The sequence below is a fragment of the Bos indicus x Bos taurus genome, chromosome 29, assembly GCF_003369695.1.
Source record: "Bos indicus x Bos taurus breed Angus x Brahman F1 hybrid chromosome 29, Bos_hybrid_MaternalHap_v2.0, whole genome shotgun sequence".
NCBI classification, from domain to species: Eukaryota; Metazoa; Chordata; class Mammalia; order Artiodactyla; family Bovidae; genus Bos; species Bos indicus x Bos taurus.
The window spans coordinates 7,031,535-7,090,397 of NC_040104.1; the positions used below are offsets into that span (position 1 = coordinate 7,031,535).

At 51.0% G+C, this 58,863-nt stretch overlaps 5 protein-coding genes and 1 long non-coding RNA gene across 8 annotated transcripts; 4 read left to right on the forward strand and 2 right to left on the reverse strand.

Moving 5' to 3' along the window:
* Window positions 1-538: 538 nt before the first annotated feature.
* On the forward strand, window positions 539-11,232 carry GAL3ST3 (galactose-3-O-sulfotransferase 3). 3 transcript variants are annotated; one of them, XM_027532290.1, is made up of 3 exons: window positions 539-761; window positions 4,293-4,526; window positions 9,583-11,232. In XM_027532290.1, exons 2-3 carry the CDS (start codon window positions 4,479-4,481, stop codon window positions 10,702-10,704), a joined length of 1,170 nt encoding a protein of 389 aa, XP_027388091.1. In that variant the 5' UTR covers window positions 539-761; window positions 4,293-4,478; the 3' UTR covers window positions 10,705-11,232. The 3 variants fall into 3 exon arrangements, with proteins under 3 accessions (XP_027388091.1, XP_027388088.1, XP_027388089.1); XM_027532287.1 differs by having other exon boundaries at window positions 540-761; window positions 9,543-11,232; XM_027532288.1 differs by having other exon boundaries at window positions 540-755; window positions 9,543-11,232.
* An 11,448-nt stretch (window positions 11,233-22,680) lies between these two features.
* On the forward strand, window positions 22,681-30,485 carry CATSPER1 (cation channel sperm associated 1). Its single transcript, XM_027531939.1, has 14 exons — window positions 22,681-22,796; window positions 22,911-23,017; window positions 23,107-23,283; window positions 24,151-24,363; window positions 25,117-25,230; window positions 25,388-25,544; window positions 25,795-25,886; window positions 26,030-26,173; window positions 26,343-26,406; window positions 26,560-26,632; window positions 26,771-26,828; window positions 28,437-28,512; window positions 30,130-30,244; window positions 30,374-30,485. The coding sequence occupies exons 1-14, from the start codon at window positions 22,681-22,683 to the stop codon at window positions 30,398-30,400; spliced, it is 1,533 nt and encodes a 510-aa protein (XP_027387740.1). The 3' UTR covers window positions 30,401-30,485.
* Window positions 30,486-32,868: 2,383 nt separating this feature from the next.
* CST6 (cystatin E/M) lies at window positions 32,869-34,373 on the reverse strand. Its single transcript, XM_027531444.1, has 3 exons — window positions 34,082-34,373; window positions 33,411-33,536; window positions 32,869-33,079 (listed from the first exon to the last, which is right to left on the reverse strand). Exons 1-3 carry the CDS (start codon window positions 34,319-34,321, stop codon window positions 32,996-32,998), a joined length of 450 nt encoding a protein of 149 aa, XP_027387245.1. The 5' UTR covers window positions 34,322-34,373; the 3' UTR covers window positions 32,869-32,995.
* A 5,426-nt stretch (window positions 34,374-39,799) lies between these two features.
* BANF1 (barrier to autointegration factor 1) lies at window positions 39,800-41,751 on the reverse strand. Its single transcript, XM_027531447.1, has 3 exons — window positions 41,624-41,751; window positions 40,797-40,935; window positions 39,800-40,326 (listed from the first exon to the last, which is right to left on the reverse strand). The coding sequence occupies exons 2-3, from the start codon at window positions 40,917-40,919 to the stop codon at window positions 40,180-40,182; spliced, it is 270 nt and encodes an 89-aa protein (XP_027387248.1). The 5' UTR covers window positions 40,920-40,935; window positions 41,624-41,751; the 3' UTR covers window positions 39,800-40,179.
* A 100-nt stretch (window positions 41,752-41,851) lies between these two features.
* EIF1AD (eukaryotic translation initiation factor 1A domain containing) lies at window positions 41,852-46,956 on the forward strand. Its single transcript, XM_027531445.1, has 6 exons — window positions 41,852-42,311; window positions 43,386-43,609; window positions 43,757-43,865; window positions 43,967-44,075; window positions 44,238-44,288; window positions 44,827-46,956. Exons 2-6 carry the CDS (start codon window positions 43,523-43,525, stop codon window positions 44,969-44,971), a joined length of 501 nt encoding a protein of 166 aa, XP_027387246.1. The 5' UTR covers window positions 41,852-42,311; window positions 43,386-43,522; the 3' UTR covers window positions 44,972-46,956.
* Window positions 46,957-53,698: 6,742 nt separating this feature from the next.
* On the forward strand, window positions 53,699-55,183 carry LOC113885795. The gene is made up of 2 exons (XR_003509328.1): window positions 53,699-54,510; window positions 54,908-55,183. It is a non-coding gene; the product is annotated as an uncharacterized LOC113885795 (long non-coding RNA).
* Window positions 55,184-58,863: the final 3,680 nt, after the last annotated feature.

Genomic DNA, 58,863 nt, shown 5'->3' on the forward strand with positions numbered 1-58,863 from the left:
AGTTCCCTGATTCCCAGCACAAAATGCCAGGCAGGGGTCCCGGGTCCACGAAAGCTCTGGCCGGGAATAAGTGGATCCAGACTCCTGGTGCAGAGGAGGAGAGGGTCAGCGGCAGATTGGAAGGGAAGGGATCCCCAGGGGTGTGAGTACAGATGGAACCAGACCCCAGGCGGGAAGGTATTTCTCTGTGGGAGGTGCAAAGAGGAGAAGGGGGTGGACGGAAAGCATGTGGGGACTTGTGCATGTACCTGTGTCTCTAATTCCCCTAGGACCGACCTGCCAAGGGTGACCAGTGGGGGCCCGAGAACACCCAGCAAGGCTGGAGTGCCCAGACACCTTCCAGGCCTTAGTTTCCCCTTCCGTAGAGGGAGGGCAAGCAGCTGACCACCCTGGCGTCCAGACTCTGCCAGACTGCCCAGGGAAGATGCCGGTATTCGAAGACGCCCCTGGAAGAGAGTCCCGCGGGGGACCCCCTCCTCTTCCCACTCTGCCCCTCCCCCTCCCCTGCTCTCCGGCCCCCGCCCCCGCCCCGCCTCCGCCTCCGGTGTGCGATGGGGGGCGGGCAGCGGGCTGAGCCAAGAGCAGTGGAGCTGGGCCGACGCTGCCACCTGATCCCATCCAAGTGCGGAGAGGCCAGCGAGCGACCAGCACTCTGCGCGCTGGGCCCCCAGCGCCCTCGGACCCTCAGCGGATTTCGCCGCAAGGTCTGGGGAGATAGCGGCGACCCCCCTCCACGCGGGTCCCGGCAGAGTCCGGTCAGCGTGAGTACTGCAGCGGCCAGCCTGGGGCTGGAGGGGCGGGGGTGGACCGGACCTGAATGAGGGATGCCGGCTGGGGCGGGAGAGTGTCTTGGGGGTCGGCGCCTGAAGAGCATGAGGGAGGGGGGCTCTTGGCCCCTGGCAGAGCAGGAGAGGAATGGGTGAGAGCGCGACGCTGGCCTATCCCTTACTGGGGACCAGATCTTAGTGACCCGATCCCTGGGGAGGTTGGCATGCAATTGAGGGAGTGGGGGCTGGGAGAGTGGGGGACAGTGATGGACAGAGGAGGATGAAGAGAAATCAGAGGCAGGGAGGAGGTGGCCGTGGATGACAGGCAGAGGGGGCTGGGGGGGCGGGGAAGACCTGGCGAAGGCTGGTGGGAAGAAAGGAAGGAAAAGAGGGAGCTGGAAAGACATTTCATCTCCTGGGCCACTAGTGTGCAGCCCTCTCTGCCCTTGGCCCCTTCCCCCTCAGTGCAGTGCAGGGGGCAATTGCCCTCTTCACCTGCGGTGCCATCCTCAGTAAAGAGGCAGTCTCCAGGTCACCCGAGGGTCAGGTCCAGGTGGTGGGGGTCAGGGCGCCCTCCTCCTCCAAGGGCATCCATCTCAGCCCTAGAGCCCCCAGGGAGCGAGCAGAGGGCTTGTGTGGGAGTGGGTGGGCATCCAGACCAGTTTTCAAAGCTTTGGCCAGCCAAGCCATTTCTTCTTTGGTTCCCTGGAGAAAGGAAAGCAATTTGCAAAACCGGGCGGCAGCCTGCGGTAGATTGTTCTGACTAAAATTAGCACTGATTTTCTCACGAGCCCAGGCACCCTGACTTGTCTGGGACACGACTTAGGGAAACTCTTATCGGAGAAGACACAGGGGAGGCTGGGAGAAGTCTGAAGCATGTGAGAGGCAGGAGCCAGGGCCCTTGCTCTCAGTTCTGATCCCAGCAGGCTGCCACCCACCCCCACTGACCTAGGGGTTACCGAGGGAAACCGAGAGCCCCAGGCGGCCCCCTTCCTGGGTGCCGGAGGCCTGACCCTGTGTCCACAACAGGCATCGCGGAGTGAACTTGCCAAGCGAAGGGGCACCCTCCTCCAGCACCCTCTCTCGGGACCTGGAATGTTTAGCCTGGCTGAGTGCCCAACCAGAGGAGACAGGATTACTGCTTTTAAATACCTGAAGGTCTGTCATGGAGAAAAAACTTAAACAGGGTTCCTGTGGCCTAGTAGGGCAGCATGAGCAACTCCCAGTGTGGAAGGTGGAAGGGGACAAGCCGAGGAGGGCGCGACCAGCAGTAGGCTGAGTCCAGCTGTCCCAGAAAGAACTTTTGAAACAGCCGAGGCTGCTCAGAAACGAACCAGGCAGTATCTGCAGGCAGCGAGCCTCCAGTCATGGGCGGGGAACATGCAGAAGCTGCTGCCTACCTTGGAGGACTGGCATCCAGGGAGTTCTTAAGCGGATGATACCCTGTACCCGGTAGGCCGCAGACTGGCTGGCTCCCCAGGGCTAGGCCATGGCAGGGAGTGGGATGGAGGGCACCACCAAGCACCCCATCACCTTTCTCCCTATGGCCTGGTTGAAGCATCTCCCGGGCAAAGTCCCACGGGAGCTGTCCCCAGTCTTGACCTCCTGGGCTAACCTGGAGTCTCTGAAAAATAGACTGGTTTCAGCATCTTAGAATGTATGTAATCTTGGATTGTAGCTCCTGAGTGTATGTACTTTAATGTATGTTTCTTCACCGTTTTCTACTGTTTTAGTAAATGAACCATTTAATTTCTATTGCCAAAAAAAAAAAAGGCTGGTTTCAGTGAGTTGAGCAAAGATAGGAATTGGTGGTCCTCCATGTGGCCCCAGTGAGAAATTCCTGTCTGGTCACCAAGTCCTCTCTGCAGGATAAGTGACAGGGGAGAAGGTGTGTGTCCTGAGAGAGCTCTGACTCCCTCGTGCCTCGCATGGGCAGTGCCAGCCCTCCTCCGCCCCAGCAATCCTTAAAGACGGGGATCTTAGGCTTTCTCTGCTGTGCCCTTGGTTGCCCTCTGTGGCTGGGTGCTTCACATCTCTTGGCTCCGGGAGGATTAACTCTGTCTGCAGGCTGGTGGAGGAAACCAGGTGAGGGGCCTGGAGAGAAGGGAAAGGCATAACCAGGACATCTTTACACCCCAACAAGCTTTAGTGTAATCCAGGATTAATTAGGGGGAGGGGGCGCTAAAGGAGAAGGATGGGAAGCCAGGCCCAGGGGAAGGTCATGGTCAAAGAATTTTCACATTACTTCAACCCTCCCGAGACTGAGGTGTCCTAGTTCCACACGCATGCACATGCCCAGAAGGTTCCAGGCTCCCTCTTCCCTTTGGAGAGGGGTGCATGTGAGGATGAAGCCAAACCCGAACCTGGAGACGGAGGCCCCTGAGACAGAGACCCCCACCCTCACCGGGGGACAGGCATTGCCACTGAAGCTGACTTTCCACTGAAGCTGCCAAGGGTCAGGGTGCCCTTGAGCTAACACATTTATGCGGGGACAGGTGACAGGCCAGACACCAGGCCTCCTCCAGCCTCTCGCTTCTGCTGCTCAGCTGGGATGGAGGCCACCTTCCCCTGGAGAATCTCTGTAGGGCAATGAGCAGGAACCCCCCTGTATTCCCCTCCCAACTCCCAGGTGGCCACCCTCTTCCTTGGCCAGGTGCCTCTCACTGCCATCAGCCGACGGGGCAGCCAGGGTTTCAGGTGTCTGGGGATGGAATTCAGATAGGGTTCCAGGATCTCAAGTCCTTCCTTTCTTTCCCTCATGGATCAGAGGTATGCAGAATTGCAGAGTCTGGGGCAGGGATGGGGAAATCAGTTCTCTGTGGAAGCGGCACACAAGCTGTCTAAGGGCATGGACTCTGGAGCTGGAAGTATCTGGAACCAGATCAGAATCCAGATCCTGCTAATACCAGCTGTGCGACCCAGATAAGTGACACCAGCCCTTAGAGCCTCAGTTTCCTTGTCTGTAAAATGGGAACACCTGTTAGGGCTGCAGCGAGGATTAGATGGAATTAAGTGTGCAGTCGTGTAATACACATAATAAGCCTCTTTCTCATATCAGAGACTCAAGAAGGTGAAGACCTGGTCAGCGTTTCTGAGGAGCTCAATGTCTGGGGAGTCAAGACTAACCCCTGGCTGAAGAAGCAGTCAGGCAAGGAGTCCTATAGGAGAGGAAACCCTGAACTGAGACTTCTGGGCTAAGCCAGGCGCTGGTGCTAAGACCGACATAAATGGCCACGAGACAAAGACGAATTAAGGGCAGGCAGAGAAGCAGAGACCTGGCTCAAGGGAGGGAGTGGCTATAGCCTGAAGGGCTGGCCAGACCCCAGAGCCTGTAATTCCACCCAAGACTGAGTTATCTGGAGCACCGTGGAGATAGGGTCATGGTAACAGGAGGTAGGAATCTGATCTTCCCTGGCCTCTCTGCGCACCCCACCCTTCGTAGCGCTCATTTGCAACAGTCCTGTTGGGGCTCGGCGCCCATCTCCTCTGCCCGCTACAAACCTGTTTTCCTCCTTCTCCTGCCAGGCCTCACAGGAACACTGGCCCTGCTACCGGAGCCCCAGGAGCCCCCATGAGTCCCGGCGAAGGGAGTCCTGGATAGTGAGGCCCTGGCTGATCCAGGGGTGGGTACCCCATCATGCCGCCCATTTTCCAGCGCCTGCAGCAGGCCACCAAGATGAGCCGTAGGAAAATCCTGCTGCTGGTGCTAGGATGCAGCACCTTAAGCCTCCTCATCCACCAGGGGGCGCAGCTCAGCTGGTAAGGGGCGGGGTCTCGGTGAGGGGGCGGGGCCAGGGAATTGCCTTCCTCCAGAGCTCGGCGGCCGGGTTAGCGGATGGGAGCTCTCCTCGCTTCTCGTTCCTTAAACCTGACCGGAGTCCATCTTCTGCTGGGCTTTGCTCTTTCCTGTGTTCTCAAAGCGCTTTCCTACATTCTTTTTAGATCCACACAACCTTCCTGGGAAGGACTTCACTGAAAGTGTTGTGTGTAATGGATGTGGATGTGAAAGTCGCTCAGTCGTGTCCAACATTTTGCGACCCCATGGACTGTAGTCTGTGGATTTCTCCAGGCCAGAATACTGGAGTGGGTAGCCTTTCCCTTCTCCAGGGCATCTTCCCACCCAGGGATCGAACCCAGGTCTCCCACATTGCAGGCGGATACTTTACCAGCTGAGCCACAAGGGAAGCCCAAGAATACTGGAGTGGGAATAGAATACTATCCCTTCTCCAGCAGATCTTCCCGACCCAAGAATCAAACTGGTCTCATGCATTGCAGGTGGATTCTTTACCAACTGAGCTGTCAGGAAAGCCCTGAGTGTGTAAGCTGAGATTCTATTCCAGCCCGAGTCTTTCCCTTGCCATCACTTCTGAGTACCTGGTGGATGGGAGGCAGAGAGGTTGAATATCCTACAAAGTGAAAAAGAACTTTAAGATCAAAAACAGAAGTGGGTAACTCCATATAAACTGCACTTAAGAACTTTATTATGGGTAAGTTACATACAGGCAGGAAGGATCTAGTAGATGGAGGATCCAGAGGCATTCACAGTGGCATGGAAAGGGGTACAGAGAGATTTAAAGGGGGCAAAAGCTAAAAACAGAATGTGACTACACAGGAGTACATCCCCATGGATAGACAGGCAGTGGTGTCCTCCACCCCAGAGTGGGGGGTTGGGGGTTTTGTGGCCATTAACTATCTGCATCAGCAAAAGGCAGTCTTGCAGTTTTCACATGGGATGAAGGCAAGGATCAAGTCTGACAGGGAATTTACCTGGCTTGAGTGCACTTATGAGTAAGCTAAAGCGCAGTTGCACAGAAAAGGAAGGGTGTAGTGCTGCGGGCCTGTGATGGAATCAGTGTACTTCAGCCACACACTCCCAGAGGACTGCAAACAACTTCACACTACTAGTTTTCTGGGCAAGTCTCCTCACTTCTCTGAGCCCGTGTGCTCATCTAGAAAATGACAGTGACACTATGTGTGACCCTGCCAGTCACCCTGACACAGGATACAATGTGATGATGAATAGGAGCCCTGACCCTGCTCCTGGCTCACTTCGTGAACCAAATAAATCCCTGCGCCCCCCTCAGGACCTGTTTGCCATTCTCTACATGGTCATCCATGAGAACAGTGTGAATGGGCCCAGTCCCTCCTGCCAGATGCCTTTCTGGTCTTATGGAGCATCTGTGTAGACATCCTGAACCCAAACCAGAAAGGGAATCTCACTAGCATCCTCAAGGCTGCTTAGAGTTGCCCTTGTTGCCTGATGCTTGCTGCTGCTGCTGCTGCTAAGTCGATTCAGTCGTGTCAGACTCTGTGCGACCCGAAACGGCAGCCCACCCGTCCCTGTGATTCTCCAGGCAAGAACACTGGAGTGTGTTGCCATTTCCTTCTCCAATGCATGAAAGTGAAAACTGAAAGTGAAGTCGCGCAGTCGTGTCCGACTCTTAGTGACCCCATGGACTGCAGCCTACCAGGCTCCTCCGTCCATGGGATTTTCCAGGCAGGAGTACTGGAGTGGGGTGCCACTGCCTTCTCCATGGTAGAAAAGAAACAGGAGAGTGACTCAAAGTCTGGAGTGAACTTACAGGTCACCTAGAACACCCTTGTTTCAAGGACAAGGAGACAGAAATCAAAGTTTCATGAAGGCTAGGATTATGTTTTTTATACTATTATATTTCTGGAGCCTAGAACAGTTCCTAGCACACAGTAAATTAGTAGATGCTTAAGCAAACAAAAAAACTACCTGAATGAATGAATGAGGTTCCAGAGGACTTGATGGGATCATGTAACAAGTTGCTTCAGAGTCCCTGCCACTCATCTACAATGTGAGGAGCCTGTTGTTCAGTCGCTAAGTAACGTCCAACTCTTTGCGACCCCGTGGAATGCAGCACGCCAGGCTTCCCTGTCCTTCACTATCTCCCATAGTTTGCTCAAACTCATGTCCATTGAGTTGGTGACACTATCCAACCATCTCATCCTCTGTTGCCTTCTCCTGCCCTCAATCCTTCCCAGCATCAGGGTCTTTCCAATGAAATGAAGAGCCAGTGGGAAGATAAAAATGAGAAAGACAACAGACAGCAAGAGGATTTGGCGATTTTATCTGAGGTTCTGGACTTACAGAAATGATGTTCCTCCTCCTGTTCTTCAGTTTGTACACCTGTAAAGTGGAATTCCTCAAGGGTCCCCAAGGGCCTTTGTCCCTGTATTATTTTATTTTGCTTTTTGAAAACACTAAGGGTTTACTTGCTTGGCTGTGCTGGCCTTCGTGCTGCACACAGGCTTCCTCTAGTTGCAGCGCACAGGCTTCTGGTTGAGGTGGCTTCTCTGGTTGCAGAACACTGGCTCTAGGTGTGCAGGCTTCAGTGGTTGTGGCTCGGGGGCTCTAGAGCACAGGCCTGGCAGTCGTGGCACAGGGGCTTAGTTGCTTAGCAGCATGTGGGATCTTCCCAGGCAAGGGATCGAACCTGTGTCCCCTGCATTGGCAGCCAGATTCTTAACCACTGGACCAGCAGGGGAATGGCTGTCCTTGTATTATTTTTTATGGGTAACCAAATACCACAAAACTTAAGAGGCTGAAAACATCAAACATTTATTATCTCACTCCTGTGGGTGAGGAATTCAGGCTTGCCCTAGCTGGATGCCTCTGGTTCGAGGCCTTTCACAGAGTTGCAGTCAAGCTGGTGGTTGGAGAAGGCAGTTTAATATGAAGCCCTGATTGGAACGGCTCCCCTTACAAGCTCCTGTATGTGGTTGCTGGGGGAGGCTTCAGTTCTTCAAGCAGGTTGATGATGGACTGAGGGCCTGGCTCCTTGGGGACTGCTGTTCCCACCTGGTACCTCACCCTCACCCCCTGCATGAGTTACCCTACAGACAGTGAGAGAACGACACCAAGACAGTGCCATAATCTTTTTATAATGTAATCTCACAAGTCACACCCCACCAGTTCTGCCCTATTCTAAATACCTGCCTGCCAGTCTTTAGCTGGATGTTATGTAGCTACTAAGTAAAAAGTAAAAGTAAAAAGTCACTCAGTCGTGTCCGACTCTTTGCAACCCCGTGGACTATAGCCTATCAGGCTCCTCAGTCCATGGGATTCTCCAGGTAAGGATACTGGAGTGGGTTGCTATTTCCTTCTCCAGGGGAGAAGTTACTGCTGCTGCTAAGTCACTTCAGTCGTGTCCGACTCTGCGACCCCATAGACGGCAGCCCACCAGGTTCCCCCATCCCTGGGATTCTCCAGGCAAGAACACTGGAGTGGGTTGCCAATTCCTTCTCCAATGCATGAAAATGAAAAGTGAAAGTGAAGTCGCTCAGTCGTGTCTGACTCTTAGTGACCCCATGGACTGCAGCCTACTATGCTCCTCCATCCATGGGATTTTCCAGGCAAGAGTACTGGAGTGGGGTGCCATTGCCTTCTCCAGGAGAAGTTACTAGCAGTCTGTTAATGAAAGAAAGGAATGTCTCAAAAATCAGAGAATGGCACCAGGCCCCTCACCCACAGGATGTATTCTGAGATAATCTTGGCACCAGGAGAGTCATCCCAGGGCATAAAACGATTGATTTGAATCTTGTAGAAACGCAGATTCAGTTCAGTTCAGTCATTCAGTCATGTCCGACTCTTTGTGACTCCATGAACCGCAACATGCCAGCCCTCCCTGTCCATCACCAATTCCCGGAGTTTACACAAACTCATGTCCATCAAGTCAGTGATGCTATCCAACCATCTCTTCCTCTCTCGTCCCCTTCTCCTCCTGCCCTCAATCTTCCCCAGCATCAGGGTCTTTCCCAAGGAGTCAGTTCTTTGCATCAGGTGGCCAAAGTATTGGAGTTTCAGCTTCCACATCTGTCCTACCAATGAACACCCAGGACTGATCTCCTTTAGGATGGACTGGTTGGACTTCCTTGCAGTCCAAGGGACTCTCAAGAGTCTTCTCCAACACCAAGTTCAAAAGCATCAATTCTTCAGCGCTCAGCTTTCTTTATAGTCCAACTCTCACATCCATACATGACTACTGGAAAAACAATAATTTCATTTACACAGATTAGGAGAACAATGTCTGAGTATAACAAACTGGTTTGTCAAGTCAGTTCTGAGCCTAAATCTGAGCTTTTAGGCGGCACCAACTTGAAGATAGAGTCTAGAGTAAATGCGTAGTGCGTTAACATAGCTTAAGACAAACATTTCCATTAAAAAATGCATTGGTTAGCTTAAGATTTAAGAAATGTTAAGTTCAGGTGGAACCAGGTGTCATTATGGCAACAAGGTATTTTAAGAGAAACCTCTTTTTAACTTAGTATAGAGAAGGGGAAAAAATGTAACACTACTTGGTTTCCTCCTGCTGCTTAAAGTGAAAGTGAAGTTCAGTCCTGTTCAACTCTTTGTGACCCCATAGACTGTAGCTTACCAGGCTCCTCCGTCCATGGGATTTTCCAGGCAAGAATACTGGAGTGGGTTGCCATTTTCTTCTCCAGGGGACCTTCCTGACCCAGGGATCGAATCCGGTCTCCCACATTGTAGGCAGACACTAGAGAGATTAAAAATATATATATATCTGACACTTGCAGCCTATTTCCTCCGTTTGGAGACCCTTGGCCTTCCTGCCTGTTACCCTTTCACAGGGACTCCCTGGGGGTGGTCATCTTAGATGCCCGTACCATGCGTGTGTGTACTGTTTCGTGGGTAAAGCCCTGGGCCCATCCCCAGCATCCTTGGGGAGAGGCCAGGTCAAGCGGCACCCTTCTCACACCCTCCTCCCTGCACACCCCGGGGCCCTGCAGGTACCCCAAGCTGTTCCCTCTGAGCTGCCCGCCTCTGCAGGACTCTCCGCCGCGCCCCAAGCACATGACCGTGGCCTTTCTGAAGACGCACAAGACTGCGGGCACGACGGTGCAGAACATCCTGTTCCGTTTCGCCGAGCGCCACAACCTGACGGTGGCCCTGCCGCACCCGAGCTGCGAGCATCAGTTCTGCTACCCGCGTAACTTCTCGGCGCACTTCGTGCACCCGGCCACGCGGCCGCCGCACGTGCTGGCCAGCCACCTGCGCTTCGACCGCGCGGAGCTGCAGCGCCTCATGCCGCCCGGCACCGTCTACGTCACCATCCTGCGCGAGCCGGCCGCCATGTTCGAGTCGCTCTTCAGCTACTACAACCAGTACTGCCCCGCCTTCCGGCGCGTGCCCAACGCGTCGCTCGAGGCCTTCCTGCGCGCGCCCGAGGCCTACTACCGCGCGGGCGAGCACTTCGCCATGTTCGCGCACAACACCCTGGCCTACGACCTGGGAGGCGACAACGAGCGCAGCCCCCGCGACGACGACGCCTACCTGGCGGGCCTCATCCGCCAGGTGGAGGAGGTCTTCTCGCTCGTCATGATCGCCGAGTACTTCGACGAGTCGCTCGTGCTGCTGCGGCGCCTGCTGGCCTGGGACCTGGACGACGTGCTCTACGCCAGGCTCAACGCGCGCGCCGCCAGCTCGCGCCTCGCCGCCATCCCCGCGGCGCTCGCGCAGGCAGCGCGCGCCTGGAACGCGCTCGACGCCGGCCTCTACGACCACTTCAACGCCACCTTCTGGCGCCGCGTGGCGAGTGCTGGCCGCGCCTGCGTGGAGCGCGAGGCGCGCGAGTTGCGCGAGGCCCGAGAGCGCCTGCTGCGGCGTTGCTTTGGCGACGAGCCGGTGTTGCGGCCCGCGGCCCAGATCCGCACCAAGCAGCTGCAGCCGTGGCAGCCCAGCCGCAAGGTGGACATCATGGGCTACGACCTGCCCAGCGGCCGCGCCGGTCCAGCCACCGAGGCCTGCCTCAAGCTGGCCATGCCTGAGGTGCAGTACTCAAGCTACCTGCTGCGCAAGCAGAAGCGCCGAGGAGGCATGCGCCTCCGGCCCGAACCGGTCCTAGACAACCCCCCTCCTCGGCCCATCCGGGCGCTGCGCCCAGGCCACTGAGCTCCCGGTGGGAATCTGGCTCCTGACCTGCCCACCAGGCTCTCTCCTAGGGCTGCCTCTGGGTCCCACCGCCTCAGGGCCCTTTCTCCCGAGAGGGGCTGCAGCAGTAAGTGGAGGCGCATCTCCCTGTTTGAGCCCAGCTCCCAGGAAGGTGTAGGCCCAATCGAACCCCGGGCCACTCTCTCCTTTGTCCTGACTGGTTGGTGGCTTTGCCAAGAGATTTAAGGCCCATTCAGAACTGCCCACCCTGCCTTCTTAAGGGGATTGAGGATCCCCCCACCTATCTTTTCCAAGTGGATGAGTCCATGCCACAGAGAGGGACTGAGCTCTGGGAAAGGCTACTCTGCCTGTCAGCGTCCCCGGCTCTTGCTCTTCCTGCCAGGGGTCAGGCCCCCACACTGTCCGTCTTCCAGGTTCCACCCTCCTAACAGACCTAAGCTGCTCCCAGACCCCCAGAACCAAAAGTTCTTGGGGTGGGCCTTTTGTTTGGTTGGTTTTCCTTTTTTAAATAAAATATTTTAAAATGTGCATGTTGTATGTCAGTCATTAAAAGCCAGTTCCCCCCTCTTTGAGGATGAGGCAGATGCCTAAGGATAGATGTGGCTGTTACCATGAGAATGGGGACCCAGTGAAACCGAGCAGGATCTTGTGGGGCTCCTGGACATAAAAGCCATTCCATGTCTCCTGTTTCTTGTTTGAAGCAGCAGACTCCAGCCTCCATGACCTTCCCTGAGTTCCAAAGGGCAGATTTCAACAGTTGCTCATCAAACAAGATAGAGGATGCAGAGACAAGAGAGGAGCAGCAGCCTGGGGGCAGGGTCCTGGTTCTACCTCAAGGGATACCATTATGTGTATCTTTTGAGCTCTTTATAGAATTAAAGGCTTCCCAGGTGGCTCAGAGGTTAAAGCATCTGCCTGCAATGCGGGAGACCTGGGTTCGATCCCTGGATCGGGAAGATCCTTTGGAGAAGGAAATGGCAACCCACTCTAGTATTCTTGCCTGGAGAATCCCATGGACGGAGGAGCCTGGTGGGCTACAGTCCACGGGGTCGCAAAGAGTCAGACATGACTGAGCGACTTCACTTGCACTTTCTATAGAATTAAAACCTCCAATAAATGGCAGCTATCAGCATTCTTCATTCCAGAGAAGACCACCTGAGGCCAGATTAAAGACCAGAGAAATCTCTCAAGAGACTGTTGTTCAGTCGCTAAGTCCTGTCTGGCTCTTTTCATGACTGCAGCACACCAGGCTCCTGTGTCCTCCACTATCTCAGGAGTTTGCTCAAATTCAAATGCATTAAGACAGTGATGCTATCTAACCATCTTATTCTCTGCCACCCCTTTCTCCTTTTGCGTACAATCTTTCGCAGCTTCAGGGTCTTTTCCAGTGAGTCAGCTCTTTGAATCAAGTGGCCAAACTCTTGGAGCTTCAGTGACAGTCCTTCCAATGAATATTCAAGTTGATTTCCTTTAGGACTGACTGGTTTGATCTCCTTGCAGTCCAAGAGTCTCTCAAGAGTCTTCTCCAACACCGTAATTGGAAAGCATCAATTCTTCAGCACTCAATCTTCTTTATGGTCCAAATCTCATATCTGTACATAACTACTGGAAAAACCATAGCTTTGACTGTATGGACCTTTGTCAACAAGTGATTTCTCTGTTTTTTAATACAGTATCTAGGTTTGTCATAGCAGTCCTTCCAAGGAGCAAATGTTTTTTAATTTTCTTCAAGAGATGGAAATACCAGACCACCTGACCTGCCTCCTGAGAAATCCGTATGCAGGTCAAGAAGCAACAGTTAGAACTGGACATGGAAAAACAGACTGATTCCAAATAGGGAATGGAGTACATCAAGGCTGTATATTGTCACCCTGCTTATTTAACTTACATGCAGAGTATATCATGAGAAATGCTGAGCTGGATGAAGCACAAGCTTGAATCAAGATTGCCAGGAGAAATATCAGTTACCTCAAATATGCAGATGACACTACCCTTTTGGCAAAAATCGAACAAGAACTAAAGAGCCTCTTGATGAAAGTGAAAGAGGAGAGTGGAAAAGTTGGCTTAAAACTCAACTTTCAGAAAACTAAGATCATGGCATCTGGTCCCATCACTTCATGGCAAATAGATGGGGAAACAGTGCAAACAGTAACAGACTTTATTTTGGGGGGGCTCCAAAATCACTGCAGATGGTGACTGCATGCATGAAATTAAAAGATGCTTGCTCCTTAGAAGGAAAGTTATGACCAACCTAGACAGCATATTAGAAAGCAGAGACATTGTTTTGCCAACAAAGGTCCGTATAGTCAAAGTTATGGTTTTTCCAGTACTCACGTATGGATATGAGAATTGGACTATAAAGAAAGCTGAGTGCCGAAGAATTGATGCTTTTGAACTGTGGTGTTGGAGAAGACTCTTGAGAGTCCCTTGGACTGCAAGGAGATCCAACCAGTCCATCCTAAAGGAAATTAGTCCTGAATATTCATTGAAGGGACTGATGCGGAAGCTGAAACTCCAATACTTTGGCCACCTGATGCAAAGAACTGACTCACTGGAAAAGACCCTGATGCTGGGAAAGATTGAAGGCAGGAGGAGAAGGGGACGACAGAGGGTGAGATGGCTGGATGGCATCACCGAATCGATGGACATGAGTTTGAGTAAGCTCTGGGAGTTGGTGATGGACAGGGAAGCCTGGTGTGCTGCAGTCCATGGGGTTGCAAAGAGTCGGACATGACTGAGCGACTGAACTGAACTGAACTGAACCTATTTTTTACCTACAAGAGTCATAGAGATCAAAATTCTGTAAACAGGTTCAATCCCTGGTTGGGGCACTAAGGTCCCACAAACCACGTGGTGTGGCCCCAAAGATTCCACATCCTGAGGGGCAATGAAGCCCGTGAGCCACAACGACTGAGCCCTTGTGCCCCAACTCCTGAGGCCTGCATGCTCTAGAGCCTGTGCTCTGTACAAGAGAAGCTCTGCACTGCACTGCGACTAGAGAGTAGCCCCTGCAGCAATGAAGACCCAGCACAGCCAAAAACAAACGAATAAATATAAACATTTAAAAAAATTAAGTTACTGTATCAGCCAGGATTTAATCAGAGAAACAAAATTACTGGGAACGATTACGTGTAGTCAAGATGTATCCTAGGGATAAGACCCTGCGTAATTGTGAGAGCTGATCATAGAAGACTGCTGTGTTTGCTTCTGGTGCTGGAGCTCAGAGACAGCAGGCAGACTGTTGGAAAGCATGTGATGCGAGGTGAGGGAAGCAAGAACAGACTGGCACCTGTGAGGACTAGCTAGCACCCACAGGATGGACCAGAACCCAGTCAATCTCTCACTGCACCTAAGCCTCTAACTTGAATGAAGCAGACGGTTCACAGGAGAAGCTGGCACTCTATCTGGGAGCTGAACGTGCGCCTGGAACAAGAGCAGAAGCAGGAGGAAATGTGGACCCAGCTATTGCCCGATGCCAACATGCTGAGCCAGCAAGTGAGGGTCACTGCGAGAGAGGTGCCACCACTTCCGGGGCCCCTGCACCAACCTGCCTCATGGAAAAAAGGATGCAACTCCTGTTTCACTTTACTTTCCAAATCTTACACAAAATGTCACTTGTAGGCCACATTAACAGAACTATGCAGGGAAGAGAATTCTGGGAAATAGATCCAGCTTAGTTAAAATGACACAGTACAAATTCACCGCAGTTTCAGATGTTAATTTGAAAATTATTACCCATGGAGACCAATTAGCACCAAAGGATTTTCGAGATGAAAGGTCACATTCCTGAGGCCCTCAGCTTCATGCTGTGGTTGTTTCCCCTGTCCCAGAATTGATTGTGAGATGAGTGCTCAGTAGCTGGCAGACTCCCATCGGCTCCCTGCCACTGCAGTGTGGACGAATATGGGAATGAGGACCAAAAGGAAAGCCCTGGGGTTGTCCCCTCCTCCGCCAAGTTGTACACCAGGTTACACCACAACCCTGAAGAACCCACAGAGATGAGTGCCACCATTAAGGGTTTGAGAGATGCAAGAGTGGCGGTGATGCCAGTCATATTCCTACCTGTTTGCAGGTGGAAAAAGCAAACTTAGTGTGGCAATGCCAATAACAGCTGCAATTCTATTTTAAACCATAAAGAAGGCTGAGTACCAAAGAACTGATGCTTTCAAACTGTGGTGCCGAAGAAGACTCATGAGAGTCCCTTGGACAGAAAGGAGATCCAACCAGTCAACCCTAAAAGAAATCAACCCTGAATATTAATTGGAAGGACCGATGCTGAAGCTCCAATACTTTAGCCACCTGATGTGAAGAGCTGACTCATTGGAAAAGACCCAGATGCTGGGAAAGATTGAGGGCAGGAGAAGGGGATATGATGGTTGGATGGCATCGTTGAACAATGGACATGAGTTTGAGCAAACTCAGGGAGACAGTGAAGGACAGGGAAGCCTGGCATGCTGCAGTCCATCCGGTCACAAAGATTTGGACACCACTTAGTGACTGAACAATAACAACAAAGTATTTTTTAAATGTATTTATGCATCTTTTTGGTTGTGCTGGGTCTTAGCCACAGCACACAGGATCTTCAGTCTCTATTGTGGCATGCGATCTTTCAGTTCCAGTATGTGGGATCTAGTTCCCTGACTGGGGATTGAACCCAGGCTCCCTGCATTGGGAGTTCAGAGTCTTAACCAACTGACCAAGTGGTTAAGGGAAATCCCACACTGCTGCAATTCTAGATTTGAGATCTTTATTGGAGAAAATCAATAAGCCCCAGCAGCAACTGCTATTGAACTAGCTTTCTCTTATATTCCCATGGGTATAGGAAATTACACTGCTTTTACCTAGCAAAGCTAACAGTATACCTTTACTGTCTTGTCTTTAGATTATTGCCATTCTCCTGCAAACTGCTAGGTCCAAAGGGACTTTGACAGTCTTGCCAGCACAGAGAACACACTCAGTCGATGCCATTATGCTAACTGGACACGATGAGCAGGAAACAACAATCCCCTTAGGTGCCCTAGACATATGTGTGCCAGAGAGTTGGAGATGAAAATTCGAGGGCCTGCCACATCGGGAAAGTTTCCAGCGGTCCAGAGGGCTGCGGAATGTTGCATATCTCTTCTAATGTGAGAGACGAGTTGCTGTCACTTCTATCATATGCCACAAACAAAGAGGAGCAGTGTGTGGTGTGCCTTTTGGGTTTTGGAGTCAACACAGATCACAAGTTGTTTTCACTCAATTTCTGGGTAACCTGTAAATCTGACAATGTTCTATCTGAATCTCAAAAAAGCTCTTCAAGTGCCCAGGCTGTGGTGCAAGCTGCCTACCACTTGGGCACTATGCCTAGTAGATCCACGTGTCTGACTTAGGTGTCAGCCAAAGACTCCATGTGGCATCTCTGGCAACCCCCAACAGGAGGATCACTGCTAAGACCTCTGGAATCTTGGTCATGCTATCTCTGCTGACAACTATTCTATCTCTGCAAAAGCAGTTTCTGGCTTGCTACTGGGCCTTAATAAAGGCTGAATGCCTGATTTATGGAACACCATGTGATTATCAGACCCAAGTGTTCATCATAAACTGGGTGTTATCTGACCTACAGAACCATGAAACTGGATTTTCACGGTTGCATCTCATTAGAAACTTCCCTCGTGGTCCAGTGGTTAAGAATCTGCCTTGCAAGGCAGGGGACATGGGTTCGATCCCTGGTTGGAGAATGAAGATCCCACAAGCCTCAGCGCAACCAAGCCTGCAGGCCACAACTACTGAGCCCATGCTCCACAACTTGAGTCCACGTGTCGGAACCAAAGATCCTTCGTGATGCAACGAAGATCCCGTGTACTGCGACTGAGACCGGAGGCAGTCAAATAAATAAAAGAAATTGAAGTGCTATATCCGATACTGGGCCCAAACTGATCCAGAAGGCACAAATAACTACATGAGCAGCTGGTTCCGATTCCCATGGCGTCAGTTTCTACAGTTTCACCTCGGTTTATACTCAAAGGCTCCAAGGGGAGGAGGAGAAAGGACAGGTCTGATTTCTGGAAGGCTTTGTACAAGTAAATCAGCGACAGCCAGAAGTGGACGTCTGCTCAGGACAGCCCAATTCAGAGCTGGCCCTGAAAAACGGTGATGAAGAAAAACGGTCCCTGTGGGCAGAGCTTTGGGCAATACACATGTTATCCATTTGTGTGGAAGAAAGGAGGGCTAAGGTGCCAGTTTATATGGACTCGAGCAATATCTGATGGGCTGGCCATTTGCAGAGACTTGAAAAGAACACATCTGGGAAATCGATGACATGATGGTCTATGGAAGAGGTCTGTGGATGGCTTCTTTCTTTCTGCTCCCATAAGACAACAAACTATCTCATGGGGTTTCTTTTTTGTTGGTGTTCTGTTAAATTAATTTTTACTGGAGTATAGTTGCTTTACACATGGATGGCGTCTTAAAATGCTCAGAGAATGGGAAGTTATTCATGTCCTGTGTAAATGCTCATCACAAGGCAAACAGTGCCAGAGTCCTCACTAGTCGGATAAGACAATCCATCCTATAGATGCGGTCAGCCTCTTGCCCCAACCAAACTGGTGGTTCTCAATGGACCCCTCGCAAAGTGCGAAGCCACCAGGTCTCTATACGTCTTTATAAGAGGTGTCTGTGTTCTTTGTCTGGTTTTCACACAGTTTAATTTAAAAAATTGATTGTGGTAAAATACTTATAAAATTTGCCATTTTAACCATTTTTTAAAAGTTTATTTACTTATTTACTTTATGGCTGTGCTATGTCCTCGTTGCTGGGTGAGCGCTTTCTCCAATTGTGGCAAGTCAAGTGGAGCCTGCTCTTTGTAGCGGCGCCCAGGCTTCTCACTGCAGCGGCTTCTCTTGTTGCAGAGCACGGGCTCTGGGCACAGGAGCTGGTAGTTTCGGCATGTGGGCTCAGTAGTTGTGGTGCTCGGGCTTAGTTGCTCCAAGGCACGTGGGATCTTAGTTCCTGGAGCAAGGATCCAATCTGTGTACCCTGCATTGACAGGCAGACTGTCAACCACTGGACCACCAGGGAAGTCCCATTCTAACCATTTTTCAAGTGTACCGTTCAAGTGCAGTGAGTACACACACAACGTTGAATAACTGATCACCACGGTCCATCTCCAGAAGTTTTCATCACCCCAACTGAAATTCCGCATCGGTAAACATTCACTTTTCATCATCCTCTGCCCACCACCTCTGGTAACCACTATTTAGCCTTCTGGACTGTTCCTATTCTGGGTAACTCATGAAAGTGGAGCATATGATATTTGTTCTTTTGTGTCTGGCTTATTTCACTTAGCATAGTGTTTTTGGGGTTCATCTACATTGTAGTATGTTGTCAGAATTTCCTTTCTTTTTAAGGCTGAATAATATTCCATCGTATCTATGAACCACATTTTGTTTATCTCTTTATCTGTCCAAGGTCATTTAGGCTGTTTCCACCTCTTGGCTGCTGTGAATAATGCCTCCACAAACAGGTGTACAGATACCTGTTTGAGTCTCTGCCTTCCGTATTTTTGGTGCATAACCAGGTGTGAATTGCTGCATCATGATCACAGCATAATTTAAACACTCTCAAGTAAACTAATCCTGGTTTCACCAGGCTAACATTTTGCAGCATCAGTCTTTTTTTCATCTCCGACAGTTTTTCACACCAGCACCTCCCTGGACAGAAAGTAATGTGCGTGGCAACATCAAGTTTTTGTTTGCTGAGTTTTGACTGGTTTTGGGTTTTCATATGAGCCGTGAAAACTCTCACGGAGCCAACTTTAAAAAATGTATTTATTTTTGGTTGCGCTGGGTCTTCACTGCTGCACACAGGCTTTCTCTAGTGTGGCAAGAGGAGGCTACTCTTCGGTGCAGTGCAAGGAGTTCTCATTGCAGTGGCTTCTCTGTTTCAGAGTTCAGGCTGTAGGGCACAGAGGCTCAGTAGTTGTGGTGCTCGGGCTTAGTCACTCCATGGCATGTGGGATCTTTCTGGACCTGGGACTGAATCAGTGTCTCCTGTATTGCAAGGTGAACCCTTAACCACTGGACCACCAAGGAAGTCCTGGAATCAACTTTTGATGGAAATGCCATCGGTTCAAATGCCAAGACCAGGAGGCTGGGGAGAGGATAAATTGGGAGACTGGGATTGACATATACACACTCCTATATAAAATACAGAGGACTAATAAGGACCTACTGTATAGCACACGGAGCTCTATTCAAAACTCTGTAATCACCTATATGGGAAAAATTTGAAAAAGAGTGGATGCATGCTTATATATATAACAGATTCAGTCTGCATGCAGCAGAAACTAATACAACATTGTAAATCAGCTAGACTCCAAAACAATTTTTTTAATGCCAAGACAGTTCTTCTAAGACAGACCTTTTGAGTCCAGATATGAGGAAAACATTAACCATATCTTGTCTGGTTGTTTGTAAAAGCTGCAGCAGAAAAAAATTTTTTCTTGATTATCGGCATCACTTACAAATCTTACAAGTGGTGAAATGGCATTTGTCAGTGAAATCTGTTGACTCATCAGCCTGGATAAAGAATCTGTTGTTTTTTCGGTTAATTACCAAGAAAAAAAATGTCTTCAGCATCATGTGACATCAGTATGTCTCGTTGTTGCTCCCTCTGAGAGTAGAATCTTTCCACTCTTTTGTTGAGCATCTTGCACTAACATTTCACTCATATAATTTTACACACTAGCATTATTAGTTTCTTTTTTTCTGAACAATAGATCTGTTACAAATAACTTGTTCTTTGAGGCTTTTTAATATAACAAATGTGGCTTATAAAAGCCTTCATCTGTTTGCTTTGTGATACCATAGATTAAAATTAGCACATTTGTCAAATGGCTGTAATTTGTAGTTAAATTTTGCTAAAGCCAGGGCTACATTTGTAAGTCGTAATTTTTCATCACTAAGCCTACCAGATTTGTCTACAGTCCTAAGCTCCTCCTCTTTCACTTCACACCTCATAATAAAACATCACCACTTTGAATCACTAGGCGCCTTTGTAAAACACAAATGCTAATAAGATATACAATAAAAGGGCATCATAATAACAGGAAACCCGCAAAAAAATATTAAATCATTCTGAAATTCACTTCTAACCCATATAATTCATGTTTTACATTGTTCATATCAACAGCAAAGTGGTAGGGAGGCCGCTGTGTGTGCTAAGTCTCTCAGTTGGGTCCAAATCTTTGCAACCCCATGGACTGTAGCCCACCAGTTTCCTTTGTCCATGGGGATTCTCCAGGCAGGAATGCTGGAGTGGGTTGCCATGCACTCCTCCAGGGGATCTTCCCAACCCAGGATCGAACCAGATCTCCTGCATTGCAGGCGGATTTTTTACGTCTGAGTGCCAGGGAAGCCCAAGAATACTGGAGTGGGTAGGAATGCCACGAAGTCAAGGGAAAAAAAATATTTCTTTAGAAAAAATTTCCTCTGATTTTTTTTTTTTTTTTTTAACTGCAATGCCTGGCTTGTGGGATCTAGGTTCCCTGGCCAGGGATCGAAGCAGCACCAGGTGCAGTGGAAGCGCACAGTCCTAACCACTGGATCGCCAGGGAAGTCCCTCCTCTCGTTCTCTACCACATCAGAAAGTGTGTAAGTCAGTCAGCCGTGCCTAATGGGGAGGTAACCCGGAGGACAAGGGTGTGGTCATCCATCTTCACCTCCTCGTCTCCAGGCAACAGCATGTTCACACGTGATGGACAGACTTGATCTCATGCTGAAAAATGAGCAAGGCCCCACTCACTGAGCACTGCAGTCGGGGCTGAACAACCCCTCACAAATGAGTTCCGAGGCTGCTCCATTAGGGTCCATCCCTGAAACCGGTGGCATCACACAGCACACGAGGTTCAAAAATAACGCTGATTTCTTTTTCTCTTCACAAGACAGAATCCTTAACCTAGAAACATCTCAAGTAAATTCTGTGGTTCTGCAGAACTCAGAAATCTCTGCCTTAGACTATCACTCCTGTCTGCTGGTTGATCCACGCTCCAGCCCAAAAGAAGCGTGGAAATACACGCGCCCACATCCTAGGCCTTAAATTGAAGACCCGGAAGTTGTTGCACTGCTTCCGCTCTCACTCTTTGGCCATGCCTGGATGCAAGGCACACTGGGAAATGTCGTGTCTATTTGGGAGAACGTACCGGGAGGAAGAGGAGAACGGAACTGTGAAATAACTGTCCTATTAAAAACTCTTTCCTTGTCTGCTGCTGGCAGCACACTGAGCCCCGTGAGGGCCATAATCTCATCACTGGGCACCTGGTACCCAATGGCACTATGAACTTGGCTATGACCAAGCACTGAGGAAACAGCTATAGTCAAAGTGGGAACCTGAAAGTTCCAGAAGAGCTGCGCTGGTCATGAATGAATTCTGGTGGATTTCAGTAGGAAGACAGGACAGCATGGTGGAAAGTTTGAAATGAGTGCTGACTTTATAAGTTCTTATTTATTGAAGAGTTTGTTTATACTCTTTGAGCCGCATTTCCAAATTGGGATAAAACAAAATGGGCGTAATATTATCCATCCTGTGGAGTTATTGTGAGAATTATATTTAAAGTGCATAAAGCTGGTCTTCAATAAATATTGGCTGTCAGTTTAATTTTAGTAATAACCCAAGAGGGAGGCTTCCATTACTGTCAACCATTGAGACAAGGATGACGATGCTAATTACCATTTGTTGTGCTATTAGTGTAAGCTTTACATATCTTAACTTTTTTGACCCTATGCTGCAACTGCTGCTAAGTCACTTCAGTCGTGTCCGACTCTGTGCAACCCCACAGACGGCAACCCACCAGGCTCCCCCGTCCCTGGGATTCTACAGGCAAGAATACTGGAGTGGGTTGCCATTTCCTTCTCCAATGCAGGAACGTGAAAAGTGAAAGTGAAGTCACTCAGTCGTGTCCAACTCTTAGGGACCCCATGGACTGCAGCCTACCAGGCCCCTCCGTCCATGGGATTTTCCAGGCAAGAGTGCTGGAGTGGGTAGGTGTTATTATCCCCATTTTATAGAAGAACAAACTGAGGAAGAACAAACAGAGGAAAATTAAGCAACTAGACCAAGGTCACATACCTGTTTACAGTGGAAGTGGGCAGTTTGAACCTCAGAGCCAGTTGGTATCTAGGTACAACTGGGAACTGGACCATCTGGTTTCTTAAAGATTTTTTTTTTTTTCCAGTAACAGATTTAAAGCAACTGCTGGGCCTCTGATGTCACCCTGAAATCCTTTGTCCAGCTTTGCCATTGACCTACTGGGTCACCTTGGGCCAGTCCCTTCCCCTTCTTGACCTCAGTTTCCTCCTTTTACAGTGAAGAGTTGGACACAATGATCCTTGATCCTGAACTGTAGCTCAGGAGGAGGCATTTGGGAATTAGGCCTGGGTAGAGGTCTGCCTGTGACATCATAGAGGGGAGAATTCCATAAGAAGTCAGGCTTTCCTAGAAGCCCCGTCTGATGGTTAGGTGATTAGGCGAGACAGGTTATCCAGGAAGGGCTCTTTTGGGCCCACGTGTTAAGCTTTCCTCATTCCAGGGTTCCCAGCATAGTCTCAGATCAATCTTCCATGTCTGCAAAGGCTCAAAATGAAGCAGACACTGACAACTCAGATGTGTTGTCTCACCCTAGCTCATCAACCCCATACCATAGGCCAGGCCACGGTGGAGTTCACCACCATCACCAAGGTGCATCCCGTCACCATGGTGAGTCCCACCATCATGGCTTATCCCATCATCGTGGTGGACCTCACCACCCTGATGAATTCCAAGACTTCCATGGCAATGTCTTCTCCCACCATGCCCACCGCTCCTATCACTCCCCCAATCATGGTGAGTCCCACCATCATGGTGTAGACCATGGCTCCACATCCCTTTCCCAGGATCCTTCCCGGGACACTCTCATCTCCCACCAATCCTATGGTGAGGACCACTTTGACAATGAGCATCACCATGGTAGCAGGAGACACCATGGGAGGTCCCGCCAACACAGGGAGCCCAACCACCATGGTGGGTTTCATCACCACGCTGAGGTTCCTGACTATAGTGGGCTCCATCGCCAAAGTGAGGCTTACCACCATAAGGACTCCACGCAATCTAGTAGCCGCTCCCACCTCAGTGAGGCCTATCATCATGATGGGCACCACCACAGAAGGCCTACCTCCATGATGTCCTACCACCAGGGCCCACCTCACCACGGCGAACACCACCACAGAGAGCACCAGCACAGGGAGCACCAGCACGACACACATCCTCATGATTACCCCCACCGAGATCAGCACCATGGGGAGTACCGTCATGGAAGCTCCCAACGCTTTGGCTCATACACGCCCCACGCCGTGACCTTAGGCTCCCTCAGCTCTGCCTATTCTCGTCCAGCGGTCTTCCAGCCCAGCAAGCCAGACCGAAAGAGCTCAGCCTTCAGCTTGGCTCGTTCTCTTAGTACAGTGAACTCACACCCCTCCGAGACCTCCAACAAAGTCTATCCTCAGGACTCCTCCTCCAAAACCTCGGAAAGCTGCCCTGAAGAAGACGAGCACGTTCAGAAGCGCAAAGGTGCGTCTTGAGCTCACCCCTCACCCCCAACTCCAGCTGCCTGGCCCAGGTTCCAGACCTGAGTCAGGCCTGGCGTGTCCTTCACAAGGCTCGCTCTCCCCTGCTGGTGTAGTCCACTGGCTCTTCATGCGCCTGACCGTTCATCCTCCAATTTTTTATTCCTGGAATTAGGCACCTCTTCAGGCATCAGTTGTTGGTTCATTCAGTCACTGTCTTCTTCATTCTCGTGTTCACTTCTCGAATGTCTCCTATTATTGAATGTGAAAGCTGGTGTAGGTCACTTATACAACCAAACCCAGACTGCCCAGTGAAGGGGTCCATCATCTGTATCAGAACAGCATTCTGGATGCTGTTTGTCCATTTTCCCCACTAAACTGTGACCTTCTTGAGGACAGAGGGAAGAACCAGTGCCTGAACGAGGGCCTGGTTGGAGGGCAGGGAGAACCTTGCCTGTTAATATATAATCCTCCCCAAATTGTTCCCTAGTAGACATGGCATTAGCTTCTTGAACAAGAAGCAAGGGATTTGTGGAAGAGAAGGCAGTTAAGAGGGGGAAGATATGTCAGAAGCATCTTATAGGGAGAGGCCGAGGATACCAAGAGGATGGGGTGGCGAGGAAGACTGGGTCTTCCATGTGTAAGCTGCCATGTGAGTAAAAAGCATGGAGTGTAAGAGCCTGAGCCCCTGAAATATGCTCAAATCCCAAGCAGACTGGCACCTGCAAGGCAGGGTCAAGCCTTGGCTTCTATACCAGTGCAGGACAAGCATGCCTGCCCCTGAATGAGCTGACAGCAGGCAGGCCTGGGAGGGTGCCCAGAACCCTGGGTCCCTTGCCCCCAAGAACTTGCCTTTCTGGCCCCCTTACAGTTGGCCGAGCCCCACGGACCCACAAGAAGGTGCACTCTTCGGACTTCTTGTATTGGTTGTGGGAAAAATTAAGCCAGCTCATTTGGGGTCTTCGGAGAATGCTCAGGAAACTGGTTGACTCCCTGGCCTTTGAAACCTTCATCATCTTCATCGTCTGCCTCAACACCATCATGCTTGTGGCTCAGACCTTCGCCGAAGTCGAGGTCCGGGGCGGTAAGAGCCAGGGAGCCCTGTTCACGTAGAGAAGGCCGTTGATGTTGGTCTGGGCCTCCTGTGAGCCTGACCGAGTTCCGGGTGATTTAAACAACTTAGCGCATTTGATCCTCACCCTGGGAGATGGGCGACATCGCGCAGCAGTTAGAGTGAGGCTCAGAGAGTTTTGCTGAAGTCAACCAGACCACCAGAGACAGGAGGGTCTTCTAAGCTTGAGTGTGTGCTGTTTGCGACTACAGCCACCAGGTGGCGCATCAGCTCTAAGTACGTTGATTTGCGCAGAAAGGATGCCCAGAACCCATGTCCGCTGGACGGGTCAGGAGGCCCTGGAGGCCAGGAGACCCTGGAGGGAGGAGGCTGGGAAAGCTGGGAAGAGCGCCCTTAAAACTCCAGGGAGCAGAGTGAAGGAGAGGACCTGCCACAGGACCCATAAACTAAGGAGAGAATAAGAGTGGGCTGATGTTTCTTGCAAGCAGTTTAAGGCTCCCTTGGAAGCCCTTTACTATGTGAAGTGCATTTAATTCTCATGAAAATTCTATCAAGCAGACTGTTATTATCACCATTTCATAGATGAGGAAAGTGAGGCACAGAGCAGTTGAGGCACACAGCCATTGGACAGAGCCAGCTTCTCCCTAAATGGCTGCTTGCAAGTGAGGTTCCAGCGAGGAGGAGGAGGCAAGGGCTGGGCTGCTGGGGGCAGGGGTGGGCCTAAGCGAGGGCTCCCTCCTTCCTCCCCACCCCGTGTCCTCACAGAGTGGTACTTCACGGCCTTGGACTACATCTTCCTCTCCATCTACATGGTGGAAGCTGTGCTCAAAATCATTGCTCTGGGCCTCGCGTATTTTTTGGACCCCTGGAACAACCTGGGTGGGTAGAGATGGGGCCTGGATGTGTGTGTGTAGCGGGAGCCCCTGAACTGCCCAGAGGTGACAAAAGCAGGGGGTGTTGGTGCTGGAAGGGCTGTGGGCCTGGGCACGGGGCCTGGGCAGCAGTCTGTGACACCCAGGCACCCCTGTGTCTGCAGATTTCTTCATCATGGTCGTGGGTACGCTGGACTTCGTGCTCATTCAGGTCAACTCGTCCTCCACACGTGCAATCCACAACCAAAGCGTCTTCCGCATCTTCAGGGTCTTTAAGACCCTGCGAGCCTTGCGGGCGATCCGAGTCCTTCGGAGGCTCAGGTTAGCAGGACCACAGCTGCCCATGACAAGGCTGTAGATTCCCAGAATGCTTTTCTGATGAGTCTCCTGCCTTTCACTAGGCTCAGTCTCTTATTTTCCAGAGAGGGGCTGGGACCCTCTGCAAAGTAACTAGCAAACCAGAGACCTACCGCCTCAGTCATCAGCAGTCTGAAATCTGTCATCACCATCGGTTTCTGGGCACAGACTCCCACCCCACTGACACAGCCTCTGTCTCGAACTCTGCCCACAGATTCCTGACCAACCTCCAGGAAGTGACCGGGACCCTGGCCCGGTCCTTGCCATCCGTCACCGCCATCCTCATCCTCATGTTTACCTGCCTCTGTATCCATGTCGTGGGGCTGGGTGGGAGCATGAGGTGCTGTCATGGACAGAGTGGTGAGGCGGAATCAGAAGTTGGGGGTGGTGAGGGGAGAGGAAGACGGGGGAGAGGACCCCATGAGCCAGGTTTGGTCCTCAACAGCCAGTCCTGTTCTCTGTGGTACTCCGGGCACTGTTCCGCTACTCTGACCCCAAACGCTTCCAGAACATCTTCACCACCATCTTCACGCTCTTCACCATGCTCACCCTGGACGACTGGTCCCTCATCTACCTGGACAGCCGGGCCCAGGGTAGGGCAGGCCTCAGGCTGGGTGGAGGGCAGGGACTGTCTGGGTAGGCAGACCTTGAGGGCTCAGTTATCCCATCTGCCAAGTGGGGCTTCTGAGCTGCGCTGACCGGGGTGTGGTGAGGATCAGCAAGGGACTCAAAGCTCAAAGGAGCCCACCCCGTCTCTTCCAGGCGCCTGGTACATCATCCCCATTCTCATGATCTATATCATCATCCAGTACTTCATCTTCCTCAAGTGAGGACTCGCCCCCCTGCATGCCCCAGCTTTACACCCCCCAACCTCACCCCAGGGGCACCCCCTCTGTGCTCCTTTCACTATGGTTTTGCCACCACGAACCCAGAGGAGGGTGCAGTCTCCCCTCCAGCCCCCTCCTGTCTCTTGCCCCAGCCTGGTGATTGCTGTCCTGGTGGATAACTTCCAGATGGCACTGCTCAAAGGCCTGGAGAAAGAGAAGCAGGAGGTAGTGAGGGGATGGAGCGGGTGGACCCATTGGGAAGACACGGGGAGGGGGCACAGAAGCCGCAGGGAAGGGTGGAGAGTGCTCTGGGACAGGCAGACATGGGGCTCTGGCAGAATGGAAGCCTCTTCTTTGCAGAAGGCGGCTGAGCTCCATGAAAAGCTGCTGGATGACTCAGTGACGAAGCTCATGGAAGCAGGTACCAGCACCCCACTTCTTCCCTGACAGACAGAGAGTGCCAGGACCAACTTTATTTATTTATTTATTTTTGGTCACACTGGGTGGTTTGCAAGATCTCAGTTTCCTGACCAGGTATCAAACCCAGGTCCCAGGAGTGAAAGCGCCAAGTCCTGTCCAATCAGGAGAATTTTCAGAGCTTAGAACTTTGGTCCAAAGAACTCCATGACTGTCCGCCACACTGATAGTCAATTCTTGAAAGACCCATTTGCAAAACAACTAACTAGCCACATTCAGTTCAGTTCAGTTGCTTAGTCGTGTTCAACTCCTTGCAGCCCCACGGACTGCAGAACGCCAGGCCTCCCTGTCCATCACCAACTCCCAAAGTTTACTGAAACTCATGTCCATCGAGTCAGTGATGCCATCAGACCATCTCATCCATCCTCTGTCGTCCCCTTCTCCTCCTGCCCTCAATCTTCCCCAGCATCAGGGTCTTTTCCAAAGAGTCAGTTTTTCACATCAGGTGGCCAAAGTATTGGAGTTTCAGCTTCAGCATCAGTCCTTCCAGTGAATATTCAGGACTGATTTCCTTTAGGATGGACTGGTTGGATCTCCTTGCGGTTCAAGGGACTCTCCAGAGTCTTCTCCAACACCACAGTTCAAAAGCATCAATTCTTCAGCGCTCAGCTTTCTTTATAGTCCAGCTCTTACATCCATACATGATTACTGGAAAAACCGTTGCTTTGACTAGATGGACTTTTGTTGGCAAAGTAATGTCTCTGCTTTTTAATATGCTGTCTAGGTTGGTCATAACTTTTCTTACAAGGAGTAAGCGTCTTTTAATTTCGTGGCTGCAGTCAACACCTGCAGTGATTTTGGAGCCCCCCCCAAATAATGACTGTCACTGCTTCCATTGTTTCCCCATCTGTTTGCCATGAGGTGATAGGTCCAGATGCCATGACCTTGGTTTTTTGAATGTTGAGTTTTAAGGCAACTTTTTCACTCTCCTCTTTCACTTTCATCAAAAGGCTCTTTAGTTCTTTGCTTTCTGCCATAAGGGTGGTGTTATCTGCATATCTGAGGTTATTGATATTTCTCCCAGAAATCTCTGAGATCTAGCCACATTACAATTCACCGAACATTCATTTCTGTTAATAATGTACAAAGTTTATAGCAGTTGGTCTTATATGAGATGATTTCAACTGTCCTTGAGGCTTTTGTCCAGGTATTATACATGCTTGTCCAGAGTCACTCAAAGTGGATTGAGAGTCTATAAAAATGAAGTTTCCTGTATGCGTTTATTTTTACACATCTGACTTTCTGGGTGAACAGATTTTGAGCCAATGGCTTTGCCTCCTGCTGAAAAATGTTCAGAACTTTAGAATCTGAACTCCGGAATCCCACTCTTAGTATAATCAACACCAAAGGATTAAAGGCCCTCAAGTGTCACCTGGCCCCTCACCTGTCCTCTCCATCTTGGGCACTCAATGCAAAAAAAGCTTAAAACAAAAAGAGGAATTAATTGTCTCAGATTACTTAGCAACTTGTCTTCAGCTGAAGGCAGGAGGAGAAGGGGACAAGGGGACAAGGGGACAAGGGCTTGATGTTCCCCTTCTTTCTCTACATCCAGAGCCTAAAGAGGTGCTAAGTGAACACACTATACAGAAGCAGCTCATTGAGAAAAAGTTTGGAGCCATGACTGAGAAGTAAGGAGATGCAAAGGGAGGGCAGGTGTCGGGTCTGAGGGGAGAGGCCTGGGGGCCGACTGGGCCCGGACAGCTGCGGGCTCATGGCTGTGCTCATGGCGGGGATCCTTGGCACAGACACCTGGCTCTCAGGCCTGGCTCTCAGGAGAGCCTTCTCCTGGAAAGCCAGGCCTGCCCCACCTCATCTAGACTGGCTCTGAACCAGCCTTCCAGGCTCTTCTCTGCTGTTGGCAGAGCTCGAGCCCCAAGCTCTCTGTGATCACGGCACCCCCTCATCGCCCTGGCCCGTCCTGGCTTTATGCACAGCACAGCACATACGTGTCCACCTTCAGGCCTTTGCCCGCCCTGTTCTCTCTGCTGGGATGTTCTCTGGCTGCCGACAGCAGGCATGGGTGATCAAGAGCTGGAAGAACTGAGATCCAGTCCTGCTCATTTCACCTCCTGGCTGCTCTCCCAGCTGCCCTCCGCCCTCCACATCCCAGGTCCTCAGCCCCTAGCGTGGGCTGGGACTTGACTCCTCTGTGATATTTTCTTTGGGGGTTTCTCAGCCTCCAAACTCTTCCCCATTGGCACACCTTCGCCTCCACTGAGAGTGGTCTTTGTTTTTGTTGCTGTTTTGCCTGTTGGTTTTAATCTTTCTTCCTTCTACTTTTTATTTACTTAGCGATCTTTGTTTAAAAAAAAAAAGTTTTGGCTTTTCCTGCCTTCTCTGAGTTTGCAGCCTTATAAGGGCTCCTGCCTCCCTTTGCTTAAGGTCGGGGCACCTCACTTTGACCTTCCCTGAGTGTCTTCATCTTGAATTCATCCATCCTCTAAAAACTTCTTCCTTGAAGCCCGCCTGGTCCTCAGGACACTCCCCACTGTTCACAGATCTGGGCGCGCTGGGAACCCTGTCTATGCTTAGCAAACCCTCAAAGTGTCTTTCAAGCTCAGCCCAGTGATGCTTCCTCCAGAAACCTTTCCTGATACCCTGGTACCGGGTCAGGTTTTCCTCCTCTGGGTCCCTCAGTGCCCTGTGTTTACACTTGTCACCGGTGTAAACACCCTGGGTTTGCCTTCTTGGCTCTGTCACAGACTGAGCTGCTTGTGGCAGGAGCTGTCTCTTTTTTGTTTGTGTCCTCCAAGCACCACGCGATGTTCAGCGATTTCAGTGTTGTTTGATGGCTGGGTTGATAAGGCACGCTGGCAGTGAAGGAGTTAATGAATGGGTAGTGGGTGGGGGTGGGGGTGGGGCCAGGGAAGAGCAGGTGGATGGAGAGATAGGTGAGAGAGGGAAAGGGTGGGATGGTCCCATGAGTGAGTCAATGGATAGATAGCCCGGTGAGTGTACCAGTAGGTGGCTGAGTGGGTGCATGAGTCAGGGTGGGGTAGGTTGGACGGATGCAGGGGCAGGTGGTTGGGAGGTAAACAATCCTCAGAACTCTCCATGGCCCAGGCAGATGGTGGGGCTGCAGGGTATATGTGGAAAATGAGATACACCATGGAGGGCCCACACAGAAAAGGGCTGGCCGTGGCTGAAAATGGAGGCATAGGGTGCTGTGAGTGGGGGGTTGAGGGGTGCGGAGGCGCTCTGGGGGCTGAGATGGCCCAGCTTTGCCCCCTCTCCACCGCCCTCAGGCAGCTGGAGACCCTGTTCCACTTCCTGCAGCTGGTGGCTGGCGTGGAGCATTACCAGCTGAAGTTCCGCTCCCAGGCCGCTGTCATCGATGAGATTGTGGACACCACATTTGAGGTGAACCAGGCAGGACCTGGGAGGAGCCAGGTGGAGAGGGCGGGGCACTGGAAGTGGCCCGAGTGAGAGCAGTGTGGGCCTCCCGGAAGCAGAGGCCGGCGCCATCACTTCCCACCCCCTCCCCCGCAGGCTGGAGAAGAGGACTTCAGGAAGTGACCCCCAGAGAGGCAGCCTGGGTCCAGACTTCAGCCTCTGGCTGGCTGTCCACCAACTCCGGCCAAGTCCCCATATCCACTGGAAAGATCACTGGGCCTGTGGGAGTGGGGGGAGGTGGCCAACAGAGTTTTAAAACCCCAGGTGGCTCTGTGTCCTCACTGGCCCGACCAAAGCACAAGGGAACCTGTGTGCACGCACGCACGTGCAGCCTGGAGCATGTCTACACGGGAGTGTTCTGGGTGACAGGCTTGTCCTTGGATCCCTTCCTGCCCCACTGGGGCCTGGCATCCTGGCTGGGCCTGGCAGGGCCTTAACAGCAGCCGGGGGCGGGTCGGGGGGGGTCATGAGAAAAGTGGACCAGGCTCAGTGATGGACAGAGAGTGGGCAGTCACCCTGCTTCGGGGAGGGAGGTTGGTCTGGCCCAGGAGACGGGAGAACAGGTTAAAACAGTGCCCAAGGGACCAGGAGGCTCTGGGAATGAGGGCTCAGAGCCTAGGAACTCGGGCCTACCAGCACCCTCAGCATCCAGTATCGGGGTGCCAACTCGCTGGGGACAGCCTGAGCCCAGAAGGCAGAGGTCATCACCATAACCTGCCCTGCCTGCGGTGAGGCTAAAGAGCCTCGGGGAGGGGAGAGGAGGGAGGCTGTTCAAGTCCTCCTGGCCTTGGGTTGGGGATGGGGAGGGGTGTGTGTGGCGGGGACAAGCCTCTGGTAGAGGAAAGCGAGGGATGAGCGCCCCTGTAGGATGCCCAGGATGGCAGTGGGCACCGAGAGCTAAGTCCGCTCACATCCAGCCAGAGGGAGGTCTCCCACCACCCACAGCACCCACCTTACCTCTAGCAGAGTGAAGCTGGAGGGAATCGGGGATAAAAGCCCAGAGCAGGGGCTGAGGGGTGGCCATTTCGCTCGCTACCCCGTCTACATCCAGTCTGGACCAGACAGTGGCCACATCTCCAGGCCCCAGAGAGAAGCAGCGCGTCTCGTCCCGGGTCCAGGCCCAGCCGAGAGAACGGACAGACTGCGGAGGAAATGCCCACCGGGGACTTGGGCACAGTTTCCACGGGCGCAGAGACCACTGGCCTCACCTCACCGCACGACCTCACACATTCATGCAGCATTTCCTGCCCCTGAGCCCATGCCAGCCACGCAGGAGGACCCTGCTTGCTGGCACCTGGGAGCCAGCCAGCAGCAGACTGACCGCATCTGCCGTATCTGACAGGCTGGAGTTTCCCCTACAACCCTCGGTCCTCAGACCCAGCTCCTCAGGCCCACTGCCACCCCATACGGCCTCCAAGGGCTCTAGAGGAGCAGGACCCGGGAGCTGGGGCTGTTCCGTGTTAAGTCCCAGCATTGGGCAGGAAGCCGGCTGGGCAGGAGCGGGCGTGAGGCCTGGCCTGGCCGGGCCGTGGGCAGGGGCCGCCAGGTGCTCCCCACACCCACCCTGGCCGCCCGCCTGGGGCCTGGTGGGGCCCACCCTCTGAGCTCCTGCAGGATCCGGTTCCCACCCATCCTGTCCCAGACACGCACGGGTGTGCCTCGGGCATCTGAGAGACAGCTCCAGCCGGGGCCTGTGGGTCTGTGTTTGGGGGGCTGTGTATACGTCTCCAGGATGTCCTCAGTGTGGGGCTGTTGTTCCCGTGTGTTTGTGTCTGTGCTTCTGGGTTGCTAGGTCTTATGCGTGTGTGTGTGTGTCTGGATGTGTGTGTGGTGCCTGGGAGCAATCTGAGGCTTCATGGTGGGTGTGTGTGTCCCTGTGTCTGGAGTCTTGAGAAGTTCTGGATGCGTGTGTGCATCTTGTGTAGTGAGTGTTAATTCCAGCCACAGATTCAGGTGTGCAAAACCTGTTCCAACTCTATTTCTTTAAAGGACATTAAACTGCATCTTTCTCCTCACCCCTTCTATGGACAGCGGATTTGACCTCGCTCCCCTGGGCGCTCCCTGCCAGCCCCTTCCAGGGGTCTTGCTCAGGACAGAGGGTGGGGGAGTCCTCCTGGCATGGGGCCCACAGTGTGTGTGTCTTGGCCGGCAGGGGCTCTGCCATCTCTGGGCCACATGCTGGTCTAAGAATCTCACGGGATGAGAGCTCAGTGGGCGGGGCAGGGCAGGGCGGGCTAAACCCCCCACGTGCCACTCTGAGCCGTCCTGGCAGCTGAGAGGGAACAGGGCTCAGGCGCCCCTCAGTCTCCCCTGGCTGCTGTGTCCTTCTAGTCCTGGGGCATCATCTCTCTCCTGTGACTTTGTTTCCCCACCCATAACTTGGCAAACTCTGGGAGTCTCTGCAGGATCATTCCTCTATGGTGCTGGGATATTTGGGGGACTCCAAATTTGGGAGCTGAACTTTGCACCCTTAGCATCTTCTGGGCTGAGATGGCAGAGGCCAAGCATGGGGTGGCGTGGGCACCCTGTTGGCTGGAGCGGGGTTGCTGGGAGTGGGAGTGAGGATAAGAGAGGGACTCAGAAGAGACCAATGCCACAAGCAGTGCTAGCGATTTATTGCCGTAGATACGGTCCAAGGAACTGACATCCCCTCCACCCATGCGCCCAGTCCTGCCCAGCCTCATTGGCTCCCTCTGTCCCCCAAGCCCACAGGGGTCTCTACAGGGACACACAGTCGTGCTTTAGAAGCTGGGAGGAGTTCTTCCAGGGAACCACAAGGATCTCAAAGTCACAGCGCAGCTTCTGCAGAGAGAAAGATGAAAAAGATGGGGTGAGCCCAGGCCCCACCCAGGCCACCGCCTCCCAACAGCCCTGTGCCTGTGACACTCTGGGATGCAAGAAGGAACAGCGAATTAGATGGTCAGGAGCACCAGACCCCAGATCTTTCCAGGCAACCCCGCCCTCCCACCCTGCCAAGTCCAGGGGAAGCCCCAGTCTGCTCCTCTCTGCACCCTCACCCTAGCCTCAGGGCTGAGTCAGCCACACATCAGCCCGGCCAGCCAGACCAGTCCAGGCTGGGCAACCTAAGGGCCCGGCTGCTGGGCTGATGCCTAACTGGGGACACAGCTGTTACCTCCTGCTGTGCTTCTGCGGCCAGGGGGCAGGTGGTGAGGTCTACGTGGTCTCCAGCCACAGCACTCTTCCGGCAGGCCGTGCTCCCCATGTCCACAGTCAGGTAGTACTTGATGCCCGCCACCAGCTGGGGCAGAGGTGGGCACAGGTCAGGGGTGCCTGGAGACAACCCTTGACCTGGACCTCTCACCTCCCTCCGTGTCCCCCCATCACCCATCACCTTCCCCTGGGCATAGCCAGCACACCGCCTTTGGATTCAAACCTGAGATGGGGGGACTGGAAAGGCGGGGAGAGGGCAGCAGGGAGTTCTGGTGGGGGTCCTGTGGTGAGGCGGGCAGAGCCTGGGCCAGGCAGGAGCCTGAGACTCAAGTCCACACCGCTGCCCCTTCTCCCTCACCCCATCGCACCCCAATCCGCCTTTCAGGACCAGGCCGATTCAGGGTTGAACCTTATTTGAAATTCTGAGATTCTGCTCCGCATGGACTTTTGACATTAATTGGATTTTGAAAACTGTTGTATTAAGATGCCGCCCTGATTACTCTTAGTCGCCCCCTCCATCTGGGGCCCGGCTGGGGCCGCGCTCGCCTCCCCGCCCCCTCTCCCCCGTCCGCTCCGTCCCCCCTCCCCCCGTCGGCGCCGCCCCTTCCCCGGCCCGGCCCGCCCGCCCCGCACCTGGCTGTGCGCCCGGAGGATGGTGATGTCGCGGTAGTAGTAGTCGCTGTTGCTGCCCATGTTGTAGTTGGCCACGGCCACCTGCGCCGCCTTCTGCACCTGCGGGTCGTTGGGCGACAGTTCCTGCAGTTCTCCGACCTTGCGGTCCCCCGGCCGGGCCCGGGCGTCGCGGGGCAGCGCCAGGAGGCAGAGTGCGAGCAAGGCCAGGGCCATCGGCAGCAGGAGGCTCGGACGCGCCATGGTCGTCGGTGTCCGACCGCGGCCGGCGCCACTTTTATGGGCTCCGAGGCCCCGCCTGGCCCCGCCCGCCGCTCGCCGCGCGCCCCGCAGGCGGGGAGGGATCCACCCAGCCTGGGCGGTCCACCCGCGAGGCCGCCTGCGGGGTGCGGAGGAGGACAGCGGACAGGCCCCAGCACACCTGGGCATCACCACGACGCTGCTTGCCCTCCAGGCACACCTGGTTGGGGAGGGCAAGGACTGCAACAGCTCCCAGCCGCAAGTGCCACCACAGGGACAGCTCACGGAGACCCATCCCATATGAGAAACCCACAACAGCTACCAGCAAGCTCTTAACTATCTCCAATGCGTAGTCTTGGAGAAGTTACTTAACCCTCACTGCCTCAGTTTCCTCCTCTGTGAAATGGGTTGCTTCGAGGCTTCAATAAGTGCTTAGGGGAGGCCAGGTGCTATATAAACAGCAGGTAAGCAGGAGTCCCTACTGCACTGAGCCGGGCACTGTTTAACCCTCGTGACCAGCATGATGTAGACATCAGTGAGCAAGGGTTCCATTTTACAGAGGAGTAAACAGGACATAGAGTAAACAATTGATTTTGCCCAAGAACACAGGCTGGTAAATAGTAAATGGTGACACTGGCTTTTAAGCCCAGGCAGGAGCTAGTGGTATAGGATCCGCCTGCCAATGCAGGAGACGTAAGAGATGAAAGTTCGATCCCTGGGTCGGGAAGATCCCCTGGAATATGAAATGGCAACCCACTCCAGTGTTCTTGCCAGGAAAATCCCATGGACAGAGGAGGCTAGAGGGCTACAGTCCACGGGGTCACATAGAGTTGGACATGACTGAGCGCACCCCCACACAGGAGACACAGTCTAACTCAAATCTGTGTTCTCAGTCCAGAGGGAGCCCAAAGGACGAGAACTGGCCAGGAGTGTGGGTGGTCCCAGCTCTGCCATTTACTGCCTGGGGGACTTCCAGCAAGCCCTTTGACCTCTGGGAGCCTCAGTCCTCACCTGAAGAAAGGTTGACAACTCTTGTCTTCTAAGGTCTTGCTAATTATAATGGCCTGAAACTGGGTCACCCATAGGTAAACTGGGCATATGTTGGAGGTACCAGCAAAACAGGGCTATGATTTTTAACTTTTTGGCCACACTCTGCATATGGGATCTTATTTCCCAGACCAGGGATAGAATGCACATCCTCTTTTGTAAGGGCGTCTTAACCACTGGACCGAGATGGCGGAGGAATAGGACAGGGAGACCACTTTCTCCCCCACAAATTCATTGAAAGAACCTTTGAGCATCGAGCAAATTCCACAGAACAACTTCTGAATGCTGGCAGAGGACATTAGGCACCCAGAAAAACCACTGGACCAGTGGGCAAGTCCCAGGGCTATGATTTCTGGGCAGAATAATCTGACACAATATAAAAAGCAGCACTGAAGTAGTCAACACAGGAAAAGTTTGACATTTTTTAGAATTTTCTACAATTAATATTTTAAGAATTCAGGGTGCGTGCTAGTGGCTTCAGACTTTTTTGAGATCCTATGGACTGTAGCCCGCCAGGCTCCTCTGTCCATGGGATTCTCCAGGCAAGAATTCTGGAATGGGTTGCTATGCCCCTCTCCAGAGGCTCTTTCCAAGCCAGAGATCAAACCAGCATCTCCTCTGTCTCCTTTATTGCAGACAGATTCCTTACCGCTGAGCTACCGGGGAAGCCAAGCGCAGGGCAGTTTGTACTTTTAATCTCTTGTTGGGGGGTGGGGGGAGGTGGGTGTTTTTTGCTCTGGGGACACTAACCTTTAGTGTTTCAGGGCCTCTGAGGATCTTACCTGGGGCTTGGGAGAGGTGGTGGTTTTCAGTAAGCAACAAAGTGTTGGGGCTTAATAAGTGGTAGCTATTATTGTGATGAATACTATGAGTAAGCATCCAAGATTCCCTGATCCCAACCCCAATTCTCAGACCCTCAGAATCCCGCGGTCAGGAAAGGCAGGGATTTCTCCCAGGGAGACCAGGACCAGCGTGTAGTCACTGCCCAGTCCAGATGCTGCCCCACCCCTCAGCACAGCTGTGAAAAACAATCTTGGGACGCCAAGGAATAGTCCCAAGTTTGCTGTGGGCTCAGGTGTCTGCCTTAAAGGGACAGACCAGTTATGGAGTCCAAGCTCCCTCTGCTTGCCATATGACAGGCCAGGGAATCCCAGAGACAAGGTGCTGAGGCGAGGAATACAACTGTATTTGGGAAGCTGGCTGACTGAGATGGCAGACTAATGTCTCAAAATGACCGTGCTGTTGGGGTCTGGATGCCAGGCTCGTTTACAGAACCTGAGAGAGAAGCAATGAGGCACTGAAGTCAAAAGGCCCAGCCGAGAGAAGAGGCAGTGAGGAGGTCAAGTAAAAAGGGGCTTCAATCTTGCAAAACATCTCCAGGAGGGCCAGCATTTGGAAGAAGCGTGTTAATCCCTTTTGTAGTCATTCACAGGGGGACAGAGTCGGATTCTCTATGAGCTGAACAAACGCACTTTAGTTTCACAGTCAGGCAGAGGGCCAGGGTCCTCTGAGGCAGGCCATTATGTCCTGGCTTCCCAGGTGGCTCTGCAGCAAAGAATTCACCTACGATGCAGAAGACTGGGGTTCAATTCCTGGATCAGGAAGAGCCCCCGGAGAAGGGAATGGCTATCCACTCCGGTATTCTTGCCTGGAGAATTCCATGGGCAGAGGAGCCTGGTGGGCTAAAGTTCAGGGGGTCGCAAAAAGTCAGACATGACTCAGTGACTAACACAACACATAAGAACAGCAGGAAGAGAGTCAAAAAAACAGTTCCAATGTAGAGTGAGAACCGGTTCTTCTCTGCAACAGACCCATTTGTGCAAGAGCTGGGGAGAGCTTGGCTTGATGAGGAGGCCAAGGCCAGGCCGGAGCCCGACCAAGAGAGCCTGGCAGTGGCAGAGTAAGAGGCCCAGACTGCAGCACATGCTGGGAGAGGTGGAGAGGCAGCCCCAGGCGGCCAGGAACCTCCTCAGGTTCTTCTAGGTCTGCTCTTCTGTCACTTGGAACTCAGCTGCAGCTGCACTTAACCTGCACCTGCTCCCTGGGAAACTAGCCAAGGGCCAGTGTCCCCAGCTCACTTGCCCCTACCCTGTCATTCCTTTGTGCTGACACCAACAAATCTTTTGCACACCAACCTAACAATTTCCAAAGACTTTCCACCCACTGGTCTATTCTCAACAAACACCCCGAGTTAGTAGCACCATCATTTTGCAGGTGAAGAAAGTTATTCAGAGGTCAGGACAGCTGGAAGACCCTGGACCCAACCAGAGTAACATTAGAACATAGTATGGCCTGAAACTCCAGGGACAGTCCCCATGACCTTTCTGGGCTTCAGACTGGCACCCTCCAAGGAAGCAGCCTGTAACAAGAGCTGGGCCCAGCTCTGGCCACCTGGTGACCTTCCAGGGGGCCTCTCACACTTCCAAGACCCAGGCTTACACTGAACCTTCATCCCTAATAACCAGCATAATTTCTAATTACCTAATTGCTCTATCCTTGAGTCTTTATTTTTGTTCTCCCTTTTATCTTCTACTGTTCTGAGATGTAGCTAACATACAGAAAAGTACACAGTATCTTGGATCACCACCATACAGGTCAAGAAGTGGAAACTGCTACTCTCAGCCCCCTATGCTCCCATGCATCACACCTGTCTCCTTCCCCCAAAGGCAATCACTCCCCACTTCTCTTTACCAACGACTTTTGCAATAAGCTTCCCTAGTGGCTCAGACAGTAAAGAGTCTGCCTGCAGTGCAGGAGCCAGGTTCGATCCCTGGGTCGGGAAGATCCCCTGGAAAATGAAATGGCAACCCACTCTAGTATCCTTGCCTGTCAAGTCCCATGGACGGAGCCGTCTGGCAGGCTACAGTCCATTGGAGTCATAAACAATCGGACACAACTCAGTGACTTCATTTTCTTTTGCAATAAGCACTTTTCCCCCTTCTAGTTCTACTGTCTCTGCAAAGATGCCCACACATGGATCCAGCTGGGAGCCCTTGTGAATGAACAAGGCTGCTGTGAACATCTGCTCAGGTGTGACGCAGGTGTGCCTTGCGTCCTGTCCCATCCCTGGAGAGGAACTGCTGGCTCACAGGGTGGGTCTTCAGGTTTACTGGCAAACACCCAACTGTTTTCCCCAATTGCTCACACCAATTTACACTCCCACTAGTTGGATATCTGTTCCTGTTGCTCCATTTCCTCATCAGAACCTGGTATTGTCTGACTTAAAATTTTTTTGCCAACCCTGTGAGTGTACAATGGCATCTTATTTGTGTTTCTGATGACTTAACGTGACCACACACCTTCTGACATGCTTACTCACCATTCAGGTATTCCTGTGTGGCTGCCCTCCCGGTCTTTCACCCACTTTTCTATTGTATTGTCTGCTTTCTCTTGACTGCAGCTCTGGAGTCCTGTGTCATCTATGTGGGTCGCAAATATCCTTTCTCACCCTGGGTTAGGCTCCTCACTCACTGATTATCTTGAACAAAATTTCTATGATGGAGTTCAATTTATCAGCTTTTTAATCTTTCCCTATTCTGAAATCATGAAAATCTCCTCATACTATCCCAAGGTTTCTATTTATTATGTCATTTCTCCCCTCACCAGACTTTAAGCCCCGAGGATGAGGAAAATTCTATAAACAAGTAGCTCCTGAACAACACCAGGAGTGCATCTGATCCTTACAACAATTTCATTTTCCAGGTGGGGAACCTGAGTCTCAGAGAGACCAAGCGCCATGAGCAAAGAACACCCATGGCTCTTAGGTCCATGGGTTTCCATGTGATGTTTTGAGGACCAGTCTCACTACTTCCCAGTAGTAAGTCCATGGACACGTTAGTCAGCCTGAGCCTCTAGTTTCATCTGTGGAAAAGACTACTACTACTTACTATGAAAGAAAAAAAAATGTTTGCACAGACCTTAGCTCTGAACCTGGTTCATACTAAGTCCAATAAACAGAAGATGAAAATTTACCAAATACAAGTGTAACTCACTCAAGCCTGCCGACCCAGCTGCCTTGCCCACACACTTTCTGCCTCCCTGAGAGAACAGGGCGGACTGCATGAGCCCCGCCCACTCATCCCAGAGGCCAGGAGAGCACATGACCAATGGCAGGTAGACCTCAGCCACATCCCATCCACCCTTTTCCTGCTCTGACTCCCTCAGACTTTCCACCAGATGCTGACTAACCTAGCTGTTGACCACATGGACATCTGGATCCCAGGAAGGAACCAACCCACTCTCCCACGTTAGTGGGGGATTGAGACACTCCGAGGCACCCACCCAAGGCCCATATCACCAGGATGGCCGCCCTCGGGAGTGTAAGAGAAGCTGCCAGTTTCGATCTGCACTGATAAGCAGTGTGGCAAACCTGGTCAGTCCCTGGGGAACAGGCAACTCCCAGCCCGCCTGCTTCCCACATACAAAGCCCAGTCATGAAGGCCACTGGCTTTATTGATTTAAAAAACTTTACAAGGACAGTGACTGTTCTGCCAAAAAGACTGCCAAATGGCATAAAAGAGACCACGGGTGGGGGTGGGGGTGAGGGACAGGGCCAGGAATCCACTCAGAAAAGCTGGTAATTATTGTCACGAAACTGGCAGGGAAAGGAGAAGGAAGATGCATGCAAGGGTGAGAATTCCAAAAAAGTGGAAACGGTGAGGGGAGAGAACTCCCCAAAGGCCCTGGAGTACATGGGAGGTGAGCACGACAACAGCAATCTCTTCCTTGGTAGAGGACGGAGGAGGAGTCCTCACTAGGCTGAAAACTCTGGAGACGCAACACTGGGGCTTGGGGTCGGGGCTCCCCAGACAGCATCACAAGAAGGCATCACACCACTCTCGCAGGCAGCCAAAGCAGTCCCGGGACTGCTTGGCGTTGGCGCCGCACGTGTCCTTCAGCCATTCCCGGAAGAGGTCTTCATCTTTCTTTAGGACCAGAAACTGGCCGAGGACCACATAGGCCTGCAAAACGGGCAAAGCAAAAGATGGGCTGCTGAGTGCTCTGTAGGATTAGGAACAAGACGACCACTTCCTGGGACTTCCCTGCTGGCCGAGTGGTGAAGAATCTGCCTTGCAATTCAGGGGACATGGGTTCAATCCCTGGCCCGGAATCTAACATCCTACTTGCTGTGGGGCAATTAATTCCGTGGGTTCTGGACTCTGTGAGTCCCAGTGAAAGATCCTGCAAGCTGCAACTAAGACCCCAGGGCAAACAGAAACAAATATCACGGTGAGGGGAAAAAGGGCCAATTTCCTGTGGCTCCCCACACAGGAGCCCAAGAGGCAGGGTGGGTTCTGCCCGGCTGACTCTGCAGATCACACACGAGCGTCCACCCCCCAACAGATATACACACCCTCCTCACTCCCCAGCTGCCGGGAAATACTGTAGTCGCGCCCCGCCCCCCGCCCAACTACAGGTAGCCACTCCACACCTTATCAAAGCCCCTTTCCTCCAGTTTCTTGCCCAGGACTTCGCCAATTCCGGCCAGGCTTCCCACTGGCTTCTCCCCCATGGGCTCTGCCACGAAGTCTCGGTGCTTTTGGGAGGTTGTCATCTCGATCAAGCTTAATCTGGGAATCCCAAGAAGAGGGAAATTAGGGCTGAAAACACGGGAACGCCCGAAAAATCACTGGCAATCTCACAGGAAGAAAATGCCAGAGCAGCTCTTATGGGGACTTTTCGATTCCCCCCACTTCACAGATGAGAAAACTGAGGTCCAAACAGTCTTTTCCTCACTGTTTAAGAGCGAAGTCTCTCCCAGTCCCTGCGAGAGCTGGGTTTTGGTACCGCCCCGAGGAGAAACTATCTTGCCCTAACAGGCGGCGCATGCAGGACAAAGGTAAGATTTCCACAGTCGGTCAGTACCCACGGCCCGCCCTCAAGCTGTCACTCCTCTGTGACCTTGATTGGGCAAAAGCAGCACTGACTCGGGTCTGGAATGGCCACTTGGCCCGAAAAGCAAATGAAGGGTTCTCTGACCCGGCAGCCGCACAGGCTGCTCACAGAGCGGAGGCGCAGCCCGAGCGCGGACACCGGCTCAGCCGCGTCAGCGCCACACCTGGACTCCCGCCGAGCCCTACGCCGTGGACCCCGCCCCCAACGCGCCGCGCCCCGCCCTCCCAGCCTCGCCGAGCCCTCTCCGAGAGTCCATCGTCTGGCCCGTCTCAGCGCTCGCGGCCCCTCTCCTCCCTGCCTCCCCCTCCTCCCCGCGCCCGTTCTGGCCTCCACCCCGAGCCCTGTTCCGCGGCTCGCGCTCACCCACAGCTCCCGTTCCCGTAACGGCTTCTCCCGCCACCCGGCTGCTCCCGCCGCTATCTCAGCCCACTAGAACTTTCTTCCACTTCCGCTTCCGGGTCGCCTCAAGGGCCGCCTTTAAAAAAAAAAAAAAAAACCTACATTGGGCACTTCTAGCCGCTTAGAGTCATAGAGTTGCGACACCACCCAGACCTCGAGAGCGCCCTTAGTAGGTGTTCGTTTCCGGTTGCTTCGCAGGAAGCCGGAGTGCCTTTTGTAGTCTTGCTTCTTAGGAAGCATTTCCGGCCTTGGGGAACAGAAACCTGTGAGAAGAAAACTTTATTTATCTGCTGCACGGCATGCGGAACTTAACCACTTAACCTTGGCCGACCCGGTGTTGGGAAGAATTAGAGAGACGGACAAGGAGAGAGGCGTGACCAGGAGACTTCCGGGAGAGCGCCGGAAGTACGGCGTCCGACTCAGGCCGACACGAGTTGTCCTCCTCGCTGTCGGACTTGTTAAAGTCGGACGGGAACCGGATGCGCCCGAGACCTGAGTCCAAGCCGACTCCACCGTCGTGACCACTAGCGAGTCCTTTTTCTCTGCTTTCATTGCCTCAACTCTGAAGTGAGTCGTGGACGAGCCGATCTCTGCGTCCTGCTTGGAGAACCGGGTCGTTCTGGCAGCTTTTGTGGGATCCGAGGGCCAGAGAGTAAGTTTTCTTTGCCTCTGAGCATCTTTACATCGGGATAGGGAAGGAGGAGGGCAGGGGACGGCAACTAGAGATGACACTTCGGAGTTTCCTTGGGAAACCATCATGACTTTGAGCAAACTCGGGGAGATAGTTAAGGACAGGGAAGCCTGGCGTGCTGCAGTCCATGGGGTCGCAAGAGTTGGACACGACTTAGCGACTGAACAACTGTCTTCTGAGTACGCATCAGTCGTTGTCTTGCAGTACCAGGGTCAGAAACAGCAGATGCCAAAGATCAAAACGGTCTCAATTAAGTTCAGTCGCTCAGTCATGTCTGACTCTTTGTGACCCCATGGACTGCAGCACGCCAGGCTTCCCTGTCCATCGCCAATTCCCAGAGCTTGCTCAAACTCACGTCCATTGAGTCGGTGATGCCATCCAACCATCTCATCCTCTGTCGTCCCGTTCTCCTCCTGACTTCGGTCTTTCCTAGCATCAGGGTCTTTTCCAGTGAGTCAATTCTTCGCATCAGGTGCCCTAAGTATTGGAGTTTCAGCTTCAGCATCAGTCCTTCCAATGAATATTCAGAACTGATTTCCTTTAGGATGGACTGGTTGGATCTCCATGCTGTCAAAGGACTCTCAAGAGTCTTCTCCAACACCACAGTTCAAAAGCATCAATTTAGTCTACCTTGCCCTTAAATTAGCTCATTCCTGACCTGGCTTGTCGGAGCTGGTCTATGTCTGTAGGGTATTGAGAGATTGAACATCTGTGTGGTTGTGTCACACCTGAGATGTACAGACATGTTGAGGAAGAAGTAACTTACTTTGCTTCTTCCCCAAGTGCTTTCCAGAATGGCTTATTTTTCTAAAACATATATTTAGTTTTTATCGTTATGCCAGCACTTAAGGGATAAACACAAGTTACTTTTATGTGTCTTATGCTGTGTTTCCTGCTTTGCTTATGATTATTTTGTTCTACTGCTAATGCTCTGGGTTAGTTCTCTGAAGTCTAGAGAAATTGAACAGCCAGGAAATAACCAAGGTAGGATTTGAGTCCAGTCAATTGGATTTCAGAGCCCATATTCTTCACCAGGACATTGTATCACTCCTCAGTAAAAGGCCCGTCCTCATCTTCAAAAGAGTCCTGGGTTCTCAGCCTACCATCTAAAAAACTCAGGAGGAAGAGTTGAGAGTCTCCGCATCCCTCGCCCCCCTGGGACAGGACCCACCATGTCTCAGGCCACCAAGAGGAAACATGTGGTGAAGGAGGTGCTGGGGGAGCACATGGTGCCCTCTGACCAGCAGCAGATCGTGAGGGTGAGTGGCATCAGGGACCAGTTGCTCTGCTTCCCCTGACTCCTCCATCCTCTTAGGCCCCTGGGGTTGGGGCAGGGTGCTATACAGCTCGGCAGGTGTTGGAACTGGCTGATGAAGCTGATTGGTTCTTGGTCTCCCATGGACCAGGTCCTCAGGACCCCAGGGAACAATCTACATGAGGTGGAGACAGCCCAGGGGCAGCGCTTCCTGGTGAGCATGCCCTCCAAGTACCGCAAGAACATCTGGATCAAGAGAGGTGAGAGAGGCAGCCTTTTGGGAGACCGAAGCGTTTCCTGTGGCCTCGGCTTTCCCCACCACAAGCAGGACTGACTGTGCTTTTCTCTCCTCCCCCTGCAGGGGACTTTCTCATCGTTGACCCTATTGAAGAAGGAGAGAAGGTGAAGGCTGAGATCTCCTTTGTGCTCTGCAAAGACCACGTGCGCTCTCTGCAGAAGGACGGGCACTGGTAGGGTGGTCCTCTTGGTCACTGGCTGCCCCACTTCCCCGGGGGTTTCGTTCGTACCTGTGGGCTTAGGGGAGGGAAGGTCGGGCATTTCAGGCAGGAACAGCTGGCAGCAGCTGAGGGGTTTCTCTGTCCTTTCTGACCTTGGCTCTTCTCTTGGCATAGGCCCGAGGCCTTCTCCCAAGTGACTGAGAAAGACAACAACGATAGGAACAGGTGAGACGCAAGCCTTGGGACTGGGGAGACAGAAAGTGGGGGTTCAGGCCTTGGCACCTTGAGGGAAAATACAGCTTTCCTTTCATTGTATATCAGGTCCCTGGTGAGAGCGCCTGAATAAGTGGTGATGAGTATAGCTTGATGGTCAGATCTCCTGGGTTAAAGTCTGGGCTTTGCAAGTTACAACCAGGCGACTTTAAGCAGGTTAAGCTCTTAGACTCAGATTTCATCACCTGTAAAATGGGAGCTCTGTAGGGATTAAAGAGACTGATGCTTGTAAAGTTGCTTAGTACCTGGTAAGAAGTGTGAGTTTATTGAGTGTTCATTGGTCATAGTAGAATCCTATTAAAATCAGCAGTTCTAACGAATTTCTGAGATGGGTATAGGGAGGTAGTGTTTGGCCAGTTTTCCTGCAGTTCTCTCCTGTCTGGCTCACCGAGTCCTGACTGCTTGGCCACATGGTCCTCTTAATGGGGCTCCTTGTTTGCAGGTCTTCTCAGAAGGCACTGGGCTAACTCTCTGCTTTTCCCCCGTGCAGACAGACTCAGCCAGAACTCCCAGCTGAGCCACAGTCGTCAGGAGAAGAGTCCAGCTCTGAAGACGATTCTGACCTTTTTGTTAACACCAACCGCAGACAGTATCATGAGAGCGAGGAGGAGAGTGAAGAGGAAGAGGCGGCCTGAGACCGCGGGACCCGCTTCTCCTCTTGCTCAGAGACTGGTCCTGGGCTCCTCTGAGCGTGGACATTCCCAGGGGGCTCTGCGGATCTTTCCCCCTGGATGGGGACAAGGCAGGGCCCCTCTCTGAACTGACCTTCTGACATGGGAGAATTAAACCCCTGGTGGGTATTGACTCAGGCTGGTGTCAGAGTGGCTCTTTGGAGGAAGGAGGGGTGTGCGGATGACATGACATACGGCTCCTCGGCGGTGGCCTCATGGGCAGGTGGGCTGAACGGGCAGGAAGTGGGGAATGGCTGGATTCTTTCCTAGTTTCTCCCTCTCTCGTCCGGCACTTAAGTCAGTGCCAGGCCCTGTGTGCCTCCTTGCGTGTAGGTAATACATGGGGGCATGCCCACTTCATTGCCTGCCTGCAGTTAATGCTCATTCAGGCGTTGAGGGTCACAGTGGGACTTGGTGCCCACCGGCCTCCATGAGACACTCGGTGAACCTCGCGGGGCTTCATGAGCCACAGGCCCTGCGTCTTGCCTCTGTGGCCACAGGAGTACCCGCCGCGACGCTGTGTGTGCTCCCCGGCTTGATGTCCTTGTGGCTGCTCAGACCGTCACTCCTCAGCCTTTGGCCACCCACACCATTTCACTTCTTTGAAGCTTTTCACCTCTGACTACATTCTCCCTCTTCGTTGCTGGCATTGACCTTGTAGTCAGGGCCCAGATGTGAAGCTGACCTCCTGGCTCAGCGTCTTCCTCCCCTGCTTCTGTCATTGTGCTCTGCATCCGTCGTTGTCTTCATCCGTGGATGGGCCCGTTCAGTGCTGTGGCCCCTTCAGTCCTTGATGCCCCCATCACTGAGGCCCTTGTCTTCTGTTCCAAGCCCGTTGCCTGTATCCCTAGTCACTCTCTGCACCTAACTTCACTAGGAATTGCAGCACCATTTGAACTCAGATAGCTGTACAATGACCACATCCAGGTTTATTCACTCAACTACCCAACTCCTCCCACAGAGATGCTTTTTTTCCCCCCCAGAGGAAATTCTTTATCTTCATCCTCCAGCCATGCCGCATTCTGACCATGATGCTCCGATCTTCATTTCCCTCTTCACGCAGCATCAGTTCACGGTCTACACCCTGTCCTTCCTTTCTGCCTCCATCGTGTTCATCTAGTAAAATCTGACCACGGTCAACCCAGTCATGCACTCTGTGCCCGTGCGCAAGTAACTCTTAGGGAAAACAGCCAACCTGACCCACTATTTTACCTGAAATTCATAATTAAAACCTCAGATGGCCACTCAGCCCCACCTAGCAGATCTACCCTAGGATGCTGTATTTGAAAACTTTTTAACCAACTCTGCTTCTGCTAGTTACACACAGCAGCTCATTATTCGTAAAGAAATGGTAGCCATTGGAGGGAACTCTCACCTTTCTGTTACCTGCCCTACACGGTGCTCACTGATACTCCTGTCGTCTTACTGCCCGTTAACCCAGTGGGACGTAAGCCTTTCCTCTTGCTCTTTGGAGCCTGTCTCTGCTTCAGGACTTTGTGTGAGTTTTGGTTTTATCATCCTCTTTACTAGATGTGTTAGCATCAAAAGTATGATAGACTCTCCCATCTGAGAAACAATCAGAAAAATCTGTCCGTGATCCCACACCCTCTTCAGCTACTGTTTCATTTACTTGCTCCTCATTCACTCTCTTGTATTTGCTTAGTATAGTCTTACATGTATACACATACCTGTATGTATGTATATGTGTATATACGCATGTATAGAAATGTATGTACGTTTATATGCAAAAATTTACCAGGTGAGTTACAGATGTATATGTGTGGGTCTATTTTTAACTTGTCTGAATTTTATTTTTTATGGGAGATGGCTAATTTTTATTCCCTAAAGGGATAGCCACTTGTCCCTGTACCATTGATCAGTGGCTCATTCTTTCCTCGCTGGTTTAAAGTACCTTTTTAAAATAAATGAACTTCCCACGTTTTTATGAATCGCTCTGAAATCTGGCCCGTTGATCTTTGTGCACATGCCATATGTTATGGCATGGTTGTTATTTCATCTTCACTGTTACCCCGCTGTTGCTTGAAATTTTCATATTTTCTTCTATGTAAGAATTTTAGAAGGAACTTGGCGATTTTCATTTCAAAGTTCTGTGAAGATTTCCGTTGCATGGGTTTTGTTTTTCTTGAAGTATAATTGATTTACAATGTTGTGCCAATCTCTGCTGTACAGAGACCGTAAAGTGTAAAGTCACTGTAAAGTGACTCAGCTTTACATATATGTTCATTCTTTTAAAATATTCTTTTCCATTATGGTTTATCCCAGAATATCGGATATAGTTCCCTGGCTACCATTGGCATGGTTTTAAATCTCATAGTTTGATTTGGAAAGGAGTCATACTCCCCAGTTTTTGATTTTCCTATCCAGAAATGAATTATGTGTACTGTTTTCTAAGATGTAGTTCTCATGTGGGTCTTTGATGTTTCTAGTTCAGTGTAGCCTTAAGAATTCTAATTTAGCTATTTGTTGTTATGAATGGGCTCTTTTGAAATTATATTTCCGACCATCAGTGGCATGTCGGAACGCTGTCCATTTCTGTGCGCCCGCCTGTTTGATCTAATTGAATTCTCGTTACTTCTAATAGTTCTTCTGTTGATTCTGTTGGCTTTGTGGGTAGAATGTCAAATCACATCCTTCTAGAGTCAGTTTTATCCTGTTCTTTACACTCATTTCTTTTCTTTATGAATTACAGAGTGCAGGACCTCCAGTATAATGTCAAATGACACCCTTGTTCCTCTTGGTGAGAATGGTTCTCAGGTTTCACCATGAAATATCATGCTTGCTTTAGGGTTCTGGTAGGTAAACTTCATTAGGCTGAAAAGGATTCCTTCTGTACCCAACATAATGTTTTCTCCCTTTATTCCATGTTGACAAATTTTTGGTATCCATTGAAATAGTCAAAAGACTTTGTTTTTAACGATTGCACTGACTTACACTGGTGTTGAACCATCCTTGAATCCTGATGTAACTCTGCTTAATTTGTGTTGGGTTTTGTTTGGCCCGTGCCTTACGGCTTGCGGGATCTTAATTCCTTAACCAGGAATCGAACTCAAGCCCTTGGCAGAAAAAGCACAGAGTCCTAACCGCTGAATCACTGGAAATTCCCTGCTTAGTGTTCTTTTTTTTTTAATAGTCTTTATTGAATCTATTACAGCATTGTTTCGTTTTATGCTTTGGTGTTTGGGCCATGAGGCATGTGGAATCTTACCTCCCCAATCAGGGCCTGGTCCCACACACCCTGCATTGGAAGGTGAAGTCTTAACCACTGGACTGCCAGGGAAGTCTTCTGTGGAACTCAAGTTTTCTATCCTTGAGACAACTTTGGTAATTTACGCATGTTTAGAATCATATTTTATGTATATTTCAGTTTTGGGGGGTCAAAAGGCCATACCTGGTATTTGTATCATTTGGGACTATCTTACTTAAAAGTGACAAAGGCTGATTCAAACCAGCAGAAACAAGGGCCCATTGACCTGTTGGTCTCCAGAGCAGAGCTGACCCTCGGCCAGCATGGTTTGTCAGGGTTCTCATTCGTCGTCTTGGATTGTCTCTGCTTCTCTTGATTGCCGAACTCGTCTCTCTCTACACGTGTATTTTTCACGAAGCTCCAGTTTGCGCTCAGTCCTGACAGAGCATTACTTCTTCCGGCTCCGTGAATTTCAGGGAAGACTGACTGGCCTTCCTCAGGTCACTTACCTCTCTTGAGCAACCACTGTGGCCAAGGCTGAGCAAGGGGAATAAGAGGAGGCAAGATGAGCCACCCTGATCCATATAACGTGTCTCCCAGAGAGCAGAGAGCTTCTTTTACCCAGAAGGGGCTAGGGGTGAGAGCAGATAGAACAGCAAACGTTTGTTTTTTGTTTTGAGTTTGTGTTTTCTGCCACACCATGCAGCTTGTGTGATCTTACAGTTCCTAACCAGGAATTGTACCTGGGGGCTTGACAGAGCCCAGAGTCCTAACCAGTGAACCACCAGGGGATTCCCAGTTTCCCACTTTAACCAGTGTATTTGTGTGATTGAGGGAAGGAAGTGTTGTAACTATAATCTTGGCCTTGTATTCTTCTCCATCCCTCAGTGATTCTTTGACCTACTTCAGAACCTCGTTTTTTTCTTCCTGAAACCTTTTAACCTCCACTGCTTCCTCCCTTATTAGCCATTTAGCTCCTGTGGGTCATAGCTAGGAATTCTGATAGAGGCAGAGTCTGCATGCCATTCCCCTTTGTCATTCTCCACAGCTGAGTTCCACCTCTATTCTTTAGCTTCCTTGTGGAGTCCAGCCACATAGGAATAGAGCTCCCAGAGTCAGCTGAGTGTTCCAGAGCCCTTCTTCCCCAATGCCATGGCCAGTCCAGGTGACTGACTGCCAAACAGTCCTGACCCTGCTGCAGTTAGGTTTGAGACGTGGGGTCCGTCAGACTCCACATGTCATCACTTCAGGACCGACTGTTACAGCCAGGTCATTCCCACCGGAGCCTCCCCATGCGGCCCAGCTCACTTTCCTCCCTTGGCATCCAGCCACCAGTATATACGTGCTGAGGAGCACCCTTGGGACTCTGAACTGGCCACCTAGCTTTTCTCCTTTCATCTGTAAACATGAGATACTTTGACAGTTTCTCACATTAAGACATCTTTGCATTCCTAGAGTAAAATAGCCATGATGCATTTTTCAGAATATTGCTGGATCTGGTCTTCTGATGTTTGGGAGGATTTTGGCACCCAGGTTCATAAGTGAGATGGTTTAAGCTTGGCCTTTCCTGTATTACCCTTGTCTGGGTGGTTTTGTTTTTTCCAAGGTTATGCCAACCTCATAAAATGAATTGGAGAATGTTCTCTGTATTTGTGTTCTCTCTCATTATATAAGTGTTTGTGTAAGGTGTAAGGGATTTTACACTTGTAAAATTTTTGGTAAAACTTAACTCTAAAGCCAACTGTGGCTGGCATTTTTGCAGTGGGTAGATTTTTAACTTTAGATTTTTATTGAGAATAGGATTGGTCAGTTTTCTGTTCTTGAGTCGGTGATATTTATTTCTTATTTCCTCTGTGGCACAAAGTTGAATTGACTTTCAGGCTTGTAATCTTAACTGTATCCAAAGTTGTATCCCCCTTTTTTATGTCTAGTAGTATTTGTTTGTGCTTTTTTCTTTTTCAGTCTTGTCCATCTTGGCAGAAGTTCATTACTCTGCTGAGCACTGGCTTTTTGTTGTCGCTTGTTATTCTTCGTTTCTTTTCTATTTCATTAACTTCTGCTTTTACTGTATTTCTCCTTATACTGCCTTTGAGTTTATTCTGTGGTTCTTTTTTCTAACCCATTTGGTTTTGTCCTTGACGCATTAATTTTCAGCTTTACCTCCTCCCTTCCCGTAGACTAGTTAGGGAATTTTCACACCTGAAGAAAAAGTGAAAAAATTATGAAGTGGGTACCTTCAACAGGGCCACTAGTCTACTGTCCCAGTCTACTCTGTACCTAAAAAAAAAAATAGGTTTTTCATTTAGTTATTGTATCTCTTTAGCCTCTCTTAATTTAGAATAGACTCCTTAACCACTTTTTGGTCTGTTTTTCATAAAATGGATGTTTTAACAGTTTGAGCCAGTTTTCTTATAAAAGTATCCTGGGCTTGGATTTGTGTGATTGTTTTTGTATGCTTAGATTTGGGTTAAACAATTTTAGCAAAAATGACCTAGAGCTGATGTGCTCTGACCAGGTGCATGACCAGGTGCAGAACTGATGTTCATGCATCACAGATCACAGGGCGGGTGATACAGGATGCCCAACTGTTGGTGACGCTCATCTTGATCGCCTGGTTAAAGGGATGGCTTCTAGGTGATTTCCCTATAAAGATTCTGTTTTCCTTTTGTAACTAGGTGATATGTGAAACAGTCTTACATTTTAGGGCTAAAGTTTCCCTTAATGCAGCTCTCTATTTGTATCTAGGTGTGTTTTGAGTTGAATTCTGGAATTGAGATACACATACATTTTAGCATCTCAACCATTTTTAAGTGTGCAGTTTGGTAGTGTTAAGTACAGTGACATTGTTGTACAGCCAACTTCCAGAGTGTTTTCATGCCCATTATCAACTCCCCATTTGCCCTTCCTCCAGTCCCTGACAACTGCCATTCTGCTTTCTTTCTTTTTGAGGTAGGAGGCACCCACCACGCTTCATGCACATCTTAGTTCCCTGAACATGGATTATACCTGAGTCCTGGCAGTGAGAGCACGGAGTCCTCACCACTGAACAGCCAGGGAATTCCCTACTTCCTGTTTTGATGAGTTTGACTAGATATCTCAGATAAGTGGGCTCATACTGTAGTTGTCTTTTTTGTAACTGGATTCTTTTTCTTACTTTGTATAATGTTCTCAAGGTTTATCCATGAGATATTAGGGCATATGCCATAATTTCCTTCCTCTTTAGGAATGACTACTATTCCATTGTTTGTTCCGTGTCACATTTTTTTATCTAAATTGATGAACTCTTGGGTTCTTTCCACCTTTAACTGGTTGTGACTAATGCTCCTGTGAATATGGGTGTACAGAGACCTCTGAAACCTTGCTTTCTTTTGAATATATATGGAGAAGTGGAATTGCTGGATCATGTGGCTGTTTGTAAATTTTTAAGGAACCACCACCATACTTGTTTCTGTGGTGGCTGTACCAGCTTTCATTCCCCACCATCTGTGCACAGAGCATTCAAGTTTCACTTCCTTGTCAACACATTATTTTTCTTTGTTTTTTTGATAGTAGCCATCCTGATAGGTGTGAGGTATTCAGTGTTTAGTGTTCTTTGCTTTCCATCACGATACCTCTTTTTTGTCAGCTGTGCTGGCTCTTCATTGCAGCAGGAGGGCTTCTCCAGTTGCGGCCTGTGGGCTCCCAAGCACACGGGCTCTGTAGTTCTGATTCTCAGGCTTAGTTGCCCTGTGGCACGTGGGATCATCTTAGTTCCCTGACCAGGGATTGAACCCACGTCCCTTGCAGTGATCGGAAGGCGGATTCTTAACCCCTGGGCCACCAGGAAAGTCCCATCATTGGTAATTTTTAACAACAGCACCTTCCAACTCACCACCACAAAACAAAAGCCAGGACTTGACAATAACCCAGTCTTCTTGCCTGGAGAATCCCAGGGATGGGGGAGCCTGGTGGGCTGCCGTCTATGGGGTCGCAGAGTCGGACCGACTGAAGTGACTTAGCATAGACAATAACCCAAGCTACCATATGCCTCCACTCTCCCTTCCTACTCCCCACCCTCCCGTTTTCTGTTCTCCCCCGCCAGGTAACTGTCTTCTTGAGTTACCTGTGCTCTTGTTTTCCCGCTGTGTGATTTTCTTGTAAAGCTATTTTTAACTTTAAGAGAAGGATAACGCACTGAATATTATATTTTGGGCTCTTTCATTTACCAGTACATTACTTTGTTTCTCCTTATTGCTATATACTGCTGTAGTTCATTTGTTTTGACTGCTTGTACTGTTTCCTGTGGGGCCATATCAAAGGTATCCATTCACTTTTTCTGATGCTTTTGGGTTTCCCCACGTTTTCGCTGTTGTCAACATTCTTGTGCCTCTGTCTTTGTGCTTTGTGTATGTTTCTCCTGAGACAGTTTCCTGAGCATGAAATTTCTGTGTCCCAACTCTAGTCAGTGCCGCCAAATGCTTCCCAAAGTGCTCGCACCATTTGACATTCACCAACTGTGGATCCTTAAGGTGGATGTAATGGCGTCTTCCTATAGTCATTGGTTTTTCATAAGCTGTTTTTTAACTTTACATTAAGTGCAACATGTTTAAAATTGCTATGTCTGTGAACAGGACCCTTTTTTATGAAGTGACTCTTTCCATTCCTACAGTTCCCTTTTATCTTAGTTTATTTCATCACATGTTAGTATAGTTATCTGAGATTTCTTCTGGTTAGTATTTTTGCCTGGTGAGTTGTCTTTTTTTTTTTTTTCCAGTTTTATTGAGAAGTAATTGGCATACATCACTCGGTTTAAAACATGCAGCACGGTGGTTTGATTTACACATATTATGAAATGATTACCACAATGGGTTCTGCTAACATCTGTATTCCTATATAGATATGACAAAAAAAAAAAGAAGGAAAAAACCTTCCTTCCTAGTGATGAGAACTCTCAGGATTTCCTCTGCCAACAGTTTTCCTGTGTGTCCGTCCCACAGCTGTTAACTCTAACTCGAAGTCTGTGCCTTTCAACTTTCTCCAGTTCCTCCTCTTCTCACCCTCTATCTTAATCCTTTTACTATTTTAAAATATGTATTTATTTATTGGGCTGCATTGGGTCTTAGTTGCAGCATGTGGGATCTAGTCCTCTGACCAGGGAGGTCAGAGGCATTGGGAGCACAGCATCTTAGCCACTGGACTGCCAGGGAGGTCCCCGACTTCCACTCTTTGCACGTCCTCATGTTTTAGATATCTCTAAGTGCATCTGGATTATTTTCTTGTTTCTTTTTTTTCTCTATTTTTGCTTTAAAAATTTTATTTAGTTTGTTTGCATCTGGGTTCTTAAAAATAGAGTCACTATTTTTCTTTTAACTGATAATGTTTATTAACTCTGACTTCCCTCGTGGCTCAGACAGTAAAGCGTCTGTCTACAACGCAGGAGACCGGGTTCAATCCCTGGGTTGGGAAGATCCCCTGGAGAAGGAAATGGCAATCCACTCCAGTACTGTTGCCTGGAAAATCCCATAGACAGAGGAGCCTGGTAGGTTACAGTCCATGGGGTCGCAAAGAGTCGGACACGACTCTGTAATAATTGACCCATCTGTCTAATTTGAATGACAGTTTGTGTGGATATAAAATTCTAAATTCTTTTTCTTACACTTAGAAAACACTACCTCATTGTCTTTTTGCATCCAGTGTCGCTGTTGAAAAGCCTGATGTCAGTCTGACTCTCGCCTTTGCATGTGATACACTGGCTCTCTGTAAGCTTTATCTCTGATGTTCGTAAAGTCCTATGTGATATATATGTGACATACATATATACAGGTGTGCGTTGTTCCTTTTTTCTCTTTCTGGCACTCAGCTCTTCTGGTGCAGTGTGCTTCATGTTTGTATTATTCCAGGAAATTTGTGTCCATTATTTCTTCAAATATTTCCTCCTGCCACGTTTATGTCTCTCTAGAATTGCTCTTATTCAGATGTTAGTCCCTTTACTGTCTCCCATTCTCTTAGGTTTTCTTTTACATTTTTTCAGTCTTCTTTGACGATTTTCTTAGTCTGGTCTTATAACTGACTGATTCCTAAGCTGTATCCCTTCCGTTGCGTATTCTGTCTGTTGTGTTCTTTATTTCAGCTCAGGTTGAGTTCTCTAGCAGGTTAAACCACAGTGGATGGTGCTGGAACTTTCCTTTATAGAGAACTCTGGATCCAGTGTCTAAGGCGCTTGAGCAATAGCCATCTGGGAGCAAGGCAGCCTTTCCCACCAACCCTCGGGCTCTTGGCACAGTGCTGCTCCTGGAGTGTTAGCTTCTGATCTACCCATGTGAGCAGACTGGGCTTCATGGCCACTGAGCTCTGGCCAGCATGCAGGGGCCTGTTCTGTGCTGAGGGGATACGTGTGGGATTTTACAGTGTGCTGAGCAGCAGGAGGAAATCTGTGAATGCAAAAGCCTGGGGCCACTGAGTGCTGGAGGAATCCAGTTTCCAAGGCTGAGACAATTCCTTGGGGTCTGAGGGAGATGGGGCTGAGTGTCAGGGTGCCCCCCCTCTGCCCCCACTCCACCTGGCACACTGGTCTCTTGTCCAATAATCCAGTACAAAGGCTCTCAATGTGGGAGAGCCTTCAGTGTGCAAAGAAGCCACATTGGTACAGGGCCTCTTTGTAGTTGGAAGAAAAGGCCAGCAATTTGTCCTTAGTAATTGCCCACATCTCCCCCTAGGAAATTCCTGGGGTTGAGGGACCCTGGATTTTGTCTTCAATCAAGGCCCAACCGTCTCTGCTTCCCGAGTCTGAGGAGCACGTGAGGCAGCTTCTCAGCAGGAACCACTAAGAGCGTCGACACGAGGGAGGGCGGGACGCCGGCAGTGGCTCGTGCTCACATGTGATTCATGGATGATGTACTCGGGGACTCCAGAATCCGTGTGGAATGTGTCAAGGCACACGGCGTACCTCGCCTGGTGACACAGGAATAAACCGTTAGCAATGATCAAGGCTGTCTCCTGAGTGGTGGCAATTTCTTTAGTTATTGTCAGGACAGCATCTGATGATGCTAAGATACCCACTTCATTATGTAACCTGTGCTCGTTCACAGCGACGAGCACCAGAAACCCTCGTTACTAGCCAGTCCAGGCGGTTCAGCATGGAGAGAGTGCTACCACACCATTTGCATTAACTGTTGTAGGAGAAGAGTACTTTTCTTTTCCTTGGAATTCAAACCGCATGAGCTGGGCCACAGTGAGAGGTGTCATCAGTTCCTGGCCCCATATTCAGTCAACATTCATGGGAGCTGCCAACAAGGGGCACGATAAGCATGTCCAGCCAGCAGGTCAGCCCTGGTCCTGGGTGCAGCAGCCCGAAGGGTCACTCGGACGATGCGATCCAGTGACACGAGGGCGGCCAACAGGGTGCAAGGGGTCCGAGAGCGGCTGTGACTGGCCGGCCGCTGGTAAGCTCCACCACCCAGAGCGGACTTCGCTTACAAGGCATTAGTCCATCAACCCTCCAGCACACAGACTGGAGCACGTGCTCGAGAGCACTTGGAGAGTAGGGGGTGATCTGTCTGACCAGGCTGTTTACCGTCCATGGCCACAGAGCTTTGGGGAGGGGGCCTCTGTGGGGAGGCCCTCCCCTCCTTTGGTTTTCCTTTCTGTCCAAGCCTGACAGGTCAGATATGCTCTGTCTCCTCTTGTCTCCTCCCCTCCTGGGGAGCACATGATGACACAGCAAGTTTGCTTCGCTTAGTGTCTCCCGAGCAGGTGTAGACGAGGGAAGGGGCACAGGTCTGCAGAAGGGCAGGTATCGTGTTGTGTCTGCACTAGACCGGATCGTGTTAGGTGTGGCAGGTACGGGGCCTGGAGCACCAGGCTAGGGGGCCTTGATGAGTCGCCTGAGTTGACAGGATCTGGTGGTCAGACGGGAAAACAGGTATTGAGGGAAACACTGGGATCATAGGAGTGGAGACCCCCAGTGAAGCTGACTCCGACTCCGGAAGTGGCCCTGGGGGAGCAACTTGGACTCTCACCGCAGCCCTATGAGCGAGCACAGCCGTCTCCAGCCCATACCAAGATGAAGACATTTGGACCAGCAGAATATGGGAGCTCATCTAGACAGAACTTCTAGAAGATGAACTTCAGAAACAATGAAAATTGTTTCATGGGAGCTGCCAAGGAACAGAGAAGTTCATTCTTGATGAAGATGTCTGATTAGGGGGTGCTTCTTAAAAATGTCAAGATAATGTCCTGGAGAATAAAAAACATATATGACCAGTGACTTCCCTGCCAGTCTAGTGGCTAAGACTCCACACTTCCAATGCAGGGAACTCTGGTTCGATGGATCCCTGGTCAGGGTACTGAGATCCCATGTGCCCCAGGGCACCTAAGTCTGCATGCCACAAGGACTCCCAAGGGCAGCCACAAAGACCCAGTGCTGCCAAAAATAAATTAAAAATTTAAAAAGGAAGTGTTACTTGCATAGAAGGGGAACTACTCTGTTTAAGCTGAAGAGAAATTTTCTAGACCAATTTAGGTGATTCACTGTGATGGTTAATCTTGTGTGTCAACTGGGCTCAGGGGTTGCCAGATAGTTGGTAAAACGTTATTTCTGGTGTGTCTGGGAGGGTGTTTTTGGAAGTCAGCATTTGGAGCAGCAGATTGAATACAGAAGGTCCCCCTCACCAGTATAGGTGGGCTCACCCACTCCACCAAGAGCCCCAAGAGGAGCGAGGTAGGGGAGGGCAGGCTCCCTCAGCCTCAGATGGGACGCCCACTGGGCCGTCAGGTGTCCACACTCCTCATGCCTTCAAACTCAGACTGAACTCACAGCCTTCCTGGGTGTCCAGCTCACAGATGGCAGACATGGGAACGTCTCATGGTCACAGGTGGAGAAGGCGATGGCACCCCACTCCAGTACTCTTGCCTGGAAAACCCCATGGATGGAGGAGCCTGGTAGGCTACAGTCCATGGGGTTGCGAAGAGTCTGACACGACTGAGCGACTTCACTTTCACTTTTCACTTTCATGCATTGGAGAAGGAAATGGCAACCCACTCCAGTGTTCTTGCCTGGAGAATCCCAGGGACGAGGGAGCCTGGTGGGCTGCCATCTCTGGGGTCGCACAGAGTTGGACACGACTGAAGCGACTTAGCAGCATGGTCACGGGAGCCAATTCCTGCAATAAACCTCCTCAGATGTATGTGTACACCCTGAAGGTTATTTCTCTTGAGGAACTCTGACAGACTGACTCTCAGGGGTCAGAGGACACATCTCAGGAGGGGGCCTGGCCTGGGCCCCAGGATATGAGCTGGGGCAGCTTCTTCACCAGGCAGCTGGCGGTGGGCGGTGGGGGGAAGGCAGGGACCCTGAGGGCAGTGGGGGACGGCTTCCCCGTCCTGTGGGAAAACAGAACTGGACGAGCTGGCAGGAGCCATAGGGCAGGACGGGCCACTGCAGCTCGACGGGCTTCAGTGGACCTGGGCGAGGGGTGGGCACAGCCGAGGGAGGACACCTTGGGGTGGGGGGGCCGTCCTGCCCTGGCTTCACCTACAGGCCACAGCTGACACTGGCTCTTGGGCTGAGGTTCCCATCACCAGGCCTAGAAGGGTGGGCTTCCTGGGGCTGCGAGGGAATGAAGCTGCAGCAAGTGAAGGGGTCCTGGGCAGGCCTTGGTGCCTTAGCAAGGATGGCACATGTGCTGGGGGTGCAGAGGCGGCGGTCCAGGCCTCTGGAAATTAAAGCTGGCTCCCCAAGCCCTTTTGAAGGCACGTGTCACACTGAGAGCGTGGACTCCCTCCCGTCCCCTTCTCGCCCGCCAGTGTTCTTGCTCCATGGCTGCTCACCCATCAGACCCTCAGGGCCCAAGCAGCCGGTCCGGCCCTGCTCCTCCTCAGCCCCAGCACCTCTGATGCTCAGTAAACATTTGCTGGAGTAATGAGAGAGAGTGAACGTTTTCAACTCTACACCAGCCCTGGAAGTCTGACATAAAACGCAGTCAGTGGTAATTTGCCAGAGGACAGACAGTGGCCCAGCTGGCTCTCCCCAGGCCTCAACCTGAGTGGAGGCATCACTGCCCCCAGTTCCCAAGGGGCTTAGTAGTACTGGTGGGTCCTGGCAATTTACATAATAGTCACAATCTAATAATTGAGATGTTTTATTGAGAATTTTTAGGACTTCAAGCCTGGGAGACAGCATCTCAAGTAACCCTGAGAATTGCTCCAAGGAAGTGGGGTGGAGGAGTCAGGTTTATAGAAGTTGCAACAAGGGGCAGGCAGTCTGAACATCAAAAGAATTTTTGTGAATTAAAACTATGTATCTCAAGGAATTTAGTGCTTTTCTCTGTATGTATGAGAAGATGCAAGAGTCTGGGCTCACTGAAATCATTCCTTTTGTATGCACCTCAGCTCTCTGGGGCCAGCATCCTGCAGCTTTCCACATCCTAAGCACTCCAGTACTCACTGGAGGGAGCAGCTGCAGTCTGATGGTTGTTTGAGGGCAGCTGTCAGTATCCTTCCTGGGTGCCCTGGAGGGCTGGGCTCACGCATGGCTGGCATCACTTCTCAGTCCCCACCTTCTCCCTGGGCTCTGCCTGCCCTGGGAGCTCAGGCCTCACAAGATTCCGTGCTGCCCCATCCAGCCCTGGAGTTGAACTGACTCCCTGCTGCCTCTCCGCCATCAGGTGGGCAA

Excerpts from the sequence above, each read along its gene's own strand:
- GAL3ST3 (XM_027532287.1), top strand. The coding sequence starts at position 4,405 with ATGCCGCCCATTTTCCAGCGCCTGCAGCAGGCCACCAAGATGAGCCGT. Across the intron at positions 4,527-9,542 it reads CAGGGGGCGCAGCTCAGCTG|GTACCCCAAGCTGTTCCCTC; the intron begins GTAAGGGGCGGG and ends GGGGCCCTGCAG.
- CATSPER1 (XM_027531939.1), top strand. The coding sequence starts at position 22,681 with ATGGTAGCAGGAGACACCATGGGAGGTCCCGCCAACACAGGGAGCCCA. Across the intron at positions 25,545-25,794 it reads CGAGTCCTTCGGAGGCTCAG|ATTCCTGACCAACCTCCAGG; the intron begins GTTAGCAGGACC and ends CTCTGCCCACAG. Across the intron at positions 28,513-30,129 it reads TTTGGAGCCATGACTGAGAA|GCAGCTGGAGACCCTGTTCC; the intron begins GTAAGGAGATGC and ends CACCGCCCTCAG.
- CST6 (XM_027531444.1), bottom strand. The coding sequence starts at position 34,321 with ATGGCGCGTCCGAGCCTCCTGCTGCCGATGGCCCTGGCCTTGCTCGCA. Across the intron at positions 33,537-34,081 it reads TCCTCCGGGCGCACAGCCAG|CTGGTGGCGGGCATCAAGTA; the intron begins GTGCGGGGCGGG and ends CCTCTGCCCCAG. Across the intron at positions 33,080-33,410 it reads CCGCAGAAGCACAGCAGGAG|AAGCTGCGCTGTGACTTTGA; the intron begins GTAACAGCTGTG and ends TTCTCTCTGCAG.
- BANF1 (XM_027531447.1), bottom strand. The coding sequence starts at position 40,919 with ATGACAACCTCCCAAAAGCACCGAGACTTCGTGGCAGAGCCCATGGGG. Across the intron at positions 40,327-40,796 it reads AGGAAAGGGGCTTTGATAAG|GCCTATGTGGTCCTCGGCCA; the intron begins GTGTGGAGTGGC and ends CCCGTTTTGCAG.
- EIF1AD (XM_027531445.1), top strand. The coding sequence starts at position 43,523 with ATGTCTCAGGCCACCAAGAGGAAACATGTGGTGAAGGAGGTGCTGGGG. Across the intron at positions 43,866-43,966 it reads GAACATCTGGATCAAGAGAG|GGGACTTTCTCATCGTTGAC; the intron begins GTGAGAGAGGCA and ends CTCCCCCTGCAG. Across the intron at positions 44,076-44,237 it reads CTGCAGAAGGACGGGCACTG|GCCCGAGGCCTTCTCCCAAG; the intron begins GTAGGGTGGTCC and ends CTCTTGGCATAG.